The sequence below is a fragment of the Lampetra planeri genome, chromosome 30 (genome assembly GCF_965212315.1).
Source record: "Lampetra planeri chromosome 30, kcLamPlan1.2.h2, whole genome shotgun sequence".
Lineage (NCBI taxonomy): Eukaryota > Metazoa > Chordata > Hyperoartia > Petromyzontiformes > Petromyzontidae > Lampetra > Lampetra planeri.
The window spans coordinates 5735821-5807909 of NC_136136.1; the positions used below are offsets into that span (position 1 = coordinate 5735821).

At 44.8% G+C, this 72089-nt stretch overlaps 2 protein-coding genes across 2 annotated transcripts; one reads left to right on the forward strand and one right to left on the reverse strand.

Moving 5' to 3' along the window:
* Positions 1–19956: 19956 nt before the first annotated feature.
* Positions 19957–23077, forward strand: LOC144728851 (uncharacterized). Its single transcript, XM_078608539.1, has 2 exons — positions 19957–20987; positions 22935–23077. The coding sequence occupies exons 1-2, from the start codon at positions 20037–20039 to the stop codon at positions 23049–23051; spliced, it is 1068 nt and encodes a 355-aa protein (XP_078464665.1). The 5' UTR covers positions 19957–20036; the 3' UTR covers positions 23052–23077.
* A 3692-nt stretch (positions 23078–26769) lies between these two features.
* LOC144728850 (serine/threonine-protein phosphatase 2A 56 kDa regulatory subunit gamma isoform-like) lies at positions 26770–56714 on the reverse strand. The gene is given in 17 exon segments (XM_078608538.1): positions 26770–27032; positions 27477–27539; positions 27541–27579; positions 29530–29602; positions 30172–30273; positions 32082–32209; positions 32721–32891; positions 33839–33892; positions 34007–34115; positions 34232–34291; positions 35046–35176; positions 36025–36117; positions 37979–38089; positions 38986–39185; positions 47583–47787; positions 53285–53350; positions 56562–56714. Coding segments are annotated over 17 exon segments (1767 nt in total). The 5' UTR covers positions 56589–56714; the 3' UTR covers positions 26770–26897.
* Positions 56715–72089: the final 15375 nt, after the last annotated feature.

Here is a 72089-nt window from a genome sequence, read left to right on the forward strand (position 1 = left end):
AATCAGAGCGCTCACCTGCACCCCAGCCCCACTCGGACCGCTGACCTCAGCGATGTCCGCATCTGAGCCCGCCGCTAACTGCCCGACCAATTAGAGGAATGACCCCGTTTTCCCCGTCGTTCGTGGCTCCGCCCCCCTTCTCACTACCTACCTGCTCACCGATCCATGTGTGCGGGGTATGTTTGTATCTGCGGTGGCTGCGTAGCCTCGTCGTGATTGTGCGTTTCCACGTTAATTCCCAGCGCCGCAGGGTAATTCAGCCTGGGGAAAGCCTTAGTCAATTCTCTGGTCCCAGGGAAAACCATGGAGGATGTTCCCCCTACGAGGGGGCTCCTGGGTGAAAACCTGTGGACCAGGTGGCTTCCCCGCGAGGCTCTACATGGGGGTCGGTGTGTGTGTGTTTGTGCGAGGGGCTGGTGAGGGGGAAGCCGTGTCCCCGTCGCTTGGCGGTGGTGGAGTCGTAGGTGGGGCGCCCGCAGAACGGCTTCGTGGCTGCGGCATCACACATGTTAGTTTACGACAGAGATGCGTGTTCAATCACACACTGGAAATGGGAATATAAAATAACGCTTCAAGGTACGCGAAGGAAGATGGCATTCACTTTCCACATCTATATTCTGTAAGTTTCTCGATCTTCATGAATTCATCAAAAGCTTCCACCATATACAGGGATTTCTGTCGAGTCAAAAAAGCACAACAATGGCAAATTATTACTTTGAATAGTTCACAAACCATGACTTAAGTGGCTCTGCAGTCAACTTATGATATATATAATGAATAAGGGATAAAAATCGACATCAGGCTTTGGCCTTCCCATTTCTTACGTTGATGTTAAGAGAGATGTCCAGGCAAGTGTCCAATGTGTCTGAGATGCTGAAGCACTGCAGGTGCTCAATTGTGAAAACACAAGTGCACACACACTCAGAGATGGTATTACCGCAGTACATTAATGGCCGTGCTCCAATTGAAAGTGTTCATGACATGTTTCTCCAACAGACAAATCATGCGAAACTCAGTCTGTTGGCCAGTGCAGTGCAGTGCAGCAGGGGTGGCGCACAGGGTAAATACAAACCAATCGCACACAGCTGCGCAATGCCAGGGAATGGACACAAAACTGGATTATAGCTCGTCTTGAATGTAAAGTATTTGGGATAACTCAAAGGTCAATGAGTGATTGCTGTAAAGCAGAAAGTCTGCCAGCGGCGTCGTGTACACGAGGCCCTGCAGGCTGGCATTCATGAAACGGCTATTCTCGAGGTTCTTGAGCCCAGCACCCTCATGTAGATCCTCTTGTCACTTGAGAACTAAATTTTCTAACGCATGCGTCATGTATTCTGGAGACGGAATGCTGTCATAGTAGTAGGTTTTTACCCTTTTAAACTGGTACAAAACTGACACCTTTATACAAGGCATCATGTTTGCAATAACCACAACACAAGTCAAAAATGCAAACAAAAAGAAGCAACTCTGATAATGATAATAATATGCACTGTCCTTGAAGTTGATTGGTCCACACCCGAGACGGCTTTCTTTAGAGCCTAGTCCCCATTGGTGTTGGACCAGTTTAAAAGGGTAAAAACCTACTACTATATTTTGCCACTGGTAAAAGAGGTCTCATAATGAATGCTGTCATGTTGTGGGGTAAAGTGTGGGTGCTCTCACCTTTTCCAAGATGTTTGGATGGCGTGGAAGAGTAGAGTTGCCTCGAGTGCAGACCCTTCCACCAGCAGTGGCATCGCCAAATAATTGCAAGGCTGGACCTTTACGTTTTGACTGGTCTTCTTTGCAAGTGTTGCAACGTATGTGCAGACTCGGGATTGGTTTGGTGTCCAGCCCAAAATCACAACCCTTTCATTTGTTTGAGCTTTCCACTTCACATGTCTCACTACCTGTTAATCTGCAGTGAGCATCGTAACATGAGGTCATACTGTAATTGTTCCTTTGGTTATTGTCTGAACTTAATTGATTTTTTTACTCAAAATGTATCAATATTAATTGGGTGGGCCAATTGCCTGTTGCCCGGGCAACAACTGTGATCTCTTCTGCAGCTCCTTCTGCCCTTACCTTAGATAATCTGCCTTGTTTTCATCGGATAATGATATCTCCTCACTGTCCTTCCCCGCACCTCCGATTAGCATATTTGCATAGGTACGGTGAAAAAGAAGTGAAACATACATATTGACTTGGTGTTGCAGAATTCAAACATTTTCTCACTGGACCAAGAACAGCTACCCACCAGACTCAACGGAGGGCTGAATCTTAGCGAATCTGCCTTGTGTCCATTGGATGATGATGTCTCCTCACTTCCTGACTTAGAACTATTGTTGTAGCTTTTAACAACATTATCTTGCTTCATGTTGGCTTTAGTGTCACACTCTACGGGAAGACAATCACTTGGCTCAATGTAGTTTTTAAAGTAGTTTTACATCCCCCAAAAAATGTTATTGGACGTTTTTAGTTATTAGCACAGATTGTTACACGTGCCCAGCCACCTGCTGTGACCGATCTACCTCTCTACAGCTCCTACTGACCTTACCTTAGATAATCTGCCTTGTTTTCATTGGATGCTGATGTTTCCTCACTTCCTGGCTTCAAACTGGTGTTGCAGCTTTCAAAAAACATTTTCACTGGAACTGGAATGGCTGCCCAACAGACTCGAAAAGAGGGCTGCCCTGTTGAACCTCAGTCAGCGAATCTGCCATGTGTCCATCGGATGATGATGATCTCCCCTCACTTTGGGAAATTAAACTGTTGTTGCATTTTTAACAACGTTCTGACTGGAAATAAAATGGCTGTCCACTAGACTCAAAGGAGAGCTGCCCTCGTGAACCATAGCAGCACTGCCCAGCAATCTCCCAGCATGGCTATCCTTATCAGAACTGCTTTGGCAACAGCATCTTTTTTCGATAAACTTTCTGAAGAATTTCTTAACGGCTTTTTTTATGGTGGCCATGTCACCAATGTGCCAGAGCACCTAAAATGTTAAAAGAAAATTACTCATGAGAACGCCAGAGAACAAGTGAAGACCGTCTGCTTCCCAAGGTGTCCGATGAACCACTGTGAGAAACCACTACACGCATCACCATTAGGATGTGACGTCACATGCCAGACTGCAGTGACGTAACAGTGGGACCCCTTATTACGAGAGTCACGTGACTTCAGATTCCAGAATGCACTGGCGCCACACAACAAACTGTATTTGTTCGTAAAATAGCGTTCCGCAGTGTTAATGAACAGCGCTATTGCATGCCCGCATTAGTAGTGTAACATCTAACACCCCACTGTATTAATTCTAGATTTGAAGCTTTCGTGACTGCAAGGATTCATATTCCTAGGTTTTTTTCGGTAAAGTCACGTAGGTAAAAATTTTTAATAAAATAAAAATCACGACGTTTCGGAGGCAACACAAGCTTCCGTCATCAGGTGGAACCGTCACAGCACGCTTGCTGTATCAAGTAAATGATAAATTCCAAGAGATCCGACCTTGTATATATACTGGTTGAGGGGGGAGGAGCCAGGATAGGCCCCTGGATAGGAGTTTTTTTATGATACGGTTGGTGCGGCTGAAGCTACGGCTAATCTACATAACAAAGGACTGAGCCTTTGTGTGTATTTTGTAGAAACTGAGATGGTATAATCAGGAATGTTCATCGTGTATTCATGTGAGGCCTTGGCCTGCTTTGTCACGCTCTTAAAATGTTGCATTTTGAAAAGGGACCTTTTTATGTTTTTGTGCATTGCTCATCCTTTTTGCTATGTTTGGTTATTAAGTTATAAGCAAAGTTACAAGTGTATTCCCATAAATTAATAGTATGATGTGATGCAATGGATTAAATTGTATGAATTATATTTCAATAATGAACACGTATGTATTGTTTTCTTGAATTGTGACTTTATATGCCGTGTACGTTATTTGTAATATAAACATTTAAGATTTTGCTTTTAAATGTGTAGGGGTATAGCGCTGGCTGCTGGCGGAAATGGTAACTGTGGTGTATGGCAGTACTCGTGTCAGCATGTCAGATTATATACAGGAGGGGGACATCTAGGGGAAAGTTCATAGAAGGGGCCCATCATGAAGTCCCGGTAACACGCTCGTAGGTTTCAGACAAGGCGTGGTTGCATTTTCCCCAGATGCCCCTGGGTACATCCTCTAAATTACACTGGCCGTGACAAGGCCCTATTGAGGTGATCGAGGTCAAGAGGTGTGTGCGTATACAGGTCGGTCGCTGTCACTGGTTTGTGGACCCGTCATGGTTAAAACCCTATGTTCCACCTTATGTAGATATTTCATCTCCAGAGTGGCGGGTGTCTGATTTGTCCGACGAGCCGGGGCGACTGAGCCCGGAGGCTGCGCTTCAGAAGGATTGCATTGTGCCGCCCGTAGGATCCCAGCACCTGTAGTCTGGGGATCCTCCGGCAGCGCCTCCGTGTGAAGGACCGCGTGCGGAAGCCCGGCCGCCATCTTATTCTCCAAGGGAGGGGCTGCGCCCTTTAGGCCGTTAATGTGACATTCCGGTGGTCCCCAGCGCGCAGGTTCCTGCTCGTGAAATTTCGATTTAAAGCTTTCGTGACTGCAGGGATTCATCTTCTTGGTTCTTTCGGTAAGGTCACGTAGAAGGGAAATAATAAAATTATAAAAATAAAACATAATAAAATAATTCTCATGACGTTTCGGCCACGACAGACCTGTTCTTCACCTGAGGACGGCTGCTTGCGTTGTGGCCGAAACGTCGTGAGAATTATTTTATTATGTTTCATTTTATTATTTCCCTTCTACGTGACTTTACCGAAAGAACCAAGAAGATGAATTCCTGCTCGTGGTGGGGGACCAGCGTCGAGGACTCGCTTCAAGAGCGCTTCTTTCCGCTGAACAGCTCCCTTCCCGTCATGACAATTGTATTCCGATGTCGTCCGGCGGGTGGCCGCCGCCGCGTACCGGGCTGCGGCTTCTGGTAGATCTGGGGTGCTTCTCGATGCTCGTGGCTGCGGCGCGTCCACGAACGTCATGAATTGTTGCGCTTCCCTCGCGGTTCGGGTTAAATCATTACGGGTTCTTGTTGCGAATGTCCGCCTAAAACCTCCCTGTTATAGTAATTGAGTTAGCGCACGTTTTTGCAGGCCTTCCTCTTATTACACGATTGTTGTCAGCCAAGACGGCTTTTTTTCATGGGGGTTTGGGGGGATTTAGGGGTATAGCGATGATTGCTGGTGGAAAAGGGTAACTGCGGTGTACGGCAGTACTCGCGTCAGCAGGCCACAGTATATACAGGAGGGGGACACAATTACCTTTATTTTTCAAATGACAATGTAAGCAAATATAAGCCACTCAGGCAGACGTGAACAACTCTAAAAACACAATTCTGCCTTTCATTCAGTCAGATAATATTGAACAAACTGTATAGAATACCTTAAATTTCCATGAGTTAAATATCTTTGCCTCATGAACATTTTAAACAGGAGTTACACGTAATGCAAAGTGGTCTGTTATCATGAAACTTTAAAACAAGTGAATTTTGCCCTTGTCTTTTACAATATCTTTCAGAAAGCAATAGTTTGTGTGACATCTACAGGTACATAACATCAACGGTTATAACCAAAATCTTATTTAAGAGTCTAATAAAAACAAGTGTCATAACTCCAAGTGCATTAGTGTGCTTTAGGCTTTTCACTGTTAATAGTGACAGATGTTACCGTTCAAAACACTCAATTTCATATTGATCAAGGAACAGATAACTTGCTGACACTAATGAGAAGGGTGATACTGAGATCTAGATTTCAGTAAAGAGACCAGGTCTGGCTTGAGGGCAGTGGTTGAGATGCGTAAAATGCCACGCAAGTGGGAGTCGCTCATCCTTGACCTCAATCAGTTCTTGTTTAAGTTCATGACTGAGAATGTTTGCTCACACAAATATGTGGAGCCGAATAAGCTCAGCATTTTCTTAGGGAATGACCGCATTTGTTTTTTTGCAGTCGCCATGTCAGAAATGACTCGAGAAGGGTTTGCGGCACGGATGCAGAGCCAGATAGAATTAGAATGGTGCTGCCACCGTGTGGTGAAAGGAGGAATTACATCTGTAAAGTTTTATGATTTATAAGACCGAAGCTGCGGGCCGTGTGAAATCTGACCGCGGGCCGGACTTTGGACATGCCTGGTACTGTACACACACACACACACGTGTGACGTCACTATGCGGGGGAGTGTTACCACCACGCGGGTCTACACACACACACGACGTCATCCCGGCTGGAGGCGGGAATGACGTCATCCCGGCTGGAGGCGGGAATGACGTCAGGGCCGGTTCTGGACTCGGGAGGCCACGAGGGTGTTGTGAGGTCGTGACCTGATCCCAGTGGGGGTCGGCGGCCCAGGGGGCACCTCGGGGGGCACGTGGACAGCAGGGGGCAGAGGTCGCAAACGGGTTTTGATTCCTTACCCGTACCCATACCTGGCCGCACCAGGGTCGCAATCGGGTACCCGATACCCGTATCCTACCCGATACCCGGCTACCCATACCCGGCCGGGTACGGGTAGCCGGGTATCGGGTAGGGTATCGGGTACCCGATTGCGACCTCTGGCAGGGGGCCTTCGAGAGGGTTCTCGAAGGGAGGCATGGCCGGGGTGGGGCCTGGGCCCATATAAGCAGTCTCCTCACAAGGTTCGAGGCTGCCCGTATCAAGAATGAAGATGCATCGTGAAGACGCCAAGAAGAATCAAGCCTCCAGTCAGCGGACCTGCCAGTAGCCCACCTGGCTGTGTCACGCTAGAGTATGTGAGAATTAGAGAAGTGTGTGTTAGCTAGAGTAGGTCGGTGGTCACCACCCTATGTGTAATGTAAGAGTTATCTGTTGTGTTCAGTAATAAATAAGTGTTACCTCCCAAGAAGTTGTGTGCCTAAATTCGAACTCACTACAAATGTTGCTTGTAATATTTGGTTAGATACTCTTTGGTTCTGTCGGTAAAGTCACGTAGGTATCAAATAAAATAAATCACGACGTTTCGGGCGCACCACAAGCGTCCGACAGGTGGGAAAGCATGGTCTGCTGCTGAGGATGCTTGTGTTGCGCCTGAAACGTCGTGATTTATTTTATACCTACGTGACTTTACTGAAAGAACCAAAGAGTATGAATTCCTGCAGTCACGAAAGCTTCAAATAAAGATTTGGTTAGATGTTATATAAGAGATGGTCTGCCTGCATGTTTGGTGGACAATGGGTGCATGCGTAGATGGTGTGGACTTCGTCTTCATCGGCGGCAGCCCCTTAGGGTTCGAGGATGACATCTATCAGATCTGGTAGCGGCTCTTGAAGTGGCTGAGGAGTCCAATTCACGATCTGCAGATATCTATGAGCTTTGGGGGTCACGTGGTCCCAGATAGAAGTGGGATCCGCAGTGCTGGGTTAGCTTCCTTTGTTATTTGGCAGCGATCCACCTCGGCATCAAGACGTTGGGTCTCAGTGGGCCGTCACCTGGTGGATGCAGCAGCGCCACCCAAGGTGGTCGGCAGCCTGCTCCATCGAATCTCAAAGCCTGTTTCTGTACTTCAGGGAGGAATTGAGGATATCCTTGAACTGCTTCCTTTGTCCTCCCCTCGTCCGCTGCCCATTGGAGAGCTGGGAGAAAAGGATCTGGTGGGGAAGGCAGTTCTGAGGTATGCGGAAGCAGTGGCCAGTCCATCGGAGTTGTTTTTTTAAAAGTATTGCTTCAATGCTGGTGGTGTCAGCATGGAAGAGGACACTTGCATTGGTGCAGAGATCTTCCCACTTGATCCCCTGGATTTGATGGAGGCAGTGCTGTTGGAAGCGCTCAAGCGCAGTGACGTGGCACCAATACATAGACAACCTACTGGCAGAGACTTAAAAGCCTAGCATACCATCTTTAAAACTATCACTTCTACACAAACACTGAGTCTACACAACATGTAGCTTCAGATAATTTCGGTCCAACAAAAAACAGACGGTTACTTATATGACAGTCACATGATAGACAATGTTGGGACAAACAAAATCTTTCTGTTAACTCATCAGAATATGTATTTATACAGCAGGAATCCGATGAGTCGGGTCAGGTCAGAATGATACAACAACAAATAATAAAAACTTGACAGTGAAAAGTATAGCAAATATTTACAAATAAAACGAAACTATGTTTTATCTTAGGTAAAGCCACTGAGCTATGAGCTTCTCATTCAGGAGCAACTTGGCAACAAATGATAGCTTAATAAACTGGTTTATCTTATAGAAATTTTTACAGCAAAATAATCTAAATAATCTAAACAAATGTTTGTAAAAGTTATCCCATCATATCAGATGTTTATATATTTCCTTCCTTCTGAGAAACCTAGACCATTATGGTTCACTAGGTGGGTTAGGGATGAAAACTAAGTACAGGCAGTCCCCGGATTATAGGGATGAAAACTAAATACACTGTGAATGAACATTCGTAAGTGAATGCTTTCTGTTAACAATTAATGTTAAAATGTTTAATGGTATTAATAAACATTTGGATACAGTATATGTTCCATTAGTTTAATTATGGGTAGTGTTAGGGTAGATATTCGATTAAATAAAATAACACTGGTCAACAAAAAAAACATTTTTTTGTGGCCTGGACTTTTGTAGCTGTTTTAGACTAATTTCAGGGTGCTGATTCCAAATCTGATCTCAGATTTGCTCTATCACATGAGATGTGATAGAGCAAAGCATACCCCATTTTCATTGATTTTACCCAAAATTAACTCTGTCACTTATGATTGCAAGTTGTTGCGAGTCAGGGACTGCTTTAGTGTTAAAATATGGTGCTGTATTTTTAGGATAGTGTGTTTATAATATAGTTTTATGTAGATATCCACATTTATTTAATATTTTTCTTCTGCAGTTTTTATTGAAAATGCAATATTTTATATCTCAAAAACCTGATGTGATAGACAAGAACTTAAAACCGTTGGAATACCTTATGCCAGAAAAAGTGTGTTGACCAGTGTAATCGTAGGAAGTGCAGAGCATATATACAGACATATGCTACAGGCAGTGATACACAACGTATCACAACGCGATACAGTAATGAGAGAAAACAGTACGGGAGGCACAACTATTTCTGGCTATGGGATTTTATCTGGATTTTGGGTGGAAATTGTTGAGTTTCCAACATATGGAAAATTCTGGTTGCGGATCTTCCTTGGGAACCTAACGCTTCCATAATCCGGGGATTGCCTGTGTAATGCGGGCGTAAGCGACCTTCCGGATGTGACGTCACGGGGAGGTGGAGTCATGTGACGTGGGAGGAAGGTTCGGGTCCTTAAGCGGTAAAACCGGAAGGAGAGGGGAGTTGGTAGGAGACTGGAAAAGGGTCAGGCCACGCCGGGCGAACCAAGGAGGGGTGGCACCGTAGGCCAGCGGTGGCCAACCCCGGAGACAGTAGTGGGCTACTGGAGGGAGTGAAGCTGCAGCGAGTACAGCCAGGGAGGCTGTGTAAGGGAGGCAGCGGTGAGGCTGCCAGGAGCTACGGGAGCGACAGAGAGAAACAGCAACGAGGCTGTCAGAGTCTACGGGAGTGACCCAGAGAGGAGGCTGCAGCGAGTACAGCCGGAGGGGCTGCGTGAGAGTACAGCAGCGAGGCTGCTAAGGAGCTACGGGAGCGACGTGGCCAACAGCGGGGCTGTTGGCGGTGACGGGAGCGACAGCGGAGTCGGCACCGTGTGGAAGGAGCCAAATAAAGGACAGCCGTGTGGGAAACAGAAACCGAACCAAATAAAGGACACTGAGCCAGATATCGTGGTCAAGTCTTTTATTACACCTGTAAGGAGGGAGCATCTGATATCAGGCTAATTTTCTAAGTCTCCAACGTGACTTCTTAGGTGGGGGTGTGTCTGTGTGCAGTGTGTCTGCGGGTTGTGTCCTTTCTTCCTTGAGTGTCCTTCCTTGTGTAGTCTGAGCACTTGTGAGCTCTCCTTGTGTCCCTGATGCCACCCAGTTTGAAGACTGTGGGTCCTCGATGTCCACTGGGATGGCATTCTGCTCTGGTGACCTACACATAGCACACATCATCACCATCAAATTTATTCCACTGGCCAACAGGGCACCACAGAAAACTGCCTGTCATTGAAACTACCTAGAAAAATAAATTGCACCGAAAATAGCTGCTAACTCACGTGGTAAACACCTTCAAAATATAATTGTGGCCCGAGTAAGAGTGTACACAACACTGTCAGATAACACTGTTTGACTTAGGGTAAATAGATCGAGGTTTTATGGTTTCTGAAAAAACATCATGAGTACAACTTACTTCGTATAGAAGAGGATGTAGGCCTGGTCTTCAAGAACTGCTGCATTGGTGACTGGCATCACGTCAGTATCGTCCATTCTGAACCAGCTGCCATTGCTGACCTGAAGAAAAAATACATCCACACTTGTTAAATTACGATCAATACCCAATTGTACCAGATTAATTTAAAAGTCAGCTATAGTGACAGATCATGAAAGCGGAATGTTATATGGAAGTTAACACGTGTACTCATATGCTTTGTGTGTGTGTATGAATGATAATAGTGGGGAACAGTAGCGTAGCGGTTAGCACATTGCACTACGAACCCGGCAACCAGAGGTCGATTCCCGCTTAAGACTAACAGCAGTGACGATTATCTCAACCGGTCCTGAGCCTCGTTCCCTCGGTCCACTCAGCCTCAAATGAGTATATGGTGCAATATGTAAACATTACCACTTAGGGGACAAAGGCGGCTGGCCACCCACCCCCTTCCTGTGTTGTTCTGGCTTTGACAGGTGCTCATGAACAGCACTTGCACCAACAGTCGAGTAAGGCTCTTTGGGGGATATTTGTTTTTTTGTTTATCATGCACAACATCACCTTGTTGTAGGAGTAGTAGTGGCCGCTATTGGTGGTGGTCCCGTGGTGCACAATCACTGAGTAGAGCGAATACAGTTCTGGCTCGTGCACAACCTGATTGGACATGAACGGCCGTATGTCGAGTTCTTCAGGGAAGAGGAAGTCCTACAAGGGATGAGGGAAGAGACAGTGGTGGGCCAATCATTAAAAGAGAGGAAAATAGGGTGCTGGCTAAGCAGGGGCAGAAGAGGGGAGCAAATGAACGTATTGGCGGTACACTGGTGCACCGGATAAAAAAAGCACATTTTTCACAATAATTATATATTTTCCTGCGATTCGCAACCCATTTCAGAAAATATTGTGGGGTGCGTCAAAATAATTTCTCGTGATCTCAAAGCAGTCGGAAGATGAGTGTCAGTTCACATTTAGATTTTATACTGTTTAATGAGGACCGGTGTGTCATGCTTTACCGGTGTACTGCCAATACGTCCAAATGACAAAACGTTGAATACAAATATATTTGAATATCAGATGCATTCTGTGCAGAAAGTAAAATTCACCTTGTCGATTTTGTTGCCAAACTCATCGTATCGCTTAATGGTGATGATAAGCACATTGGGCACCACGTGCAGGCTCACTCTCTTTGTAGATTTCCCCACGCGCGAGCACCTGTTCGCCAGACAATAGCACGTTAGTTTACGACCGAGATGCGTGTTTGATCACACACTGTATAAATGGGGATATACACGAACGTTTCAAGGTGCACGATGGAAGATTGCATACTCACATTTCACATCTGTATTCTGCAAGAGTCTCGGTCTTTGTGAATTCATGAAAATCCTTCACCAGATCTAGGAATTTCTGTCAAAAGCCAAGAAAACACAAAAATGGCAAATTATTACTTTGAATAGAAATTAATAAACCATGAGCTAAGTTAATTTCAAGTTCATTTATTAGGTATAGCCCTGTGAGCAATTCGGCTCTTGAATCGGGTGCAACCGCAACAAACAAAAAAAACATGAACAAAAAAACATCTTAAAGTGAATATGTGACCGAGTGCAAACAGAAAATCCAAGAAAAGACAGCAAAATATAGCAGAAAAAAAAAAACACAGTACGCTGTGTGCAAAAATCCCAGTGGGATGCAAGTCAAACAACCAACAACAACCACAAGACAACTTAGATTAAGGCCATCAGTTTAACTCTGTACTACAACAAACAAACATGGCTAAACCAATACACTTTTCGAAATCACAAAAATAAAGCCATGAAACAGTGATCACAGGAACTAACGGAATTTTCACAATAAATGGCATAAGTGGCTCTGCAGTCAACCGGTTGTGGTACATAAATATAATGAATGACAAAAACAATCGACATCAGGCTGTAGCCTTCCCAATTCTTACGTTGATATTAAGAGAGATGTCCAGGCAGGAGTCCAACGTGTCTGAGATGCTGAAGCACTGCATGCACTCAACTGTGAAAACACAAGTGCACACCATACGAGATTAATATTACTGCTGCACATTGCATAATCCTCATCAAAAGTATTCACATGTTAACTGGCTAATATCATGAACGTCTTCAGATACCACCAACCCAGATGCATCTATAATTGTTAAATAAAAACATATTTTGGTGAAAACTGTAACGGTTTTAAACACAAAAAACGTTGATTATGAACGTATTGTTGATACTGTTGGCAGTGGTGCCCTAGCACAAATCACAGGTAATCAACACATTCGTCAATAGCACTGCCTTACAAGGAAACATATGCAATTGGTGACGTTTTCAGGATTGATCCTTATTCATAGCACAGAAACAGAGGCCAGTAACATAGGGTGGATACGAGTTGGAGACCGTACTGTACACCATGGGGCCTAATGAGTAATTACATTTAAAAAAAATTCCTGATGAACACTTTTTAAAGTGGCATACATAATAAACACGTGAAATCTATTTCCATATTCGGCATCTTACTAACTTGTGTAGTCAATGATGATCACACTCAGGATTGTCTGGTAATAATACAACTTTTCCATAACGATGAATTAACGGCAACTACAAAACACCGCTCACTGCCACCCGCACGATGGCTCCGCCCTCACTGTCCAAAATGGCGGAATGAAAATGGCTCCGCCTCTTTTACCCTGAGGACCACATCTATATTGTCTACACGTGTATGATGACATAAACTAATTTGTATTCAATGTTAATGCATATTTTGTGCATGTATGCTTATGTCCTTGTGTACGTGTTTTTACATCTACACATGTGCTCGTTGTTTAACAGAGAATATAAGGTTGCATGCGAGAGCTTGCATAGCCCAGTATGGATTGTGACATTGGTTGAAATCACTCCTTAAAGGGTGGATGTGTCGAAAGGAGCACAGTACCTACCTCTCGATTTCAGGTACCCCCTGAAGATCTGGTGGATCAATGTAGGGGTCTCCATGTTAATACCGAGCCTGAAAAGAACACGCAATGACACCACGTGGTAACTACAGAGGCAATGTCTTTACCAGATGAACACTCGGAAGAGTTACATATTTTTCGCTCCTAGTATTAACTCGCTGCAGTGACAATATCGTAACTACCTCGCCTGGTATACAGGTCATGGGTTTGATCCCAATCCTGACGCCTGTAAATTTGCAGTTTGCATTCACTCCCTGTGGTCGCGTAGATTTTTTGTATACGAGCCCACCGATTTTTCCCTCCACATTAAAAAAACATGCATTTAGAGTATTTGGTTTATAAAAATTCCACGTGATAAGTCACTTCGTTGAGCTATCATGTATGGCCATGTCGCTCCTGAAAAAGAGCTATCTAGCTCAGTGGGCCTCACCTGGTAAAATAAAAAGAATTTAACGGTAAAAGTGTAAGTCACAGTCTCCAAATAACATAAAGAATTCATCCAGTTGGCTGAGCGATAATGTGAGCATCTCACAAACGGAAAGTTACCAGTTCAAATCATGATGATTGGGAGTTTACTCATCATCCCTCTGAGGTAAATGTACTGGGTACCCCGTTGTAGGGCAGTCAACAATAGTTGTCCTAAATTTTGACTTAAAACTTTCGTGACTGCAGGAAATCATATTCTTTGGTTCTTTCGGTAAAGTAACGTAGATAGAAAACATTTTCATTAAAATAAAGTGAATACAAATATGAATAATAAAATATCAAATAAAAATAATAATAAAAATACAAAAACACACTAATGTAGACAGCAGCCTGGTTCTTAATCGGAGTGAGTGTACTGGCAGTCTATAATGTAGACTGTAGCCTGGTTCTTAACCTTGGTGAGTGTACTAGCAGTCTAACATGTAGACTGTAGCCTGGTTGTCCTACGGACAAATATTTTTTCTGAACAATCCAGGCATCCATGTGCTGGTATTGTGCAAATATTTATGAAGTTTACTGGGGCATGCATTACTTACTGCCTTTGGTTGAAGAGGCAGGATTGGTGCAGAGCATCTATCACGTAACCCAGAAACACATGTGCATCCTCCTGCCTGCCAAAACACAGGTCCTCGCCGATGTCTGTGTGAAAATGGACAGAGGTCACACATGATGTGGTCACACAGTTGCTGGCACAGTTAGTATATAGCTTATGAATTCCCCCAACAACTAAACCGGCTCCAGATTCTTGAGAAATATTGTGGAATCTGGTGCATAGGACTTTAACAGATATTTTCACGTAAACCTTTTCACGTAAAAACACGTCATCCTAAGCTGATGGCAATTCTACTCAAAGTCTGACTTGCAAGAAAAGGAAGAGCATGTTGACAGATTTGTGGGTTAATCACAGAACTGGGTGTGGCTGGCAGTGTTTAGAACGAGCATCAACAGAGGAATGCTAGACCGGAAGAACATCCGATGCATTGGAGTTGTAATCTCAGTGCTGACCAAAACTAGTAATTTTCTATTCGATATTGTATACAAAAACTGATTCAAACTGCCCTTTCAGGGGATCTTGAGATGACTGAAGTTTCAACGTCAAAGACACTTGGGAATTGTGCTGGAACTTACATTTGAAATTGCGAACTATCTCGATGGGATTGATGGCCGTGCCCCGATTCATGAAGGTGTTGAAGACGTGTTTCTCCAACAGACACATCATGCAAAACTCAGTTTGTTTGCCTGTGAAGTGGGGCAGGGGTGGCACACAGTGACAATGCAAACCAATCGCACACATAGCCCAGCTGCGCACAGTCAGGTAATCTACACAAAACTCGATTGTAGCTCGTCTCGAATGTAAAATATCTGGGAGAACTCACAGGTCCATGAGTGATCGCCGTAAAGCAAAAAGTTTGCCAGCGGCGCCGTGTATGTGAGGCCCTGCAGGCTGGCATTCACGAAACACGTATTTCCGAGGTTCTTAAGCCCAGCACCCTCACGTAGATCCTCCTGCCACTTGAGAACCGAGGTGTCTGTCGCAGATGTGATGAATTCTGAAGATGGAATGCTGTCCTCGTCTGCACACATTAAAATATGGAAACACATACTTGACACTCACAGCACATCTGAGGGGAATGGTTTGAAAATTGCGTGTCTTAGCCTGTACGCGTGCTGGCATATTTTTTTGTGGTGCTGTTAGGTAGAAACAATCCTCTTCACCAGCTGGCGAGATGTAGATGTGTTAATGTCTTTGAAGTGTTCAGCACTAGTAATCAGAATTGCCTGAAGAGCATCTTCAGCCTGTAAGTTTTACATTGACAGCAATGGCGAGACAGCCACAGCAGCGTGACGAGCTATCAAAGTGTACGTATGTGTGCACGTTGAACTTCTTTCACACCGTGCGTAGCCAACCATACTAATCAGAGGGACAGGGTCACGCTGGCACACACTTACCTCTCGCGTTAGGTTTGTTCAGCCCAGCCTTGCTGACGCAAAACACGGCGGATGGAACGGTGCTGTATTGGATCCTCAGCCCCTTGTCATTTGCTGCTGACACCACTGGGGTCGATGTGGATGCCTCATCCTTGACGACGATGCTGGAGATGGTGTCCCCTTCTGTCCATTGAACACTCGTGGCCTTCTTCTCCTCCTACGGTAACGGTAAAAGCAGCCTTAAGTCATGCATACGCATCGCCACTACACTGCAGCATTACTCAAACTGCTAAGTGCAGATTCGTATTTCGAACAATGTTGCTAAATATGAAACAACATGGCAAGCCAATCTAATAATGGAGACTCTGCTTTGTTTTTAGATTCCTAGGATCTATCCTTGTGTCCAAAGAAGTTGGACAAAAACATACTCCATGTCTAAATTCACATTGTGATATTCTGAAGATGTTACGTTAAAAAGATGCACGTGATATCACTCGAGCGCAAATACAGACCCATATGAACACAAATACCCCTTCCGGGAATACATCCCTTCATACACCCTCCCCATCCTTGCAGTGCGTGAAATTGGAAATAATGATTTTTGTTTAACTCAAATGGCTTAATGTACTATTCATGTAACGGTTAGCAATCTGGTGTTGTCATACGGAATTTGGTGCTTCAATTTCCTGGCATGTCAGTAGAAATACATCCTTCCCACCTTTATTCACCCAGCAGTAAAAATGGGGAGACCACAGTTAGTCGATGGACAAGCCATGTGTGTTGTGGGGTCAGGTGTGGGTGTTCCCACATTTTCCAAGGTGTTTGGTGGGCGTAGATAGGTGAGAGTTTCCTCTCGTGCAAACCCAACCGCGAACAATCGTATGAGCAGACAATTTCAAGGCTGCACCTTTACGTGTCGACTGGTCTTCTTTGCAAGTGTTGCAACGTAAACTTAAATACATTTTTACCTACATTTTATCAATACTGATCTATAATACAGGTTTTTTTTCTTGTTAGTTCGCGTAAATATATTAATGTGTCATTAAACCAGCCACCACCCAACACTGACAACGAGTAAGGTTTGTCATGAAAACAGAACGTGGCCAATTCGTTACTAGTGCAGCACACCAGTGTGTTGGAGAGCAAAGCCACAACATTTACAATCTGAGTACGACGTTTCGCCAGTAATTACAACGAGCTTCATAAGGCGACAGTCAGATCTGTGGAGAAGTCCACCTGTTTTGTTCGTTAAATAGAGGCGTAGATGTGGTGACAACACTTGTGTGCTCTTGTGTTGTCACCACAAACGTGATACTGTACTCAGATTGTAAATGTTGTGGCTTGGCTCTCCAACGCACCGGTGTGCTGTACTAGTGACTAATTGGCATGTTCTGTTTACGTAACAACCCTTACTAATTGGCTGTCGGGTGGTGGCGGGTTTAACGCACATTTATATATTTATGCCATTTAACTAAAAATAAAAAGAGGAAAAAATAAGGGAAAAAACGGTATCATGGATGATTATGGTCGCGAAAGCATACATAATTACATTTTGCCAAATCACCTGCTGTGATATATCCTCCCTCTTTGCTGCTCCTACAGCCTCCCTTACCTGAGTCATATCATCTGAATTGTTTTCATCAGATGATGAATCCTCACCAACCTTCCACGCACCTCCGAGCAGCACGTTTGCCTAGGCACGGTGCGAAAGAAGTTCAACATACATCATGACTTTAAACTGGTGTTGCAGCTTTCAAAAGATTCGAAAGAGGGCTGCCTTTTTAAAATCTTATTTAACAAATGTGCCTTCTGTCCATCAGATGATGATGTCTCCTCACTTTTCTGACTCAAACTGTTGTTGAAACTTTCAACAACGTGAGCCTGCTTTATGTCGGCTTTAGGGTCACACTCGTTTACTCAACGTAGTTTTGTGGGTAGTGAGTGCGAGTTAAATGAATGTCGTGCTTCAGGCTTACCCTGTCCATATATAGGTGAGACAAATCTACCTCCTAACTGGAATGTTTAGTTCTCCAAAAAAACGAAAATACTTGTTATTGGATGTTTCTAGTTATTAGCACAGACTCTGTTCGATGTGCCAAATCACCTGCTGTGATCTATCCTCCCTCTTTGCTGCTCCTACAGCCTTTACCTTAGTGAGATGATCTGCATTGCTTTCATCAGATGATATCTCCTCACCGTCCTTCCCCGCATCTCCGATCAGCACGTTGGCCTAGGTACGGTGCGAAAGAAGTTCAACATACATCATAACTTTAAACTGGTGTTGCAGCTTCCTGACTCAAACTGTTGTTGAAGCTTTCAACAACGTGAGCCTGAATTTTGATTTAAAGCTTTCGTGACTTCAGGGATTCATATTCTTGGTTCTTTCGGTAAAGTCACGTAGAAGAGAAATAATAAAATAATAAAAATATAAAACAATAAAAATTCTCACGTTTCGACTGCAACGCGAGCCTGCTTTATGTCGGCTTTAGTGTCATACTCTGTGGGAATATCACTTTCAACAACGTGAGCCTGCTTTATGTCGGCTTTCGGGTCACACTCTGTGGGAATATGATCACTTTCAACAACGTGAGCCTGCTTTATGTCGGCTTTCGGGTCACACTCTGTGGGAAGATGATCACTTTCAACAACGTGAGCCTGCTTTATGTCGGCTTTCGGGTCACACTCTGTGGGAAGATGATCACTTTCCACAACGTGAGCCTGTTTTAAATTAATGTAGTGCTTCAGGCTTATCCTGTCCATATATAGGTAAACCAAATCAACCTCTGAACTGATGTTTCGCTCTCCAAAAAAAAAAGTTATTAGCACAGACTCTGTTAGATGTGCCCAGTCACCCGCTGTGATTTATCTCCCTCTCTGCAGATCTTACTGTCCTTACCTTAGTCAGATCATTTTCCTTGTGTTCATAGATTGATGCCTCCTCACTCGTTGACGTTAAATTGGAATTGCAGCTCTGAAAAACGCTCTCACTGGAGCTGCGACGACTGCCCACCAGACTCGGAAGAGGACTGCCCAGTGAGGTCCCAGCAGAGTTGTCCTCATCATCAGAACTGCTTCGGCAACAGCAGCAGCATATTCTTTTGAAAAACTTTCTGAAAAATTTCTTTACACCTCTCTTCATGGTGGCCATGCCACCAATGTGCCAGAGCACCTAAACTTTTCCTAAAATGTTATCTTGCGAACGCCAGAGAGCAAGTGAAGACACGTCTGCTTTCCAAGGTATCCGAAGAGCAACTGTGAGAAATCACTCCACGCATCACCAGCAGGATGTGACGTCACAAGCCAAACTGCAGTGACGTTACAATGACACCTTACTACGAGTGTCACGTGACGTCACAGACTCCCGACTACGCCGACGACACACAACTAACTGCATTTGTTGCTCAAATAGCTTTCCTTGGTGTTAATTAACAGAGCTATTGCATGCTGCATTAGAAGTGTAACATCACACAGCCCACTGTATGCGTTAGGCTTCACTTTCCATTAAACACCAGAATCCACTCGAGCAAGAATTCCTTCCTGGCATGGAAGACACCTTACGTTCGATTACAGGTTTTCCAAAATTCCACTTTTATTAATTTACTCCCCGTTTAAAGACAATTTAAATTCTTCTGCACTTGTGACACGATCATCAATCAACGCTGTCTGATTGGCAACACACCTGCTCAAGCTTTGGGATAACAGGCACGTGGTGACATCAGTGCTTGTCCACTTTGCTCTAATTAGTGTATTTTCTAATCTTCAATAACGTATTTAATTACTCGTTGAAGTTTAATGAGCTCACCTGCCTTGATTTTTGTCCAGTTGTTGCAGATACGAGTCACAACACTTGCTTCATGTGCAGTGATATCAATGTGAATTCAAGTGCGATGGTACCAATTACGTCCCATTTTGACTGGAGAAGATCAATGGGCGGGGTTTGAGAATCTGAGACGGTAAAATCTTGAATGTTCATAAAATCTACAGAGGTTGAGGGCTTTGCCTGTTTCACGTCGGCTTCAGTGCCACACATTATCGGGAAGAGAATGTCGTGGCTCAATGTATTTTTTCAAGTATTTTGCGCGGTGTTTAAATTAATGCAGTGCTTCAGGCTGACTCAATTCAATCTCCGATCAAAAAATGTTTCGGGATTCAAAAACAAGATAAAGATTATTTATTTTTCTTACTTATTAGCACAGACTGTTATATGCCCCATACTTCAGTAGTTTAGCTTAATAACGACCGTTCATGCGTATCACATTACATTTGGATTCACAAGCATTGACTTAAGTCCGTGAAAAAGAGGCTTGTCGTTTAGTGATTTAATTCACGAACTTTTAAATTACTTTCCGCGAACAACAACGACGCAATGGCCAGGTGTTTGGAGAACTCTCGCTCCGACGCGTCTCCCAGGGCGGGCCGATTCTGGGTGGGCTCTCCAAAGCCTCTGTCGCCCGTGGTTGAGATCCTGGAGCACGGGGATTTGACGGCGGACCACAGCGTTGCAACTCGAGCGCACGGGCACACAACAGGCGCCGTGGTGAAGGGAGGTGTCCGTTTGGCTCGTGGAGGCTCGCTGCAGTCTCCTCCGCCTTTGGAACGAGCCAAGGAGGCCCCCTTGGAAGAAGACGGATTCGGGAGACGTGTCGTGCCGCCGTTCAAGTTCCAAGGAAAATGCGATGTTGTTGATGGTGACGGTGGTGATGATGATGGCAGAAGTGGCGGTGGTGATGAAGAAGACGGTGTCAATGTTCGTGGTAATGATGTTGACGGTGGTGATGGTGACGACATTGATTTTGCTGACAAAAACAGAAATGTTGCAGAGTTTGAAAGAAATCGCAATGGTGAAGGTGGTGACGATGGTGGTGGTGGAAATCATAGCGTTCATTCCGGCGAGTGCGACAACGGCAACGTCAACAATGACCCTGACATTTTTTTCAACGACGACTTCAGCGTCTCTTCCGTCGAAACGCGCAGCTCGCCACCCGCCGACGCGCCACCTCGAGCCTTCTCCAAAGCACCCGCGGCCGAGTTCACCTCCGGGCACGGCTCCACCATCGCCTCGCGCAGCAGCGCAACGCGACCATCGGGGATGGAGGAGGAGACGAAGGCGACGGCGGATCTCGGGCACGGGACGTGGGACTCCCGTGGAGATTTCAAAGGCCGTGCCCGCGGGCCCGTGACCCAAGAGCTCTCGCAGCCGAGGCGGTCGGGCCGGCAGGCAGCGAGGAACCGGGGGGGAGCAGAAGTTTATTGGAGCTCTCCTCCGCGGAGACCCCGAGGCGCCGCGAGGAGACGGCGCAAGAAATCGGTGGGAGCGGTGAGAAAATGAATCAAATATTTTGATCGACACGCCACACACGACTAACGTCAATCGGTCATCAATAAACTGTTGGATGAGCGCTTCTATGCGCCGCGCGGGGCGTGGGGGTTGTTTGACCATACTTCACCACACTGGTCGGTGCGGGGTAAAAGGCGGGCAGCATGTACGTGGATGCATTGAAGTACAGAACGACTTTTTACGCAGCCGCGCAGCAGCAAATAACACCTGTTTGTGCGTAGTAGTGGTCGTCCGTACAAGCCCTATCCTGATTGAAACCTGCTTAGCTACCTGATCTGATGAGATCGGACTCGTATTCTTCATCAGCTGCATTGACGATTGAACCTCGCCATCAATTGGTCATCCCTAACAGTTAATCATACTCATCCTCGAAATTATGTTTTGCCATAACGCTTGTTTACCCAATAATCAATTCTTTTTCAGGCGGGTCCTACCACGTTTTTGCAGTCTGTGGGGGTGATGATTGCCATATGATTTCAATCGCGGGTATCTTTTTAAAGTAACACATTTGGAGAATAACGTCGGCACGCACAATGGCTTCACGCTTGCGAATAACGCCACGGGGGATCTTGGATGCGGACTGTGAAGCAGACTGCGTATTGAAAAATGCATTTTAACCTATTGTAGTTGATACTCCAGAGGTATCATTATCGGGGCGTCCGCTGGAATCGAAACGTAAATCCTCTGCAACGTCGAGCGGACGCGGAATCGCCGCCGATTATCATCATGGCACACACACACACGCGTGATCATACGGTTTGATTTTTTATTGAGGGAAAAGGGGTTTGTGGATCACGCAGATTTGTCCAGTCCCAAATCGACTCGACTCCCGAGGATGCAAGGAGATGCCTGTGCAGATACAAACCCCACACGTTACCCTCGTGTTACGCGTTTTCTCCCAGTATTCCTTTCACGTGAAGCCAAACTTAATGCGATTTGCAAAACGTCCCAACGCACCAGAACCCTCCTGATAAGTAATCTCGAGACTGAATGTGACTTTCCTGCGTAATTAGCATGATTCGTCATCGTGGCCATTAAATGTGATGTATTTTTACGTTTTAAAAGTTATGCCACTTCAGGTGAGCTACCAGGAGAGGGCAGCGTTTATCAAATGGATTTGAATCGCGGAGCTTTTTGAGTCCCTTATTTATCCTCCCGCTTGGGTGGGGTTTCTCATGGTCCTTGTGACACAAATGCGGTCGAAAGCCACTGCCTAATGGAGGCGAACCTTACTGATAAAATTCAAACTTGCGTCTCGACCATACAAGTAAAAACACACGTGAGTCCATCAGCCTATTTGCCTTTTTGGACGAATGCTATTCACGCAGGAGCATTGGTATATGCGGGTAAGCTGTGTATGGGGTTTCGGGTCGCCTGTCTCATCAGCAGGCTGTGGCTTCATACACACTGCTGAACATCTTAATGAGGGGTGTTGCGGCTGCAAGGGTTGACTTCGCTCAGTGATGGCAGTACAACATTCGGATTAAGATCCCATCTGTGTCAAGGTTTTGAGTTGCCACCACCTGGTTTTGTGTGGTGAGCTTTCTCCCAGATATCTGGGTTTTCGTCCACATGAAGCCAAAACACGTTTGAATGGGATAGGTCAAGCAACTAGATGCAGCAACCTCCTGAATAAACTCGGTGATGCTTTCTTGGACAAATAATTGGCAAGACGAGTCTCCATCAGCAGCCATGATCTATTTACGACTGAATGAAGGGCCCCTCCCCAAGCCGTTACAGGACCGCGAGCGATGTTCAATGTCACAACGCATCTCGCCACGTGCGCACGAGCCGATGTAATCGCTCCATTTGCGCGATGCAAGTTCTCTTTTGGCATGTTCCTCTTCTTTGGCTGTAACTCCTTAATGAATATCGACCACCGGTAATTACTGTATAATATTACAAAGTGGAATGACCTTCCCGCAGGGAGCGCCCGTGGATGATCCGTGGACGCAGTGGGTGTGCATGCAGATCGAGGCCGCCGTGGAACACGAGTTGGTGGAGGAAGGTGGTCACGTCCCAGACCCAATCTTCATGCTCTAGGCCAGTGTTTTTCTCTAATTTCCAGAGGGGGGGGGGGCTACGTTCACTGATAACACATCATTAGTGTGATGGTCCCCACATATTTGAAACCATTGGGATTTGACAGCACGATGAAAAATTCTCATTTGTGTACTGTCGGGGGCTGCACGTTAGAGGCCACACTAAAGGCCATCAGGGGCCACCAGTGGCCCACGGGAATTGCAATGAAAAACACCGCTCTAGGAAATCATCGGCACCCTCAACAGTTGCATTCAATAATCGACTAGTACGAGGGCCTCTGCATACTGGTATGATTATCTGACCATACTTCACCATTCTGATCAGTGTGGTTTGAAGGCAGGGACCAAACGGGGGAATCAGTGCAGAAGTGTGGATCTTGCTGCATGTAGCCCCAAAGTCTTTAACAAGCTGGTATGACCACCTATTTATCACTATCCTGCTCAAGTCTGCTTGGCTTCCGAGATCGGGTACATTGTGGGTGATTGTCATAGGTGGCATTGATATACATGGTAGAAATTTAATTACATTACTGCAAGGTAGACCTTATAAATGCCACATGAGCAGACGGCCATAGTAGGTATACAATAATACGTGAGTTTTTTTTATGTAAGTTTATTCTGTAAATGTAATGACGATCTGTACAAAATCGGAAAGCGTCTTATGTCATGTACGTTCATGTGCTCAATTAAAAGCACACCTGGGTACAATATATGTACAGTACAACGTAGGACTGCAGATTTGGGGCCTACAATCGAATGAAGTTTCAAACTAGTATTTTTTATTTTATTTTCGTGAACGGCATCTGCAGCATCTGGTTTAAGTACGGCAGCGCTGACGACAATTTCACACACGAGTGGCCACTCTTATCCTTGGTTAGTTTATAACATGAACACACAAGCCCGAATGACTGCCACCAGAAATGTGACCTTGTAAAGTGAGCGGTATATTACAACACAACATCGCGATAGCATGTGCAAAAAAAAATATACTGTTTATACGTATATCACAGCGAATTGCTTTTTCTCAGGCCAAGCAAATGTGTGGAAGCAGACAAGCGAGCGAGCGAATAAAGTTGTGTATGCTCTGAATTATCCTCCACCCCCATTAGACACTTTACACACATTACTCAAGGTACAACGAAGCAGCAGAAAAAACAAACCAACCTACTTTTCGTTATTCTGTTAAAGGAATAAACACTTTGCATAACTATTTCAAGAGCGTTTATTTGCGTGGCACATCACGGATGATTCGCGGTAACTGCAGCAAGAGGACAAACTAGCGCGCTGCGGCAAACACGATGCTGCAAAGGGTTCTGCCGGTGCACTGTGAAGTTGCTAGGCTAGTGCGAGTGGAATCTTTGAGGACCTATAAACGCTTGCCTTTAATCCCCCCTAAACTATTGGTGGCGGTGGTGCTTTATGCTCTGAAAAGAAAGTTAAGCAAAGCCCGGCAGTTTGGAGCGTGCCCATATCAGGCAAACTGTTGTAAAATGGGACTCCAGACATCGATGACCAACTCTCACCATAGGATCAGTCTGCAAACTGTGCTGTGGCCATCAGATTCATTAACTCAATGGATGGCTGGCCTCTTAATACAAAACCCACGTCTTTTGCAGGCAATGACAGTCGACTCCAGTGCCATTCATGCAGGGCTTAATTTCAGCCGGATGTCCTCTGGTCAGCGACCCGTTAAATATTTGTCCAACCGGCACATCACATCCAGTAGATCTCTATGGCTGTGGCTGGAAAGTCGCATACCAATTTGGTGTACCAGCGATCTTAAATGAGCTAGAAATGAGGCCCTGCTTGTATTTCAATCCTTTGTCGTGCTACTTCCGCCTCAAGAGACCCCAGTTGGTGAAGATGGCTCTCGGTTCGTATCACTTGACCCACTTCATGGCAGTCGAGTAACGTGTCCATATTGTTGTGCGTCTGCCTATAAGCCATAACAAGGGTGAAAGTGGAAAGCAGTTGTCATGCTGCTATTCTGCCACGAATTATAACGGTGGCCAGATTTCCAACCTTTCAGGGCAAAAAACGGATCCCACTACTGCGGGGACTCCAGTTGATACGTAGAGCAGTTGTGGGTTTTCCCACAATGCTGCAGCAGAATTTTTTTTTACTTAGGTCAGATACTATTCGACAACCACCGACACCTGCTGACTGGCAAGCACGTGTCACGAAGTATGCTGGACATCGGAGGCATGCAAAGGTCCTTAAGCACTGAAGCCGTGACACAAATCTGAGCAATCAACACTGGTTATGGACACTGCTCTCCATAGCAGAGACCATATCCTTGGCACCGAATGATGATTGAGGGTGGGCGTGTTTGCCCACGATCCATTGTCGCCTCAAGATACGTCGGCCACATCACCTGGACAAAGCGTGGACTGTGGACAGGCGAGCGTGCCATGTAAAACAGAAACTGTGCACAGCAACGATGCACTTTTTTGTTTGAGCACCGCAAATTGTGTATTCAGGCATCGTGGACACTGTATTCCTGTCACCTAGCTTCGCGTATGAAAACGACTGACTGTACATACTTGAGTTTGTGCTGCCAAAGGACCCTGATTAGAAATACTCCACCCCCCGCCCCCCCCATGCATAAAATTATAGCTACAAAAAAGTTTACTGTTGGGTTAAGGTAAATAGTAGTAAGGAAAATAGGATATTAACAAGTGATTTCACCCTACAGCCGCAGTAAACAATAGAATGCAAGTTAACTAAGTGTAAAACAAGAAATTAAAAACATAACATTTACACAAGGATTCTGCAACTGAAATTAGGGCACGAATGAGTCGTCACGCTCAAACTCTTGCAAATGTACGTCACCGCTCGCCTGAACTAACTCGCTTGCCTCGCAATAACCGTTTAGGTTGGCAAGGAACCTTTGATATTACTGTTAAGATAAAATAACAGTTTCCTTTGCACGCATGTACTGCTTTTCAATAATCAATACTAAAAATGGAGCCAGTCTTCAACGGGTTATTTTTTTAATTAAAAAGGGGTTTTGATTAAAGAATGCATGGCCGAGACGCGGTCTAAAAGAGCTGTGGCCAAAGGCGCGCACAGCCAGTGGTAGCGACAAAACGCCAGGGTTCAAGTTTGCGAGTTGTGAATTATTCAAGCTTGCAAGAGCTCGGCTTTCAAGGTGGGTGGTGGGGGGAGGGATGGTGGGGTTGAAATGGGGGGGGGGGGGGGGAGCAAAGGAATTATCACCTACAAACTGTACATATGGGGAAAACTCCACCAGCAAAGTGAGGGGAGTTCACAGTAAAAGCAATTCATACAGCTGTGGAGCAGCATGACCGCATTACAATGCCTTCGTGTTAAATTTGGGCTTGCCGGATAACGTTATCCGCTTTCGGCAAAAGTGTGTCACTGCCACTTACAAGGATCGTGGGTGGGGGGGCTTTTAAAAGTCTTTCTTGTAGGCCCTTCTTTGTCGTTCCCTCTAGCACCGCCCGGGTCCCCTCAGCACACGTCCAAAAGAGCTTCAGTTTTCAAAATTCGAGTGCAATCTGTTTCGGTATAAACAGGATGACGCCTTCCAGTGTGGAGAAAGATGTCACCGCAAAAGTCCCCCATTTGGAACACCGAAGTGCTGTTACCTCCCTTAGGACCCGCAGGGTGACCACCTTTCTCCAGGGCAGCCGGCCGTGGGCAGGCGAGTGTGGGTGGGGCGGTAGGTGGTGGGGGGGGAAATAAAATGACACTTTCGGCGAGTTCTTCATTGAGCGTGGAGACGAAACCCCAACGATCGCTGGTCAGAATTTGGCCCCTCAGGGCTGCGAGGAAGAGGAGTGCTGGCAGCCAGAGGCGCTGGGAGTGGGAGAAAGGGAGCAGATCACATGGCCTCGGGTGAGGTGGACAGATATTCCTCGGCACGCCTGTGCACCTCCAATGCCCGCATGGTTGACATGTCCTGGGGAAGTTCAGACTTCCTCCGCAGAAGCACCTTCTTCCCATCGCCTTTCGAGTTCTGCACATCGCCAGCACACACAACGTGAGTACAGGGAGATACGGTCATTAAAGGGGAATCCTTTTAACTTTTAATCAGGATGTCATATCCTAACGCGTGAAATGGATTAGAGAAGGACAACTGGGCATAAATGTAACTTCGCAAGATAAAATATTTTATTAGGCATACAACTTTGGTTCACATTTTAAACACACATACAAGCATTTGTTAAATTAAACATTTATAAACATGGGAGGTAGGGGGGAGGGGGGCTGGCTTTCATTTATCTGCATGAGTCAATGGCACAGATGTACGAAATTGACGCATTAACCACTGCACTGCTTGCGGAAGCACCTAACGCGATTACAAAGGGTGCGGGAGGGGGCTGGTAGTGCATGGCCCTTTAGGACCGACTGTGCCAGACAGTGCGCCCATAAGGGGGCTTTTTGCCAGAACGCTGCACACCTGCACCTGCACCGCCTCGGTCTCCATGCTTTTCTTGAGCAGCATGATGTCTTCCGAGGACGGGGGTGCCAGTCTCCATGGACACAACCGCACCGTTCAGGTCCTGCGCCAGATCACAAGGGGCCAAGGTTGACATCTGTATACGGCAGCCCCCCCCCCCCCACTGCACCTGTCCTCGTGCTTGCCCCAAGTGCATAATGAATTATTAACTCACTCGCCCACGCCGTAGAAACACCAGTCGGCACTTACGGACATGGGAGTTGGGCAACGTAAAGGCGTATTTTTTTGGAATTTGTTCATGGGCTCAACAGCAAATACACTCACAGCTCGATTTTAATGGGCTCGGGTTGGCTATAATCAGTGCAAGAGGATGATTATGCCTTTACTGTTGCCACACATATACAATATGAAAGTCTAGTTTACGCCACCTACACGTCACCTTGTGCATTTTTATGAGACGTTCATGCAGGTTAACACCCTCCTAAATTAATGTGTACTGCCGAAAAAACACCCAACAACAACACATTTAAATTGAGGGGAGCGAGGTGGCTGAGAAGTGAGAGCATGGAACCAGAACTGCCGAAATCCTGGATTTGAATCCAAGCAACCACCCAGAGTTAAACTGGGTTTTGGAGTGGAATGAGTTGGTGGTCTCAGCTCAGTCACCTATTGAATGCACCCAAATAACATTTAATGTAACACTTGGCTAAATTCCAGCTTTGAGAATAAAAAAAGCAGTTTCAGTCATCCTACACGAAACAATCTAGCAGAGAAATTCATGGATTTTGCACTTTTCCATGTTCTTTGTGATACAAGTGTTATGCCAGGCAATATGCACAGATTATAATTTTGTATAGACACTCATCTCTAGTTCATTATTTTGATCCCTTTTCACCTTCAATAATTGCCCTGGATACACACTTAGATTTCCCAGACGTATCCCTCTTAATATTTCTCCAGTTTAAACGGCGACTTTGATTCAATGATTATTTCCTCCTGTTCGGTGAACTTTTTTCATGGCTTTTGTTTTGCTCATTTATCTTTAGCCCCACTTTGCAGCCTTCTTTGGTATTTCTTCAATCATTTCCTGTATTGCTTTACTTTTGGTTGTTATAATGACGATGTCATTAGGGAATCTGAGATAGCTAATATGTTTCTACAATTTATCCAATCGAAAATTTCAGAAAATATATGCGAGTGGATTTGTGAATAGCCTTGTTTGACTCACCTTCCAGTATGAATTTTGTTACTTCCTTCATGAAAATATCAGTGTAGGTTGTTAATTTTTTGTAAATTGTTTTGATTTCCAAACATTTCATATATTTAATGTAGGCCTTGATTCGAGATAACTTAAATGACTATACATTTTCATTGCATCAAGTACTTCTTTCAGTCTACAAAGGCCAAGCACAATGGTAAATTATATTCATTAGTTTTTTATTTAAAATCTAACATATAAATAGGTTTAATAATTTTGTTCCAATATCTGGTCCCGCTTCTTTGATGGTGTCTACAGTTATACCATGGTTTGCTGCTTTGCAAGACCATGAGAGATAGCCATGGCTTGGAAAGGCCTTAATTCAGCAGTGGATAGATCGTGGCTGTGGATGAGTGAAAAAGATAGCAACAATGCTTCGCTGACGATCATAAAACCAGGAAATCTTAACACATGACCCAGCGGGTAGCACATTCGCCACTCGTTACAGAGTTTCACGGTTCGAATCCGTCGGCCGCCCTCATTATTACGGTGTGCATTAACCATAAAAATAAGTGCCATCGACTTCAGAGTGGACGTTAAAAAAATCCTTGACATTATTCGCAAGAATGAGTGCCGGCATTCAAAGGGGTCAAATTATAAAATTTCTCAACAGATTTCTCACTGGGATAAATACGTAGCAATCATCATTTCCTAGCGGGGAAAAGTTGGCTGGACCCTCCTGAAAACAAGTCAAGAGACTCCATGAGGTTTCCTTCGGTAATCAGGCCTAAAAAAAAAAAGCCAAATTTAACTCAATGTATAAATAAACATTTTAACTCTTGCAACAAATTATACCTGAGGATTCGATTTGGCGAGAATTTCTATCTTGTACCAGGCTTCTTCCCTCTCTTTAAACTTCATTTTCTCTCTGCAAAGCCACAAATGTGTTAAATGTTAACAGTAACAGGAAAATGCACAGTCCTTGCTACTAAGCCTTGACATTTTTCATGTTTTACAAGAGACACATGGTCCTGCTTGGCCTGTCGAGTTTATAGTTTCAGACAATGGTTATTACGAATATATAAGGTAGTATTGCATTTAAAGTCACGTGTCAATCCACTGCTGGATGAGGGTCTCTCCACACTGCGGGCCGTGAGGTTATTGACCATACTTCACCACGCTACTTAAGGTGGCGTTGCATAGATGAGTGCAGAGAAAAGTACAATTGATATTGCTTCACTGCCCTCTGCTGCCCACAATGCAGCCTGGAAAGAGCCAATACTAACAATCAAACATAATACCGTAATGATATTTTTAAATCACCCCATCACAGAGATGCAAAAAAACACGACTACATATCACCGTGACCTGTTGTTATATTTACTGGATGCATTATCAGTTGTTCTCAAAAGCCAATAGTGGTGTGTGCCAACCGAGGCGGGTAGTGTCATATAGCAGTGTAAATAAACTCCGAGTAATCACTCACGGCACACTTACTTTTGCCTTTCCGCTTTGTACTGCTGAGTGCAGTCATCAAACAGCTTTTGGTTCATCTCCATGAAAAGCTTCAGCGCATTATAAATCAACCCGTGGATGGTCCTGAAGATCACAGTGTATTGCACACAGCACTTCGTCAAAACAAACAAAACTAGTACACCACTGACGAAACCTGACATTTCAGTGTTGTTTGTTCAACTGCTAGAAGGTAAAACATAATGTGCATCTTGTATAATAGAAACAGCATGACTAGGAATGAATGAAAACAAGTCTACAATGCCCTAATAAAAATATTGAGTTGTCTGCTTTGCCGAACTGCAAGAAAGAGATCCAAGCCTAAAATGCAAGGGTTTAATTTATGAATAAGGACGTATAATGTGCCTAAAATGCCACATTCCCTCAAAGCACCCTACTAAAAAATATAACATAAAAATAAAATTTTTACAGGGGAAGAAAAGACAACCAAAATAAAGGCGCTTCCCTAAACAGGCATCAGTGGTAACCTATCATACCAACCAGATGAACTGGTTATGAGACAATGTCCACTCGACAAACAATCGGCAGCGATTGAATTAACGGCCCTGGCCACACCCAGTGGGGATTTTACTGAAATACCTTCACTACCTCATCGCTGTGCACCCTGCACTAAACACTGACCCCCATGGACATTGACCATATTCTAAACTTACCCTATTTTGGGGTTTCATGGCACCCAAAGGCATAGCCAGTGGCACATTTGCTTAAATTCATTTTTCCGAACTTTGCAACCAAAAGGCTGTAAAAAAGTTAATCGGAGAGTGCACGGCTCTTTACTGCTTTAGCCTCACGAGCTCACCTTGTGCACTTATTACGTGAATATACAAATGTAAGCTATTGGCTACGAAACAGGTTGTTAAAAAAAAGCTTCAAAAAATTTAGAACTATTTGAACGGTTGGTTGTATGCACAACAGCGAACCCTTTTAAGGCATATAAAGTGTTTCAAGAGCCGCTTCCAAGCACAAGAAGTGTGTATGATTTCCCAAACTATAAAATAGAGAGCGCAATTTATGAATTCTGGGGGTTTGCCGGTCTCTTAAAATTAGTTAGTCATACAAATGATGGCCAATTTATTGACTCCAGTATATGACATTTCTTTGAAAAAACTATTTATTTGTATGAAGACCAAATTTACATAATTTAGAGCTTATAATGTTCTGTATGTTGCCTTTTTATATTATGTAAAAAAGAATAGAAAAACACCAGTTAAACCAGGAAAAATCGCAAGCCCATTTCAAAACACAACCCAATGGCTACAGTAGTTACTGGACTGTAGGGTACGAAACTGGAAATGCCTGGCACGTGACATTCCTGTGCAGCATGGAGACGAAGCCTAACAACAAGTCAGCATTGCTTTGCACGAGGTTACATTTTTGACTTTTGAGAGTGCGATTTAAAATTAATTTTATGGGTCGCACAAGAACACCCCATTGTAGTACATGGGACCACCTTCTTTCAGGGCTACACACCGTTCTGATGTGACCTTTTTTTAGTTTGCGGTCAGAAATTATACCGAGACCCGAGACAATCTTCATCGGTCATAAATGTGACACTGGTTAAAGTAATAGGGCAAAGGTGCAGCCCTGCAATGTATTGCTCATTGCACTGCTGGCAGAAGGGCCTCTGCTGGAGATAGCACCCCAGACTTTATGCCCCACCACACATGATGTGCTCATCGATTGTGAAGTACCAATTTATAAAGAGGCGGGGGAGTGGGGGTATTTTAAGAAAGTTGGTCCATTATTTCAAATGCCACGCGAGGAGATCGAAACGTCCACCTCTGGGTCGAAAGTCCAAATGACACTGGTGCAACGATAACGCGAGCAGTCGGTCGCTGGCTGCGAAGACACCGAGCCGTGAAGGCAGACCTTACTTGTTCCAATGGGACTTTGAGTTGCGGTAGAGGGCGGGGAACATGATGGGCAGGATTTTGGCGGCGTTGTCGCTCACGAGGCTCATGATGTACTCGTTGTTCCAGTAGTAGAGGGCACGTTCCGCCACCTCAACATCAAACGCACAAGTGGTGCGGAAGAGTTGGCGCGTCTCTTTCGAGGGAACAGGCATGACACTTCCACAAATCGCTTATTTTTTGTTGAAACCCGTTCGCCGCTCCGTTATTAACGCAAGACATCAGCTGTCTAACAAACGCGAAAGGTATCGGTCCATTAAAAGAGAACATTTCTTTTAGCCTGACACCAGTTTTTGAAAATGCATATCTGCGCTTTAATTTCAATGTGCGTGCAAACAATGCTTCATTTGAGCATCGCATCATGTTTGTTGAATGCACTCAGGAGCGTGTTGAACCCCTTACGTTTTTTTTATTGCAAAAGCTCGGCTCAACAAATGACGCTCACGAGACTCAACAACGACACAAATTAAACAACGCAAAGTAAACGTGGTGCAAATATATAAATGGCTAAATTGCATTCAATGTTTCGTTTCGCAAGAGAGAGAAATGTTAACCTTTGAACGTGCTCCTCATGCCCATTGCATCCAATATCCACTGGCTCACCTGGAAGTGTGGGCTGGACACGCACTTGGCCAGCTGGCGGAACAGAGGCTCCATGACCTTTACAAACTCTGACGGCTCAATGACATCCAAAATCTCTTCCAGCTCATTGAGAAACATCACCTCCTTGGGACTGTGGGTCTTGGGCCAGTACTTCAGCAGGCCCATTACGACCTACCAGGAGAACAGGGTTGAGAGCAGCGTTGGCCAATTGGCATCTCTCCCGAGCCGCACGCAGCTCTTAAATCCACCACATGCGACTATCAAAGGTGCATGACATAGAACATACTATCACAGTAGCAAAGAATAATGAATGAAAGTTGTGTACAGTCTGTTCTCCTATAACGCCACGTGTTTCATAAAGCAAATTGGATATAATGCGATGAAAGTATTGGGGAACACATTTTTTATAACGTGGATGCGAACTGGATATAACGTGTTTGAGTGAACATAACTACGTAGCGCGAGTAAGGCTGCCTCGGCGTAGCATCACACAAGGCGGGACGCTGCTGGATGCTTGCAGATGCTACCCAGCCTGCATACGTATTTCACGTGCTATCGCGGACTGTGCTTTACCCTAAATTATTGATTATAACGCGATTTTTCCACAACGTGGTGTTCTTCAGGAACGCAACTACCGTGTAATAGGAGAACAGACTGTATGATATATGATACATACACTTGGGTCTTTGCAGAACTTACGGGTACTTTTTGGCTCTTGGTCTGTTACAAGTTGGCCACCCCTGGTTTAGAGCAACGGTGTCTTTTCATATCGCAGTTAATCTATGGAGGCTCCAATGTATACACAGTTGCCCGTCCAGCACTGACGAGTCAGCGAGTCCAGCGTATGTTGGGTGTAGTGGGTACATTTTGAGGGATTATTTGCCGTAAAATTCCCCACTCTAGAGGTGTAAACTTGGCCTCTGTATAAACAACCCTCCAATGAGATTCAACTGAGTCACCGTTCGTGCATGGGTATGCATAAAATAAAAGCGGTAACGGCCAGTATGTAAGTTTTTATCTACCCTTTTAAATGTTACAAAAACAAGACCGCTCCTTGTGTTTGGGTTCTTATTTTTCAGACCACCAGTATTGTTGTTGACTTTGCTGAGCACCCTTACCGGTTCTGTGAGCGTGCTGTCCTTCTCTAAAAACTGGACGACACAGTAAGCAAGCTGCGAACAACAACAACACATTTCAAACGTCAGGTAAAATTGTTCAACTTTTCGTATTTTCTGCAAAAGACGCAGTGTCAAGTCGTGGTGCAAGACAATTATCGCTGTCCATACCTGTGGGTGGTAGACACTCAGGGACTTGACTTTATGCAGAGGCAGCAGCACTTTCAGCAGAAACACCTTGTGCTCCTCTTTAAGCGGCAGTGCAAAGCCATTGATTATACTGCAAAGACACAATGATAGCCCTCCGTTAGGGATTTTACAGGAAGGCTGAAGTATCTTTCAAGCTTTCACAAAGAAAACGCTTCAAACGGCCTAGAGTGAATCGAGGGACCTTACCTTCCTAATATTTCGAGGAGTTCTGCAATGCCGTTGTGGTGCTCGGTTTCATAAATAAACCTGTAAGGGCAAAAAGCAGACAATACCAATACAGCACAAACGTCAAACCACTCATCTGTGTAAAAAATAAATACATATAACATAAATTAACAATTATTTATAAATGGTTTATAAAACACAGCAACTATTTTCGCAATTTTTAGAAAACAATGTAGGCATGCAGAACATTATATTCCTTAATATTGAATAGTTTCAATATAAATGATTTGCTATTTACCATTCTTAATTTGTGTTGTAATTATTTTCATATTGTGTTTTTCTATGTCGTTATGGTGAACTTATTTAAACCAGAGTACTGGTTTCTATGGGATATTTTATGTACATGTACAGACTTTTTGTCTAATAATTTCTGAATGAGGGCCTCCCTCCATGCCATGTGGGTCATCACGAGGGTTGTTTGACCATGCTTCACCATGCTGGTGAGCGCAGGTTGGTGAAAGCAGCGAGCACACACATTGGAGCAAAGTAAAACAAGAGGTTTTGTGTGCGCCTTCCTCTGCTGACATTATAATGTAGCCCCGAAAGCATCCTACGACACCTGTTTAATGCACGACGATCATGCATCCAAGCACTCTCCAGCCTCAAACCTGCTTAGCTTCCAAGATCTGACATGACTTGGGTGCATTGCCGGGTGATTTGGTGATAGGCTTCCAATGGGCTCTGACCGGGTTAACATAAATTTCATCTGCATCCAAAACAAAGCGTGAAAGTAAACCTTAAAATGAATCCCATATAAATCGTTCTCACTGCCGACCTGTAGAATATGTTGTTGATCTGCTTTCGGATGTACGCTCGGAGTCCCAGGAACTTCCCGTAGATGCGGTGCAGTGTGGTCTTCAGAAAATCTCTCTCACGTGGGTCTTCACTGTCAAACAACTCCAGCAGCTGCACGCAAGGAAATGCGGAAGTCGGGTGTGAAGCACAAAGGGCCCTGCTGTGAACCTACGCCATTGTGAGTGGCCGGCAAATGTTGTACAGGCTTAGGCGATCAAAAGTGCCCGCAGACCATGTAACGCAAATGGAAAAATCACGCACGGTGTTTGTGAAATTTAAGGAGCCATTCCCTAGCCCCGACTCTTACAATGCTCAATGGAAAACCATCATGTTATTTTTTACTATTAGTCACTTCAAATTATTTTGCCAACAGCAGATGAGATATTGTACATTTACAGCCCCTTTGTCAATCCACTGCCAGATGAGAGCCTCTCCCTGCTGTCCAGGTAATGGAGCTTATTTAACCATACTTCACCACGGCAGTCATTAAACTGCGGGTTTGTGATGGCGAGCAGCACGAAATGTTGCGATTCTAGTTTCAGTACGATACATTTTTCTGAACTGCCCTCTGCTGACAGCACAGCTCTGCAGCAGCCTCCCACACCTGTCAATTCCCCATCCAAGCACTATCCAAGCTCAACCCAGGCTAGCTTCTGAGATTTCACAAGATTGGGTGCATTCCAGAAGATTTGGCTGCCACGACTTTACATGCAATAAAGAAAGCCGATTGCCCAAAATATCGCCCATTTTATATATGTTCCATTGTAAAGCAAAATCATTGACGAATTACTTGATATTTTCTAAAAGTAGATGAGATATAAGCACTGCGTATATATACGTACAAAATGTATGTACACGATTCTATCATATTCGCAAGTTATTATTATTGTGGCTTCGATTCACCTGGCCTACAGGAAACCGTAATGTCTAACAAAGCAGAGAAAGCCTCGCGATCTCACCTGCAACACAAACTTCTGATCGATGTACTTTTTTGCGACGTTTGGCTGGAAGTCGGGGGACTCCAGAAACCGTAAGAAGAATTCATACACCAGCTGTAAACAAGAAAGGAGCCCAATCAGAGTTGGTATATATTAACTGCAATATCTGCTTGCTGGTCACGCTTTCCACGCAAAGAGTTAAAATAGGCACAAGCGTTGTATGCCATATTTCATAAGTATGGGTTGTATTATCTGTACCGCCCTTGTAGAGCAAGGATCGTTGTGCAATGGGTGGGGGGCAGCACACATTTAACTGTGACCCTGCGGATATCAACAGCATCCTGTAACTCAAGCTGAAATTAATAATAAAACGACCGAAACCAGTAATGGAAACTGAAAAATGTGAAACAGTGAAAACAGAAAACAACGAAGTACCAACAACAGGAAAACTCATACAAGGGAACATCACTTTAAAAAATGGCACTAATTGTAAGTGAATGAAGATGATGTTTTATGGGACCTTTTGGCAGTATCAAAGTATGAAAAATAAGAATAGGTTTTCCACTTTTTTCTGGCAACCTATTCTCATATTTTGGTACTGGCAAAGGAAGTCCCATGATATAGCTGCTCTGCCCGAGCTCTCATTACTCTGATAATGCTTGTCTTTGTGCTGTACGCCTTTTGGCGTCCTCTGGTCTAACACCGTTTTGAGACTAGGCTCAAATGAAAGCTGTCTCTGGTGTGGACCAATCAGTTTCAAAGACAATGCATATATTATCAGAGCATCTTTTTTGTTTGCATTCTGACCACAAGTGTTGTGGTTAATGCAGACATGATTCCTCATAAAAGGTTTCTGTTCGGTGTTCAAACATCTGTTTTGTTGCCAGAAAAAAGGGGAAAACCTATTCTCATATTTTGGTACCGGCAAAGGAGGTACCATGAAGAATAGGTTTTACCTTTTCTGAAAATAAAACAGTTGTTAAGATGTTCAAACACCAAATAGGTACCTTTTGCAAGGTATCAAGTCTTCATTAACCACACGTACTTGTGGTGAAAATGCAAACAAACATGCTCTGATAATATATGTATTTTCTTTCAAACTGATTGGCCTACACCAGAGACAGCCTTCTTGATGGCCTAGTCTCACCAGTGTCAGACCAGAGAACGTCCAAAGGCGAACAGTACAAAGACAATGCACTATCAGAGCATTTACAGAAGATATGTTGTAACTCATTTGATCCAGGAAAACATCAGTGAATCTAAAGACTGTTGCAAGAGGGGGACCAACAATTAAAACGGTGTTCCATTTAAACAGCCATGACAGCGATTGTTGTATTTATCAGTAACAATACACAGGGTACAAAGCCGGTCCATAACTAAGGAACAAGTAGATTACATAATTTACATAGAAAGCTATAAGTTTACAGTATGCCAAAGGAGAATTTTGCATGTAAAAAAACTGGATGAAAATTAGAAACTGGGATAACAGATGTGTTATCCCAGTTTCTGATGACGGAGACTTGTGTTGCCTCCGAAACGTCGTGATTTTTGTTTTTATTTTATTTTACTTTCTACGTGACTTTACCGAAAAAACCTAAGAAGATGATTCCTTGCAGTCACGAAAGCTTCAAATCTAGAATTAACAGATGTGTAATTTACAAAGTGAACAAAACTGAAATGGTGTTGGGCAGGACATCAGGTGACAGACGGGCACATTTAAAAATGGAATGAATGCCAATGGAGAGAATGAGAAAGAGAGGTATGCAGAAAACATAATGGTGGGTTGAGAACAAAATATTTGGAGAACAAAGGACAAATGCTGCAAGAGATCGTGAAGAGTGTACGAGTTTGTAGGGAGGCCTTTGTCCTGCAGGGAGATGTTAATGGCAGGGATGTTACCGACAGTGGGATGTGAATGAAAGTGGGGTGTTAATGGCAGTGCGATGTTAAAAATTAAAGACGGTGAGTTGTGTACCTGCAAATGTGGCCAGGCTGCCTCCAGAGTGGGTTCATCCTCCTCGGGGTCAAACTCCGCTCCCGTCGGATTTGAAGACGGAGGCAATGTCCGAAACATGTTGACCGCAAACTGAAAACAGATGACAAATTAAACAAGTCTTTTCCTTAAACTATCGCACAATAATTTGAGACAATGAACAAATGTACCATGTCTTCCTGTGCGTCCAATTTGAGTCTTTTTGTTTACGTATAGATGACTTCACACGATGTGCAAATAAATATATACCTTTGTGTACAGCAAAGTTTACTGCTGGATGAAGGCCTGCCTATGCATTTCAATCGTGGGAATTCTTTGGACAATACTTCACCACAAACTGGTCAGTGCAGATTGGTGAGGGGATGCGCCTAGGACTGGTTCAGATATTACTTGCCAATGGTGTGAGCCATGGCCGGGTTTTTTAAATTCAGGTCACCGAGTTTATAGCGCACCACCTACACTCTAATACATGAGGAGAAATGTTCTGAAAACCCATTAATTCAAAAACACAAAAGCACGAGATATTTCCAGTTGAGGACATGACAAATTAGTTACATAACAAAGGAGACATTTAATTGATAACAAAGCTGGCAAAAGCAGATTATACATTTTTCACAACTATAATAAAAAAAATGTTCAGATGTTATGACAACCAGTTTGTGCATGGTGGTCACCTATTGAAACACAATCCAGGCTCAAAGAATGGACGAAATCAAGCACATTGTGGGTGATTTGTCAATGACAATGGGCTCTCACTCGGTTGTAAATCAAGTTTACGTTTCTATGCATGTTAGTTAGACTGAGTGACCACCTGACTATTCAAATCACCACAAACGGCGCAAGACAATCCCAGGTGAGTGCTTCACAATGACGCAAAGCGTTTGCAAATAATAGCACCTGCCGATTAATTTGCAAACGCCGTCATTCCGTCGCCGACCGATAACCGGTGGCGTCGCGAACCGGCACCGCCAATGCCACGGCACACGTACCACGTGCACCACCTCCGGGTAGATGGGCTCGGTGATGACGCCACGACTGTGCGTGATGTACTCCACCATCTCGTTCAGCGCCGCCCTCTTCACCTCCTTCCACTTGAGGTCACTGAGCGGGTCCGACACAAAGTCGAACAGCACGCAGCACTGCCGCAGCTTCTGCACAAACAGCTCCTCTCGTTCGCCGGGTGGCGCATCTGAAACACGAGACGGTGGGAGGAGGTGGGGGGGCAGCGCGTGATCGGTTACGCCGCACGGCCCTCCACCACGAGCCGCCGTCGCGTCTTTCTCGAGTTGGTCAACACGCACACACATGAGCACCCTTTTAACTTTGGCTCCATGTTGTAGCGATGCCTACGCCAAGCGGCGCTGATAAGGCAGAACGCAGGTTATGTTTTAGAACTACGGTATCTTTAATGTGCCTCTGCTGTTTACTTTATATGAGCAACACGCAATTGTCATGACGGAGTACATTTTTATGCTTAATCGTGAAGTATACGTCCATTTGTCAATTCACTGTTGACTGAAGGCCTTCCAACGTCTTGTCTGTCAAGTGAGTTGTTTGACCACACTTCACTATACCGACCATTAAGGGGAGATAACTGTAGTAGCCCTCAACTGGTTCAGATAACACTCATCACCGAGGATGGCTGTAGCTGGGAATCAAACTCCGGAGGTTGCCAGGTTCATGGAAAAATGTACTTACTCTTGTACTGGCACTCAACAATGTCAATACATTAAACACGTAAATATATTGTTTTGTCACTTGAGAACACTACACGTGTGCATGTGTAAGAGTAGAGTGGACTGTAAATGCATGACTTTCATCAGCACTTGTCCATCCATTGCTGGCTGTATACACGCACACACATACCTATAAATGTATACACATAACCCGGGTTACAATAATCCACGTGAAGTCTATTGTTGCAGGTATTCAAACACTGTATTTTCCATTCACTGCCCTGTGTAACATACGTCACAGTTTTTTTTCAACACCGAATTCCATTGAAGAAAAAAGGGGCACATTTTACTGTCGGTTAACATCCGCCGCACAGTATTCGATTACGCAGAACACATCTCCCGCAATTTCCCGTGCACAAACAAAAAGCTGCTTTTATATAAAACACTTGTGAAAAAAACCAAAACATAGGCACACAGCACAAACTACAGCGGCAGCACGTAACGCGTCCATGCTCTCCCGCCACCACTCGACGAGTCCACGCAGAAACAAACCAAGTGCCGTTACCATCCTACCTCTGATTTGCAGGCAAACGTAATGTTGATACGGATCGCCGCCACTGTTGCTCAATTCGAACACCATCCTGAAATGCCGGTCGCCGTCAGCGGCCGTTTACGAATAATCACAAAAAAAAAAGAGGAGGCCTCGCGCTCCTGCAGCGAAATAACACCACGGACGGTTCCACGGGGCAGAGGCCGTTAGAGCAGCGCCAGCGTGCACTGTACACAGGCTATCACGCCGCGGGATCGAAGCAGAAACATCATGACGTCACCCGAGAACATCGACCTTTCTGACGCGGGTGGTAGTGGGGGGGAGGAAGCGGAGGCGGACCCAGCGCAAGAGCGCGCCGCCCCTCGCCCCAGCGGCCGCTGAGGAAACGAGCAGTTTGCGGCGAACGTGACGGAATAACGCTGCTGCTGCCACGACTAATAAAATAAATAAAAAAAGGCATAACAATAACGAATTCGGAGGTAGGCCGCGGTTTCCGTAAGAAATGCCTTTTGTTTGCAATCAATAGACAAGCCACCTCCACAGCTTAAATCCCAAGTCACAGTCGCTTAGCCGGATATTTTCCGCTTCTTTCCTGCTTCCTCGCGTTTTTTTCCCCAGCCGCCCCCTTCCCCTTCCGCGAGAGATGGTAATCATCGGGCCGGTCACCGTGGCAACAGTGATGTGCCGTTGAACTGCTCTGGTTGCTACGCAGCAGCGGCTGCTGACGTCACGCTCCAAATTTAGCCTCCTTGCAAAATCAATTCGGCTGCAGAAATATGGGATGGATGAAGAAAAAAACAAATGCTCTGCTATAGTTGTGTTGCACTGTCTGTCCTTTTTCATCTCTCCACCCCCCCTTCTCTGTGGAAACAGGGCCCTGGGCAAACAAAGGCGTGCAGTTTAACACACAGGCCGAGGGGCGAATTTACAAAGGGCTCGTTCGTGTCCTTCAGTCGCTCATTCAGAAGCCGCCGCATGATCCCCAACGCAGTGTCAATGGGATATTTCATGACGGCAGTGCGGTTCCCACATGCCAAGCGAGCGAGCCTATTCGCTCTCGGTGGGAAAATAGACCAACCCAGAAGAATTTGCCCGCTTCGCAGGGAGGCGCGACTGGTAAGAAATGGAGCACGATGCATAATACATTTTTTTTTTAATTAGCAGACTTCTTGCATCAATTAACTCAAATTTTTGTTCTGTCCTACAAATCACAAAAGGTATAAAGTGTATTACATGTGGCCCATAAGCCAACGGGTATGTATATTAATTACAAGTCTCTAGTAGGACTACCATGCTAGGACTACCACTGTCAGGGGCAATGTGTTCTTTACAGGTCTAAACAAGTAATGCGACCAATGGGTTCCTATTAATTTGTGTATTTTAAAAACTGAAAAGACACTTACCTATAAATGGTCATGATTAATTAACAAGGTGTTTCCAGCCTCTGGCTACGTTGTGCAACTCTTTCATGGGAAATCTGTCGGTTTATCAAACTTCTTCTCGATCCCACGTTACTGCTGAACTCCAACAGCAAGTTTCGCTGGACTTGCACATGTCCCAACAACTGAGAACCTGGGCCACACATGAGTGTTCAAGGCATCAACATACAAATTCCTTTTTACAAAGGTATTCAGAAAAAACCCCCTTCACAAGAAGTGTAACATTATTTTGAAGTCAGGAAGCCAGCCAATGTTATGAACTCAGTCTATTGTAATCCCAGTACCCCTCAAGGAACTTCAAGAGTGTAGAAACTACCTCACCATCTGTATGTGAAACCTAGGTTTTAAGAGAAGCATCAGGATGAAAAATTAAAGCATTTGAATTTAGCGAACAAGACTCTCTCGCACTGCTTAAATTGGATTCCACGAGCCTCTTTAAGCAGTGGAAACGAGACGGAAGTCAACATGGTTCGTCGGTGTGGCTAGAACAGCAGGTCTAACCAACACAATACTGCAAGGGCAATTGAAAAAACAAGAGCCGACACCTACCGAGAGGTGACCTGGCTCAAAAAGACTATCATCTGACGAGGAACTGACATGCAGACTTTGCCAAAATACTAAAGACCATCTGAACTGGAAGATGACAGTGCCTTATATATTCAGTCCCCTCTCATCAAATCTTTCCAGGGATAAGTTACGCATACATACCAGATGCGGGAATGAACTTAAAGACGTACACTAGACTTTAAGATAGAAGTGAAGTAGTGTCGTGACGTATTATAATGCACGACAGCTTGAATAGTACTTTCATAATTATAAACATGTGCGAGGTGGATTTCATCCGATGATCCCAATGCGCCGTGTATGGAAAGCAGGAAATAAAAACAACCAGGGTAAATGGCAAGAACTAGAGGGGTAAAGGCCAGTTTAAAGAGGCGAGTTTTCAGAATAAACTTAAATAACTCGAGATTTGAAGCTTTCGTGACTGCAAGGATTCACACTCTTAGTTTTTTCGGTAAAGTCACGTAGGTAAAAAAGTGAAATTAAAATTAATAAAAATAATAAAATAAAAAATCACGACGTTTCGGAGGCAACACAAGTTTCCGTCATCAGGTGGGACCGTCACAGCCAGATTAGTTGCATCATTGAAACGCCGTAATTTTTTATTATTTTATTTTATATTTATTTTTATTTCATTTTTTGCCTACGTGACTTTACCGAAAAAACTAAGAGTATGTTTACATAACTCGAACGACTCTGATTGCCTTATTACCAATGGCGAAGTGTTCCGTCGTCTGGGAGCTGCACTGGCAAAAGCCCCGTCCCGTCACCCAAGGAACAGAGCCTTGATCACAGAGTACTTATACGGTGATCCGAAAATCTCAGGGACATAAAAATGGATGAGTTCCTGCAAATATTGTGGAGCTAAGCCATTGAGAGCCTTGTAGGTCAGCAGCAGGATCTTATTATCCACTCAATACTTGACTGAAAGCCAATGCAAGAGACATGAGAACAGGTGTGATGTGCTCGCGAAAATGTGCGCACGTAGCAGCTGCATTCTGACCAAGCTGGAGTCTACCTAGCACCTTGCTCAGAATCCAGAAGCGTAATGCGTTGCAGTAATAAAGTCGGGAGAACTCAAAAGCATGGGCCAGTCTCTCCAAGTCATTAGGTGACAAGAATCAACGCAATGGGCAATATTTATAAGGTGGAAGAATGGAGTTCCTTCTGGCCACGTTCTAACCACCAGAGATACATGTGCCTCAGTAACATGTTTCATCATTAACATATTTCATCGTTAACGGAGATTCAAACTTGTGTTGGACAGCCCGGGATGCACAATCTCGGTGTTGTAGCTACTGGAGAAGAGATATTTGTTTTTGTTGGGTTCTTTATTTCTTTAATTTTTATGTCTATTGTCCAAAGACAGCAGAAGGCAATGCAGTAACATCTATAGTTGTAATATATTGCTATGCCCTTACATCTATGCTTCCCACCTTCATGAATCCAAACTGACCAGCGCATTGATTATATGGTCAAACAACCTCTGCAATCGTGCGTCAAGGAGGAGGCACTCATCCAGCTGCGGATTAACAAAAGGGCTATACATGTATATCCTACCAGACATGCTGTGCCGGTCAAATCCAGGACAAGTAGCGAGCAAAGCTTCAAGAAACCATGCTAAACAAAAAAGATTAAACCCATTAAAGCGACTTTTATCATGACAGCACAACTTGAAAGAAACATACTGTTCCAGGCATACATGCACGGCATATGGATTGAAAAGTGACAAGAAAGCACTTTGTTTAACACCACAGGATGGACTCGGCAATACTTTACGCTTGCAGAAACGTCAGTGAAAAAAATAATTATGATTACAAGCGTCACAAAATCTAAGCCGCACCGGATCACGTTGCTGAAACTTGGCTACAAGATGACCCCGCACATTGATTAAGAATATTCTAAATGCTACAGTAACCAATACAGCACTTTCCTTTAAGACATTTGTATCTAATGCAGCTGCTTGAACCCAGAGGCCTGGGCGAAACAACGGGCATTAACTTAAATTAACTTTCCCATCGCTGTGAAACACCTACGTAACCAATGCTCCATTTGACCCTACTGTGTACGTGTACGAGGGCAGGCATTCATTACAAAAGGCAACATGTTTTTTTTAAGTGCACTCATCATTAAGCACACAATAACAACCCACTCACATTAAACCTGACACCGGGAGGCACTCAGCAGCCTGGCTGTGGTGCGCGCCAGATGGCCTGTGGTGCTGCAACATCCAGGGAACATTCGCAGCATTATGGAAAGCACGTCATGCGTTCACTTCTAAGGTCTCGCGTCAGTGTACCAGCACTGTATATCTTTAAACATGACCAGCATCTACCAAGAAATCACCATTGTCAAGCACATACACACTTGCTGCAAGCCAATTACTATAGGAACGATTCACGAGGCTAAATTAACTTCAGGGGTTCGCAATAATTACATACGCTGTCAATTATAGGTAGAACAAATCCATGGAATTAAGTTTGCATAAATTTGTTTGACAACAATCGCTGAAACTGAAAAAAAACACTGAACAGGGCTTGCAAACTCAAATATTTACAAGCTTACTCGATCAGGAATAAAACCAGTAAATTTTCTCTCGTATGTTACGCTACATAAAAAAAACAATGTGCAGAAGAAAATTACATTCAGACCATCAGCCATTATATATCCACTGTAAGATGAAGGTTTGCACATGCCATTGCCATTTCTCATAGTTTTGTGATGCCCTCGGTCCATTTTCCTCCTGACCAAAGTGAGGGAGGGCCTTCATCCAGGAGTGGATAGACAATCAATGATGATGACATTCAGCAAGGTGCTTGGACATAAAGACCATCATTATTAACAATGGAGGAAAACAGACCAACCAGGTCAAGTACAGCCAGCAATAAAAAAAATATGGTCATTACATGATCACTAAATGCGTAAAGCATACTACAAATGTAAGGTGTAAAGTTTTTTTTAAATGGATAGTCAATAGGTTGGTATATATATCTCTATAAAAGGGAAATTTATGAATGTGTGTCTGTTGAAAATGTTTAGCATACTTCCCGACATGCAACAAACTTGAAATTTGCCATGTGGGTACTTTCCAGACTGTACCCCATGCAAAAATGATAAAAATAGACTTTTGTATTTTGGGGGGTGGCGCAATAATGTATATATTTTGCACGGCAAGTGAGCTGTGACGTCACATCTGTCATGTGACCCGTGTGTGGAGCGTAACGGAGTGTGCCTGCTGATCGCGGGTAAAGTGAAATACAAATGTGTTGCAGGTCTAAGGCGTTCTTCGTGCAGCATTGATTTATTATTTGAGTCGTTTACTGCCGTACGCACCCTGGAAGTTGTGTGTGCCTGCAGCAAGCGCGTGTATGTGTACCTATGGACGCGCGCGCGTCTGTGTGTGGGGGGAGCCGTAGTGTCGTGGTTAGCGCGCTGCGCTACGAACCCAGGGACCCGGGTTCGATTCCCGCTCACGGCCAACACCGGTGACGATTATTTGAACCGGTCCTGGGCCTCCCCTAGGTCGACTCAGCCTCAAACGAGTAACTGGGGTAGTGTGTGAACATCGCTACTGGGGAGACAAAGGCGGCCGGGCGTGGTGAATCCAAGTCCCGGGCGAAGCCGGGTAGTAAAGCTAGTACTTTATAAAAGCAGTTGAAACTGTTTTATTTACCAAGTAAGCCTGCTGAACTATTCTTTTTCAGAGACGACCTGGCCACACATGATAGATCAAAGTAGCTTATCATATGTGGGAATATAAGCAGCCAAATAAGCTCAAAACATTTTTCTAAATTTGGAGGGCAAACCCGGAGTACCTGGAGAAGAATCCACGCCACCACGGCCAGAGTTCATGCCAACTCCAAATATAACAGGTGTCACTATTTGGATCAAACCCACGACCTCTTGCATACCAGGCGAAGGAGATAACATCTCGCAAGCATGGCGCACTGAGTTAGGAGGCACTGAGGGGGTTGCTGGTGGTATCATATTGCTTGTGGCTTCACAAGGCAATGCACCGCCAGTTCTAAATATGCGAGTTGCAAAGTGGAATGGCCGTTTCTCCGTCTCATGAATTTGGCTGGAATTGCTCACTGGCGACAAACGCATGAGGAAGTGGTGCTTGTGCACAAAAAACAGCGATCGGGGGGGGGGGGTGTGCGGGGAGGGGTGGGGAGGCCGAGCGAGCAGGGTGTCTACAAAAAAACCTCAAGCTCGTGACGAGACTGGGTTGGTGGGCGGCAGCATGACTGCCGGGAGTATGACAGGTAAAGTAAGATAAATTAAGCCCGAAGCGTTAAGATGAGTCAAATCTTAAATGTCAAAACTGGGCGAATAAACAAAAGTGATAATAATTTTCTGATTAACGAGCATGTTTGCTGCCACCTTGAAATTTTTTTTTTTTAACCGCTTTCACACCCATGCACAGATCAGCATGAAGAGCCGGTGATGTGTGTACGACAGGAGCCGTGCCACGTACTATGCTCATTCACCATCAAAAAATGTTGCATCCCGGGGCGGGGTTGTTTTTCCTTCCCAAAATGTTTCATAAGGAAATGCAGAGTCCGATTGCAGTGATAAGCAGCGTGAACCGGAGTATGGTTGTTAGGGGGCTGGGGTGGTTAAGGAAATGTGCCTGATCTTGATTTACTAAAATACACTCTTGGTTCATATTTTTTTATTTAAACAAATTGTAAAAAAAAACCTTCAGTGTGTGGAAGTATTATTGTCTTCAAAATTGCAACAGCTGCTCACCTCACATAAGCCATATTCGGTGCGAAAGAAAATATATTAATTATAACAATATAGATTCAACTTCCATTACTTTATAAAACATCATAAAGGCAAATTCAACCCCAATAAAGTTGTTGATACGTACATAGGTCACGTGACCCGTACTGCCCATCATAGCTTTGAAAGTTAAAGTGAAAAAAATAATAATTGAAAGTTAGGATTTCTCATGACATCACTGATATTATAATTAGAAAGTACGGGAGCGACACCAGTGACGTTCCTAGAGTGCTCTGGAAAATTCTCATGAAAGAAGCTTCAAGCTCATATGAACAGCTCTGAATTGAAGAGCCTTGGTAATGTGACAATTTACATGCAATATGGTGATATCACGTGACATGCAATCCAATTATCACAATTGCACATTTTGCTGTATGTAGATAACACCTGTTGTATGTATTCTCTCTCATCAACCATAGCTATTTGCTATTCGGATTGCAACTTCAACAGTTGCAAGCGAGAACACAGACAATGTGCCTCAAGACCTAGCATCCCACACCTCTGATTAGCATGGTTGGCTATGTACGGAGCGAAATAAGTTCAACGTACATACATAGATCAAAACTGAGTACCTTTCAGCGCGGGTAGTTTCTGGAGCTCGCGGTTCTTGGTAACGTTGAAGCGTGACGAGCTCTGCCTCTTCTCCTTCTTCACGATGTTGGCAGGAGATCCATATTTCACCTTGTTGAGCTGTGTCTGTGGCGGTGGTGGAGGCGGTGGCGTCACGGCGCTGTTTTGCTTCTTGGCTCCGGTGGCCGCCGTCATGGTGGCGGCAGCCTGCGGTCACACAGAGGAGAATCACGACATCTGTGAGCGACGCCTTTAGCTTCTGAACGTCATTTACGACAAGCAGCCTCCATGGACTTTCCCTGCCTACCTCTTACCTCTCACCTCACTCTACTCCCCTCCATGCACTCTCCACTCCCAACAACCAAAGCTCCCATTCAACCTTCCCTCAGTGTGAGGTCGTTCATTCTCCTCTGCTGTCCCTGTAGTCAGGAACTGCTCTATGCCGAGCCATGAGTGTTGTCGACTCTGCCCCTGTTCCAAGTTCAAATGTAATACCTTTCTTTATTACCTCTGCTGATTACTACTGACCGCCTCTCTATAGAAAATAAATATGCCCACTGTTTCCGTACAGTGTGTTGAGATGCGGTCACATTTAGACACGATATAAATCCCAATTGTATTTAATTGTATTAAACTTTTTAAAAATATCTAACTAAATTCAAACTAAAGTCATTTTCTCAGTTTGAGCATTATTTTTTCCAATGATGTCAAACGGGTTCTAGTTAACAGTGCATTTGCCAGCAAGCCAGCATTAATTTCTAACAGCTGTTAAGGACTGCAGGGTGACGTGTATTTTGTTGATGTGTCTATAAATAGGTTCGACCTCTTTCCACATTGAGTTCCAGTCAAATGGCATGCACCTTGAGGGTCTAAAGGCAGGGGTCGGCAACCAAAATAAGAGCAATTTTTTTCGAATTCGGGAAAAAAACTCAACATTTCAAGAGCCATAATTGCATGTGAATACTAGACAGCCCTTCATAAATAACGTCATAAAGCAGTCCTTAAAGAGCCGCATGCGGCTCCTGAACCAGAGGCTGCTGACCCCTGGCCTAAGGCAATGTATTATCACGAGCCTGATGATGCTAGTTGAAATTCCTGGTGAAACGTGGTGGATTTGCTCTCCAAAACACGGTGTGCTGTGTTCTGTTTATGTGACAAACCTTACTAATTAGCGGTGTCGGGTAGTGGCGGGTTTAACGACATATTTCATTTACGCGATCTAACCCAAAAAAACTCTCATGGATATTGGTCGCGAAAGCATACGTGTTAAATTGCATGTAAACATTGTTCGGATGCGTCTGCAATTCTAGGATAAACTAAACTATACACTGGAACAGACAAATCAGTCGTTCAAAGAAAAGCCTTCCAAAGCTAATTTTCTAAGGTGAGAGAAATATTTAATTGAATTGGTTTAGAATAAATATACACAATTACCTCAAGGGGTAGGGGGCTTGGTATTCACCCCCAGATTCCTAGGTGCAAATACCAAACTGCGAAATTCACTGTGGTTGCACTGGGATGTCGTTAGGTCAGAGCGAACACAAAGGTGTATTACAGGTGTAACCATCACCTGATTTCACTTATTTATGAAAAGATATCACCTACAACATCTCATTTGCAAGGTGTCAACTTTGCACGTATACAACCATTTTGAATATACAACTTTACTGGCAAAATTAAGCAGCTTAAAGCAATAAGGGAACCACGGACAAATCTCTTATTTTAAAGGAATGTGCCTACATAGTGATTCACATGTGACCAAAAAAAATAACTTTTACAATTCATAATTTACCACAAAATATAAAGAGTAAGTTACCTCCTGTCTCCTGTGCAGTCCAGCGACAAATTTGAAGCTGTGTTATAGAGAAAATATATTTTAAAGTTTGTTTTAGTGATTTTCTTTGTGTTTTTTATAAGTACGTCATAGCAATGCAATTACTAAAGCATGTTCTTTAATGGGAATTTAACTACCTAAGGCCACAGTCACAAGACCTTCCTTTATTCTGCTGCCTATGACTGACTGCCTATTCTCTATATAATAAAATGTACCCACAGTTCTGTACAACGTCTGGAGATGCAGTTGCATTTAGACACTACATGAATTTAAATTGTATTGTGTCTCAGTAACCATCATTCCGACTCATGTCAAACAACCTAGAACACATAACCTACGTAACGTACAATGAGGGAAAAAAGTATTTGATCCCCTGCTGATTTTGTAGGTTTGCCCACTGACAAAGAAATGATCAGTCTATAATTTTAATGGTAGGTTTATTTGAACAGTGAGAGACAGAATAACAACAACAAAATCCTGAAAAACGAATGTCAAAAATGTTATAAATTGATTTGCATTTTATTGAGGGAAATAAGTATTTGACCCCTCTGCAAAACATGACTTAGTACTTGGTGGCAAAACCCTTGTTGGCAATCACAGAGGTCAGACGTTTCTTGTAGTTGGCCACCAGGTTTGCACACATCTCAGGAGGGATTTTTTCCCACTCCTCTTTGCAGATCTTCTCCAAGTCATTAAGGTTTCGAGGCTGACGTTTGGCAACTCGAACCTTCAGCTCCCTCCACAGATTTTCTATGGGATTAAGGTCTGGAGACTGGCTAAGCCACTCCAGGACCTTAATGTGCTTCTTCTTGAGCCACTCCTTTGTTGCCTTGGCCGTGTGTTTTGGGTCATTGTCATGCTGAAATACCCATCCACGACCCATTTTCAATGCCCTGGCTGAGGGAAGGAGGTTCTCACCCAAGATTTGACGGTACATGGCCCCGTCCATCGTCCCTTTGATGCGGTGAAGTTGTCCTGTCCCCTTAGCAGAAAAACACCCCCAAAGCATAATGTTTCCACCTCCATGTTTGACGGTGGGGATGGTGTTCTTGGAGTCATAGGCAGCATTCCTCCTCCTCCAAACACGGCGAGTTGAGTTGATGCCAAAGAGCTCCATTTTGGTCTCATCTGACCACAACACTTTCACCCAGTTGTCCTCTGAATCATTCAGATGTTCATTGGCAAAGCTTCAGACGGGCATGTATATGTGCTTTCTTGAGCAGGGGGACCTTGCGGGTGCTGCAGGATTTCAGTCCTTCACGGCGTAGTGTGTTACCAACTGTTTTCTTGGTGACTATGGTCCCAGCTGCCTTGAGATCATTGACAAGATCCTCCCGTGTAGTTCTGGGCTGATTCCTCACCGTACTCATATCATTGCAACTCCACGAGGTGAGATCTTGCATGGAGCCCCAGGCCAAGGGAGATTGACAGTTTTTGTTGTGTTTCTTCCATTTGCGAATAATCGCACCAACTGTTGTCACCTTCTCACCAAGCTGCTTGGCGATGGTCTTGTAGCTCATTCCATCCTTGTGTAGGTCTACAATCTTGTCCCTGACATCCTTGGAGAGCTCTTTGGTCTTGGCCATGGTGGAGAGTTTGGAATCCGATTGATTGATTGCTTCTGTGAACAGGTGTCTTTTATACAGGTAACAAGCTGAGATTAGGAGCACTCCCTTTAAGAGTGTGCTCCTAATCTCAGCTCGTTACCTGTATAAAAGACACCTGGGAGCCAGAAATCTGTCTGATTGAGAGGGGGTCAAATACCTATTTCCCTCATTAAAATGCAAATCAATTTAGAACATTTTTGACATGCGTTTTTCTGGATTTTGTTGTTGTTATTCTGTCTCACTGTTCAAATAAACCTACCAGTAAAATTATAGACTGATCATTTATTTGTCTGTGGGCAAACGTACAAAATCAGCACGGGATCAAATACTTTTTTCCCTCATTGTATCTACAAAACAGGCATTTGTCTTTTGGGTTTACGTCTTGAACTCTCTTCTCATCGAATAAAAAGCCGATTGGAGCCTCACGTGACGACATCTGTTACAATTTGTTGCGCACAGACCAACTCTTCAGGAGCGCGGTTTATGCAATTCCCTGAGAGCAATGCGTGACAAACACGCTGGCACGCTTGTGCTAGAATGTAACACAAGTTGTCCACAGCGGCTAGAGGTTCACACATCCCCCAGCAGATAGACACACTACTCTGCTGTGCCAGCGTTTACATTGGGCATTGGCCGTGTGCTTGACAGCAACGAAGCAAGCAGCTCCAGCTGGTTTCTTACGACCATGGCTGTCGATTAAGGGGGAGATTGAATTTGTATCTCTATGTATACAAGGGTCCAAAGGAAACCCTAGACACTTCCACCAGCAATGACACAATTCGCAGGCCACCCCTACTCCAGTTCAGCCTTCATTTGGCACCCATCTGAAGCAAGTAGAATTTTAAAACCGCTATGACCTATTTTCCCGGAAACATATCATGAAAAACTCAAGTGACACTAAATACAGATATTTATCACCAGCACCAGAATGTGCATATTCACATATTAACTTTGTTTTTCGACTAAACAAGTCTAAAATAATGTAATGGTGCAAGCAATGGCATATGGAATTCAAGGTTATGACGTTGTGTATTGCGTAACAGCCTCTGCCAAATTATGTAAAGTATACAGCTGAAATGATCAAGCTGAAGGTCTTTGCAATCGAAGTATTGTAAGTTTGAATCCCAGCAAGGATTCACTCAAACCCTTTTCAACATCCTTTTGGAAACAATAACACTGATAAAGAAAATGAAATAACTGAAAAAGGAACAAAAAAGCATGAAAAGGCACATGGGAGGAATTACGCATTGATTAGAGAGCACAAGTGAGAGATGTCATATTTACTGTTAAGAAAAGTGAACTTGGGCAGAACCAATCACTTGAAAGAGATGATGGGTTATAGATGAGGTTGGTGTAGGAATGGCAGCCAAAATATGTTATATGTTTGAAAGGATACCACTCGAGAGATGACACGATGAGATTAGTTCATGTGCAGCAGCTAGATGGATTAAGGCATCGTGAGACCATGAGGGATGGCAAAAATGGGGGCAGGCCATTCATACAGCAGTAGATTGATGGACAACGGCTATTGATGAGGATCCTGCGCCTCTAATTTTGCTACATAACTATGCGATTTTAAAATATACACGAGCATCTTCTTATACAGTAATTAGTCTCCCAAAACAATCAGTTGTGATTAATTATAGACACAACCAAAAGATACATAACCTGGCCTATGTCCCAGGCTGTCCTACACAGATTATAGTGGTGGCTGTAGTTCAGGGACACAGCAAGCACCACCTTGGGTATTTGTAATTTCATTTGAATTAGGCAGCTAATTCATAAAAAAAAAAATGGAAAATGACGCTAATGCTTAATGCTCCAGTTGATGCTGCCGGGCTGTGCCAGACCTGTTCTGCCCGGGAGGTTGCAATTATTTCTCAGCCAGAAAACCCAAGGTGAAAGTTACTGCCAACCTGTCAACATGTCCTTGTTCTGACATGAGTTTTACCCTTTGTAAATAAGACTTTTTTTTAAATGACTTTCAAATTGTGGTTATGTGATCCATTACAGCACTCTTCTGACATAATCACTTTGATACCAGCAACGTTAATTTTAATATGCCAATGCAGTGGCATCACCAGAGCAATACAATGAACTTCTGTGCCATGATTTTAAGTCCTTTTTCTCGTGAATGACGCTTCAAACTTCTGTCAAGCCAGCCTGGGATGTAACGACTATGTGTGTACCTACATGATTAGAGTGGTTTGATGGGTTGAGTTCTACTTTGAGTGACTGACTTGTTTCCACCCCTTGCACTCACACTTTCGTCCGTGTCGGCGGCATCCTTAGGTGAGTTTTTTGCGCTCTTCGCGGCTTTGGCAGGTTCCTGCAACAGGCATTTCAACATGGAAATACAAAAAGCAATGTTTTTCAAAAACTGGGTTACCGTATTATAATGCAATTCATTTGAGGTTAAGTGGTGGCGCAATGGTTGCTGCACCACACTATGAACCCAGCAACTTGAATTTGATTCCCAAACATGGCCTGCATCAGTGCCGAGTGATATCTCAAGGGATCTCTCGCGACCTCCTTCACCAACCTGCATTGCCCCAAGTTGTACAATATAGTGAAATAACCCGCATGAAAACATGGCATAGGAAGGGCGTAATCAAAAACATACATTGTTAATCATGTAATTTATCTATCAAGCCTCACCGAGTCTCTTGATTTTTCAGGTGGGTTAAAATATTGTGATTTTTGACCAAAATCCTTTTAATGAGCATTTTACATGTAGCATGCAACCAGAGTGTCTGAAGAAAGTCCACGTGGTATGAGAGGGCAACACTCATAAGTCACACAAAGATGTTCACAAATAAACTTGCCTTTTTGCCATCCCCTGTACACCTCAAAGCCAAACAGGTTTGGGAGTTGCACAAAACTACATGATCCAAAATCCTTGACTCCCAAGTGCTAGATTACAGGCAAGTGCCATCGTGCCAGGCTATTCACAGCTGTTTTTTCTCCCTTAAGATTCCCATTTCAAAGGGCGTTTCGAGTGTTTGCAATCCAAAATGCATATCGTCTGTAAAATGTCCAAAATTACAACAGTAAAGCTTTAAAAGTAAATAACTGGATGACATCATTATAAATCTTGAAAATATTACAATGTACAGTCCTTTATCAAATCGCATATTGCTTGTCGGTCATGAATATTTTTTGACCATTCATATTCACACTTGTCAGTGCAGATGGTGCAGGAAGGGGGTGTCCAGGACCATTCCGATTATCTTTCACCATTAAAGTTAGCCATATCTGGGAATCAAATGCAGATCCCCAAGTTCAATGTGCAAACCGCTACACCATCTCTCCTCCCTTACACTAATATATGAATGTGATATTGCTTCACACTTCCTGTTTGCACCAATCAAATGCATAATGTCATGGCCATTTTGGCCTTCTGAGTAAAAGCAATCAGTGGCCAGTTTCATAGAACACGTTAAATGAGGTGTCTTAAGTTTCAGTGAAAGCAGTGCAAATTAAAGGAAACAAAATAACTTGAGTATTTTATGAAACTGGCAACGAGACAAACCCAGTGGCCAAGTGCATGAATCCAATGATAAATGTCACTTCGAATGCAATGTAAAGTACATGCGTAAATACATCACTGATTTACTTTCTTTCCAGTAGACGACTGAACATTGTGAAAGCGATGGCTGCGTATCTTACACAGACACAAAGCAAGGTTGGAGCACGAATTGAAACTGACGGATCTGTGTTCACACAATGTCAATTCCGGGAGAAATGCAGGCATGCAAAGGAAATTGGTTTACAAATCGTATTATAAATTCTGTTATACAGGTACAATTAAAATGTAAATAACGGAGTAAACGCTGAAATAATTAGGGAGAATGTGTTGCATCGCACAGGATGACATGCTTAACCTCCCTAAATAACTATCTGTAATTGTATAATTCCTCATTATTTTACTTTTGGGAAAAACTAAATGGATCACCCTTCACCAATCCGCACTGACCAGAGTGGTAACGTATGCGCAAACAACCTCCATGACCAGCACAGTATGGGGGAGCCTTTCAGTCAGCAGTGGATTGACAAGGAGCTGTAGAATACACAGCAGCGACATAGCACCACGGCTCGACTCCAGCGGCTAATTGCGTGCAAATACTTTAAAATAAAGTTATATACTGCCATATAAAATGGTTACTGGCTATTAAGAATAACCACCAAAGATGTAATTGATGCAACTACACAAAGGATCTCGGCAGGAATTGGTCAGTCTCCGACATGGCCATACTGAACCTACCTAAACAACCAGCTTCAGTGGTCGGTTACATTGAGTGACGTTTTCGCTTAAGTTTTGCAATGAAATCAGAGTGAATCAAGAGCACTTTTTAAGTAATTTTACGTAACCGGCCACAGGACTCTCACCCTATCGCCAATTAAATGCACAACTTCCAATCTAACAGAGTTTTGTAATCTAGTCCAGTGCCAACCAAGAGAGATGGCAGATTAAAGCATGCAACAGGAACAACATAACACTGCAACTTGTTTACCACGGCCATTATAACCACCCGGATATACAACACAAAGGTTCAACTCCAGACCTGGAAACCGGTGGCGAATCACAACACATACCCGTAAATTACTTTAACCACTTTGTAATCTATAGCGGCTTTAGGGTCTACGGAGACTAATAATTTACCTTGCACTGGACACGGCTCAAAGAGTCCCCAACAAAGCCATTGGGAACCCCGCCTCACGCCCAGTGCCAAAGGTTCGAAAACCAGAGGCCACACACAGCAGTAAGGGCAGACTCGTCAATTTAATTGCAAAGCGTACGTACAACAGAAGAGCTTAAGAAGTTGTACTCAACATGATAGAAGTCTGTGCCCTGGACACGACTCAATATGAATGTAAAAATTGATATCGGTGTAACTCTTATAGCCCACTTAACATGTTTGCATTTACAGCCCTTTGTTAACCCGCTTCTGGAAGCCATCCAGCAGGGGGTTGTTTGACCATACTTCACCACTCTGGTCAGTTCGTATTGATGATGGGGAGGCCCAGACACCAGTTTAGATATTAACTCGCCACTGACATCGTTGGTCGTGGTTGAGAATCGAACTCCGGTCACCGGATTAATAGCGCAGCGCGTTAACCACTGCGCCACCGCTCCCGCTACCCACACACACACCAGCTGAAGTGACGTAACCAATTAAAACAACGGGTCAATCGAACGCAGTGACAAATATGCGGCAAAACGAAAGTTGCGTGCAACACGAGACAACTTAAGCACCTCCGACACGTCCATTATGAACCTCTCCTTGTAACAACAACCGCAGCAACGCTGCCTGGGATGGAGGCTCGAACCCGAAACGTCGGCCCTCAGGTGACCAGCGAGCCACCTTGACGCACACACGACCGCCTCAATTACGGTGTGGGGGGGGGGCAATTACCGCTTAATTAGCGACGGGGTTGAGGCCTCCCAGGCGAGGCCTCGGCGCGTTTTAGGCGCCAAAAGAAAGGGGCGAGGAGTCGGCCATGACGGTGCCAGGCGCCAGCAGGCTACGACGGCTCACCTTGTCTTTCTTGTTCTTGTTTGGCATCTCCGCCGCTTTGATTCCAACGTGCGACGACGATGAGAAAGACGATGGCAAATGACGGCGGAGTGTGACTGGGGAGGGGGCGGGGGGGGTGGCCCGCTGCTGCCGACGATGACGATGCCGCGGGAGACGAAAGTCGCGCGGGCGAAACTGAGACTGAGTCCGCTTCTTTCCTCCCCCCACATCCCCCACCCCTCACCCACTCTCCACACCCACCCCTCTCTACCCCCCCACCCACTCTACACCCCCACCTACTCTCCACACCCACCCCTCTCTACCTCCCCACTCTACACCCCCACCCACTCTACACCCCCACCTACTCTCCACACCACCCTCTCCACCCCCACCCCTCTCTACCCCCCCCACTCACTCTACACCCCCACCTACTCTCCACACCCCCTCTCCACACCCCCGCCCACTCTCCACCCCCCGCCCACTCTCCACCCCTCTCCACACCCCCCACCCCTCTCCACACCCCCCTCCTCTCCACCCACCCCTCTCCACCCCCTTCCACTCTCCACCCCCACCCACTCTCCACACCCCCCTCTCCACATCCCCCACCCCTCTCCACACCGCCACACCCCTCTCCACACCCCCACCCCTCTCCACACCCCCCCACCCCTCTCCACACCCCCCCCACCCCTCTCCACACCCCCCACACCCCTCTCCACCCCCCCCCACCCCTCTCCACACCCCCCCACCCCTCTCCACACCCCCCCATCCCTCTCCACACCCCCCCCCCCACCCCTCTCCACACCCCCACCCCTCTCCACACCCCCCCCCACCCCTCTCCACACCCCCCACCCCTCTCCACACCCCCCACCCCTCTCCACACCCCCCCACCCCTCTCCACATCCCCCTCTCCACACCCCCCCACCCCTCTCCACACCCCCCACCCCTCTCCACACCCCCACCCCTCACCATCCAACCCTCTCCGCCCCCACCCCTCTCCACACCCCCCCCCACTCCTCTCCCCCACCCCTCTCCACAACTCCCCACCCCTCTCCACCCCCACCCACTCTCCACCCCTCTCCACACCCCCCACCCCTCACCATCCAACCCTCTCCACCCCCACCCCTCGTCCACACCCCTCTTCAGGCGTTGCCCCGCCTCCTGCAATACAGACCACGCCCACCTTGGACTTTAAAACTCAAGTGCTAAGTGAAATTACTATTTATGTCGTCTGATGACGACCGCTTGTGTTGCGATCGAAACGTCGTGATTTGTTTTATGTTATTTCTAACTACGTGACTTTACCGAAAGAACCAAGGAGTACTATTTATGTACTATATAAAAATATTTTTTACCAGGTATGGCCCACCGAGCTATGTAGCTGGTTTTTTTTTTCCAGAATCGACTTAGATATCACAAATGATAACTCAACGAATTTGGATGATCGTCATGTGGAAATTTATAGTAGCAAAATACTCCAAACGCGTGATATTGACTCTAAATGTGGAAGGCAACAACAGGAGGACGCGGAGGAAAAAATCCACGCGACCACGGCGAGAGAGCCACCGTAAAATCCAAATATACGGGCGTCAGGGTCGGGATCGAATCCAAGACTTCCTGTATACCAGGCGAGGTAGCTAACATCTCGCCATGTCGCCTGCTGTATTTTTGTAGCCTTTTGAGGCCACACAGTGTTATTAACGATGTTTTTTGTTATTTGTGCTTTTGCACCACTGCCAACTCAGCATCACCAAGTAATATGTCCACCTTCAGAATTTCAAAATGTTGTGGGAGATGCTGCCTTGGCAGTGGTGCATAAGCACAAATAAACTGAACACATTAGTCGAATACATTGTGGCTTTAAAAGGGAATAAATATAACAGGCGAAGCGTGGGCGATGATTCTTCTTCTTATCACATAATCCAGGTCACGATCCAGGACCAAATAGATGAGCAGACAATGTCCCCTTCATATATCTGTCTCTCCACACAAAAACAAAGGCATTGCCCACACAGCCCATCGCCCCAACGGCCTTCACGGAGTGCGTCATTTCAGCAGCATCGATTAAGGACAAGCAAATCCTGGGTTGTGTGCAAATTTTTTTTTTATTTGTGTGGAGAAACAGATCTATGAAGGGAACATGTCTCCTTAGTAATGCTGTTATTTACGTCTGTAACGACCAGACCCACCCCTGGAGTGGTGTAACTAATTAGCAGTGACATCACCATGGTGGGTGTGCCAGGCTTGGTGCACCTTAAGCCCATAACATGAAGTGTGGAAGGCTAGCTGGCAGGTTCATGGGACAGACCAAGGTGTTATGTGTTGACTCAGATGACTGCGAAATGCACCACCTGTGCCACCTCGCTGTAGTTTTGCTGCCCGGTGCTCTGCTCATTGTTGTGAGCATCACTCCTCCACGCTGCTTTGCATCTGCAGCAGTCAGCTGGCGTTAGGCGAATAACATCTCAATCTGCTGGTCTTGGGGGTTATTTGACCATACTTCACGCTGGTCAGTGCAGGTTGTTAAAGTAACCCATTATACATGTATTAGTAAGACTATGCTGCACTGAAGATCTCTGGAGACCGTGAAATCATTCAAAATTAAGAACAGTTGTGCAAACGAAAGGCATGGCTTGCATTGGTGCATACCACGTGTCTAAATAAACAAATACAACTGTTCTAAATCCAAAGCCTCTAAGCGCTTACTAATTCTTATGCAATGTTTTTTTATAGTCTGTAATTCCCATCCATGCTGTCGTGGTTGTCGAAGGTCTGGGACTGTTGGTATGCACTCTTACACCTGAAAATAATAATAATAATTTTCGATCTTTTCATTCAGACGCTGTCTCCTCGACAGACCTGGTCTTCACCTGAGGACGGCTGCTTGCGTTGTGGCCGAAACGTCATGAGAATTATTTTATTATGTTTTATTTTTATTATTTTATTACTTCCCTTCTACGTGACTTTACCGAAAGAACCAAGAAGAATAAGAATAATGTACAGATCTTTGTTAATGTAGTTCTAGGGGTTGTTTGACCATACTTCACCACACTGGTCTTAGGGTGTGTTGGTGACGGGGGTTCAGATATCACTTGCCGCTGACGTTATCCGTGGTTGAGAACAGAAGTCCGGTCATAGCGGTCACGGTCATGTACGTGTATTGAAATTATTTCGCAACGTACGTAGCCAACCGTAATAATCGGAGGTGATGAAGTGTGCTAACCACTGCACCTCCGCTCCATTCGGCTTACGCCTTATTGAGGGCGTACTTAAAACTAACCCCCTGAAGTTATAAGTGATGCACGGAGGATGACCAACACAATCGCTGGAGTCGTTAAATACAGATTACGTAACTGTAGTTAGGGTTTGAGAAATGGGGTTCTGGCTCGTGCACTGTGCTATGAACTTGGCCACCTGAGTTTAATTCTAAGGCTGGCACGGTGTACCCATTTATACTGACGTTTCAGCTCCCTCGCCTGCATATAAAATCAGCGACCTCTGGATTGCACTATTTACAATTACCCTGTCTGTTCTGTAATATACAGGGTGGTCCAGATGGCATGTGACCCGAAATTAATTGACCCCTAACCTTTGTTCCTTTGCATATTCATTTGTTTTTAAATAAACCTTACTTTAAAAATGGAAAGTTTTAGAGAATAAAATTGAGGTCACACAACTTTATTTAGTTATTTAAATTTTGCCAGGTAGGGGCCACTGAGCTAAAAAAAAAATCAAAAGCGACCTGGTCACAAATGACAGCTCAATAAAGTGGCTCATCACGTGGAAATTTATAGCAGCCAAATACTCTTAAACGCATGTTTCTAAATGTGTAAGGAAAAACCGGAGGACCCGGACAAAAAGCCACGCATCCACGGGGAGAACATGCAAACTCTAGCGATACAGGCGTCAAGGTCGGGATCGAACTCACGACCTCCTGCGTACCAGGCGAGGAAGTTAACATCTCGCCACCCTTGTACATCGATGCAAAGACATGCACATAATGCAACATAATTACGAGTGTCGTTGTGGCGATTAACTGGGCAGTCTACTTCTTCAGTGGTGGATATGCACAGAGCCTGTAATCCAGCACTGTGGAGACAGCTAGGGTTGGTGGATTGGATGAACGTTACAGAACTACCTTCCCGTAGGCGTCGAGGAGGTGCCGTATCCTAACCCACCAGAAGACGCAACAGCAAATATGCACTCCGTCTGTTCAGTCTGTATGGGATAGAGTGTTTCCCCCTCGCACGCGGGGATTTTCTCCGGGTGCTCCGGTTTCCTCCCACATTTATTCACTCATTAATTGGCCTTAACATTTATTCACTCATTAATTGGCCTTAATACTGGTAGGAACCTCCTGGTTACACCAGCCCACGGGGGATTATTGTGTCCGTCGTGCAGGGAGTGGCAGGGTGGGGAAGGAGGGGCTAGGTGGGGAGGGGAGGGTGGGGAGGGGCTAGGTGGGGAGGGGCTGGGTGGGTAGGGTGGGGCTGGGTGGGGGGTGGGAGGGGTGGGGCTGGGTGGGGAGGGGCTGGTCACCCCGTGGTGCCCTTATAAAACTCAACGTTTAACCTACTCACGCCGGCTTGTGCCCGCCCTCACAGTCGGGTGTATTGACCGAGCAACCCAACGTTCCTACCAGCTCCCTCCGCAGGAATGTGTTATATAGAGGACCACAGAGCATGGAGCAATCATCGCGTGGCTGTGGTTCCTGGCGCCTCTGAGTGTTTCTCGCCGCACACTGTGCGGCGGTGCGTTACAAGTTTGAAATGACGATTCAAAGAATAGTAACGCTATAAATAAGCAGACAATACGCATAATTCGCATATTTATTTCCAAATAAAAACAAGTATTTGCGTTAAACTAATGCTGCTTAGGAATTTGACTCCAAAGAAGGCCGTGTGGCCGATGGGATGTGAAACAAAATTTTTATTTTTTATTTTTTACGTGGAGACCAATATTGGGAAGGAGACGAGATTGTCTTTTTCAGAAATCCATATTGTTACCACGAGAGGGCGACCAAAAGCCGCAGTAACCAAACAGAAGCAGGCTCGACCGTGCAACTGGCGGGTCTTTTAATTCCACGGGTTACATCAGCGGCGAGTGATATTCGAACCGGTCCAGGCGATAACCACGTCACTAAAACCAGTATGGTCAAACCAAGCTCAACGACCAACGGGGGCTACCAAACACGTGGGAAGGTCTACACACAAACACACGGCATTGCAGCATGCGTCTACCAGAGGGCAGCAGCGAGCTAATTTCTATCAAAAAGCTGGGAGTGCGTGGTATAATCCGGCAGGTGTGTGTGTCTGACCAGATTCGCATAATTGGATTGACACCGGGCACACGTTTTGGGTGCGTCTTACTTTCCGGAGCGTCTTCTTAGTCGAAGCAATACGGTAATATTGTAATAAAGGAGACTGATTGTGCCTGTACAGTCTATTTTTTAGCGCTTTGGAAAGACAGGCCACGGTACATTGCCGTATTAGCAAATACTGCAATGTGAACTCAGTTTAACACGTAGGCTTTCGCAACCAATATCCATAATATAGGTTTTTTTTTGGGTTAGATCGCGTAAATATATAAATGTGTCGTTAAAACACGTAAAAATTAGGGTCTATACAGATCACTGGAATATAATCGACATAATTACACAGCAATCAGCTGATAATGTATTTAACAAAACTAACACTACCCAAATTAACAAATTTGCTAGACTAACAACTATCAACTAAAAATGAACATTTTAGAAACAAAACGGTAATCAACATGACTAATGTTGAATTATCCGGCGATATGGTTTCAGTCCTGTCTAAAGGTCTTAACTTTGCTGTTGCCCCACGTACAATCCCTGTCGATGAGATCATTGCTGAAGTGGAATCAGCAGTTAGACATCTCTCCCATAATCAAGCTGAGATGACTCGGCACGAGGTTGCCAAAATTATTGAGAACAGCAAATTTCCAAAAACAAATATTAACTTCAGTGAAGCAAAAGCCTTAAGATAATTGAGAGCAAATAAAGATATCCAAATTCTTGCTGCTGATAAGGGCAAATAAACTGTTGTAATGCCCCGTTAGGACTATGATAATAAAATCAAAGATTTACTCGATGAAGGTACCTACCTTAAAATTAAACGAGACCCAACCAGCAACTTTGAACGTAAAACAACGGTAATCATTGCCAAGTCATCAATTCCCAAGGGAGAGCAATACCTGATCAAAGCAAGGGCATCAAAACAAACCAAGACTTTATGTGCTAACAAAAATTCAAAAACCTGATGTCCCATTAAGATCCATAGTTAGTACAATAGGCTCTGCCACGTACAAATGAGCACAATACGTAACGAACCAAATACAGCCCTACATCGGTAGGACCTCCGTTCATCAAAAACTCTGAACATCTCGTAAATATAATTAAAGATATTAAGCTTAACCCGAATTATATTCTAGTAAGTTTTGATGTGACTTCTCTGTTCACGAGGGTTCCGACCAACGAGTCAATTAAATTACTCGACACTCTGGTAACGAACAAAGGTTTAGCCAAAGATATCCCAAGAAGAGCCGAACACTGTCTAAAGAACACTTACTTATTGTGGCAAGGTGACTTCGATAAACAAATTGAAAGAGCAGCAATGGGCTCTCCTTTGTCTCCTGTGATAGCGAACTTGTACATGGAAGATTTTAAAACAAATGCAATAGCTTCAAGCACACTAAAACCCTCTGCTTGGTTTAGATATGTGGCCACATGGCAAAGATACCCTGAACCACGTTCTAAATAATCTCAACTCGCAAAACGTATCCATCCAGTTCACCATGGAAGTGGAAGCTGACAGAACTCTACCATTTATGGATATTCTGCTCGGACGGGGTCGAAATGGTAATATAACACAGTGTTTACCGAAAGAAAACGCATATTGACGCCTATCTGAATGCAGTCACATCATCACCCCGCACAGAAATCTGATCTTATCAAGACGCTCATTCATCGAGCTTAGAAAGGTGACAGTCTGAGAAGTGAAATTCAACATGTTAAAGAAGCACTGAAAATGAACGGTTACAATGGATGCACAAATCAACAGGGCATTGAATGCCAAAACCAAATCAAATAACACGAGCATTGAAACTGCCCAAGTAATTAAAACGATCAAAATACAGTACATTGCGGGAGTAACTGATGAACTAGCCAGATGTTTGGAAAAACAAAACATCCGAGTCAGATGTGGCACAGTACATAAAATACGGAAATTAATATCTGGAACAAAAGATCAGTTTAACATGTAGGCTTTCGCGACCAATATTATTCATAATAAAGGTTTTTGGGTTAGATCACGTTATTTATAAATGTGTCGTAACCCTCCACCACCCGACATGGCCAAACAGTAAAAAATGTGTCACGTTGACAAAAGAAAAATAGTTCACTACTTTAGCCCACCGGTGTGTTGAAGAGTGAATCCTCAGCATTTACAATTTTTGAGTACGACGTTTGGCTGGTAATTACATCCAGCATCATCGGGCAATTCGCCAGAACATTTACGCCTCTATATAAGGAACGAAACAGTAAGACTTCTCCACAAATCTGGCTGTCGCCTGATGAAGCTAGTTGTAATTATAGGCGAAACGTCGTACTCAGATTGTAAATGTTGTGGCTTGGCTCTCCAACACACCGGTGTGCTGTACTCGTGACGTATTGGCCACATTCTGTTTACGTGACAACCCTTACCAGTTGGCTGTGTCGGGTGGTGGCCAGTTTTAACGACACATTTATATATTTACGCGATCTAACCCAAAAAAAACCCTCTATTATGAATGTGAGCTCAGTTTATAGCATGTAAAACTGATATTGTTTTAGCTGACTGTAATTCAAATTGATTATATGAAGTACATTTTTAAACAAATGCCAAATATATGTTGAAGAAAAGATAGTGTATCCTTTGTTTATACCAGGCAAGTTGGGGACGTATTATCGACTGTTAAGAAAAGTGGGCTTTTGCAAGACCCGTCAACCCCTTATCAGTGGCTGTCTAATTACAGACCAATTCAGACCTTACTGGTCACCCTGTGCCCTCAACGCTCATCCTACAAAGTCCCATCACAAGGGAGAAACACACGTAAATAATTATAGATTTGAAGCTTTCGTGACGGCAAGGATTCATATTCTTAGGTTTTTTCGGTAAAGTCACGTAGGTAAAAAATTAAAATTAATAAAAGTCAAATAAAATTAAAATCACGACGTTTCGGAGGCAACACAAGCTTCCGTCTTCAGGTGGAACCGTCACAGCACGATAGCTGTATCAAGTGAGAGAAATTCCAAGAAAACAGTCCTTGTATATATACTGGTTGAGGGTGGGAGGAGCCAAGGTAGGCCCTGAATATTATTTTTGTGAGGTTCGGTGCGGCTGAAGCACGCTGTTAGGAATGAGCCTTTGGTGTGTACACTAGGTGCGGATGATGTACAGGTGCGTGTAAATGGGACTGAGCCTTTAGTTATGTAGAGGTGATGCGGCTGAAATCGCTGCCAGGAAATGAGTCTTTGTTGCGTAGAATGGTTGACTGAGCCTATTGTTATGTAGAGGTGATGCGGCTGAAATCGCTGCCAGGAAATGAGTCTTTGTTGCGTAGAATGGTTGACTGAGCCTATTGTTATGTAGAGGTGGTGCGGCTGAAATCGCTGCCAGGAAATGAGTCTTTGTTGTGCAGAATGGTTGACTGAGCCTATTGTTATGTTGAGGTGGTGCGGCTGAAATCGCTCGTAGTGAAACGGCTGAATGCCGTATGGACCTGAACACTCAATTTCCATGTACAAGAATACAGGTAAACCGTATGGATTGACAGGTATGCATGCTAGATGGCCAAGGCCTGGGGTCGGAAACTTGCGGATCCAAAGCTGCATGCGGCGTTGCTTCGTGGCGCTATTTATTAATGACCACTGTCTCGCATTCACAACGTACATTGCGGCTCTTGAAATATTGCGAGTTTTTTTAAACCAAATTCTAAAAAAATGGCTCACCTTGTTATTTTGGTTGCTGACCCCTGAGTCGAGGCTGACGACAGAGTGGAAAGCAAATGAGACAAACAGGACCAAGAGAGCATGGCCACCGAGACGATAGAGTGATGAAATCACCTCTTGTGCAGTTCCTAGGATGGGCAGAGAGGGGATGGGACAGGGTATAAACATATGATAGAAGCAAGATAAGGTGGGGCAAGACCATATCACTCGCCACTGATGTTCGCCGTGGCTTGTGGAATCAAACTCCCGTACCCCAACTTCAAATCACGGTGCGTCGACCACTCACTTCTCTACCAATCCCCCATGCCATCTTTAGCAGATAATCCAGTTATTTTTTAAATTGTAATTTGCATCAGGTTGCAATGTACAATCACTTCCCATACCATGAATGTAAAATGCAGCAACATGTCAGCAAAAACAAAACCAATGCAGCATAGAAGCACTATTCTGGCATCAAATGCGGAAGTCGTGAATCAAAATGTTCTGGGCATGGGGGGTGGGGGAGTGGTTATTGATACAACCTCAGCAGCCTGATGAGTGCACCCAGCGTTGCAAGTCTCATATCCATGGCAATGTGTGTGCGCTTTTGAACTTCCACGAAAATATATATATTTTTTTGAAAACTTGTATTTTTCCTGATATCAATGTGCCACGCTGGTGTTATGTAATCAAGAATAATAATGGACAGCCTGTGCACGTGTGTATAAAGTCACGGGGCAGGCGTGCTAGGATGGATAGGCCGGGAGAAAGTCATCCACCACATCTCTTGACAATGATGAACACGTACGTTGCCACCTTAGAACAGAGTGTTTCCCCCTCGCACACATGGATTTCATCTTGGTGCTCCGGTTTCCTCCCTACGTGTAAGTGCTGGTGAATTGGCCGATAACTCCTTAAAATATAGACCGCAGAGCTTGGGCAATTGTTGGCACGGGCTCACCGTCTGGCTGTTGCCTTCCCGCTTGCCATCATCGGGTCCTCCTCGCGACCTGTTAGTCCTTCTCTTTCTTCCAGAGTGAGGGAGTACTGTGTGGCGGTGGTGCGTTACGAGTGTAACTATTGTTATTGTTATTGCCACGCAAACACACGCAGTGGGTGCGCTGTTGCATTTGTGAAGTCCCATAATGCCGAAGAGCACCGTGCCCTCAAATGTGCTTCAAGTTAAACCCAAACAACACAGCTCACACGGAGCATACTCGGTACGTGATTGGACACTGATTAGTACACGTATGTTGAACTTCTTTCGCACCGTATGTAGCCAACCATGGTAATCGGAGGTGCGGGGGAAGGACAACCCACTGCTGGATGGGAGCCTCACCATGCTGGTGCGTCATGGGGGGCATCTGATTAATACGCAATGAAGTTGACCAATTTGATACAAATAAATATTTTCTTGTGACACACTAATATAATTTTGTGCAGATTGTATTGAACATATTCATTATCAATCATACGTATAATTATATCCTCTATACTGCTGTACTGCAGCAATGTATTGATTATGTACACTGTACAATGATATACTTTCGCAAAGAATTGTGTGATTTATAAACTATTCAAAAAATAATAATCTACAGCCCTTTGTCAATTCACTGCTAGATGACGGCCTCCCGATTACTTCCAGTCAGAGACGAATACAATAAATAAAGAGGCTGGATAGGCAATGCAGCACAAGTAATCGTTAATAACATTATTTATTAACGTTGCCTAATACAAAAACACAATTAATGCATTGTTGGCGAATATTTCTCGCAATGGCCCTTATCATAAACATCAGGCGTGATGAAGATCAAATTAATCGACTAGCGGATGAAGGCCTCCCCACTCCATCAGCATTTCTCAGAGTCCTGCAATCTAACGATCCACCTGGTACCTGTGCATGAGAGAATTTCATCGCTTCATTTTCGAAGTGGGCACCCCTCTCGGACGCGATTCTCTCCCTTGGATGCCAATCCGTTACTATTGTGGCCCACTGACCATCACCCCCTTCGAGTGATGCGTCCTACCCAAGCCTACGTACTTTTCTCACCTGTCAAAATAATGCTTCTGACCTGCTTATATTCTCTGTTCTCTACATTCTAATGTTCGATATTGTGTGACATTAGGAAACCACTGGAGCTATGCAATGTTGTTTGAAAACTCATTGCTTTAGAACTGCTTTTTGTGTTTAGTTTGTTGTCCTTCCCCCGGACCTTCGATTAGCATGGTTGGCTCTGTACGGTGCGAAAGAAGTTCAACATACATAAATATGGGAGTTCTACATTGCTTCAAGCGCTAGCCAACTCTGAAGATGTATTTGGTAATACTTTTGATTATTCAAGAATGTCTGGTACTCGATAGCAACTATTAGGTAAATGATTTGAAGCTTTCGTGACTGCAGGAATCCACACTTTTTGGTTCTTTCGGTAAAGTCACGTAGGTATAAAAATAAAATAATAATATATCACGACGTTTCGATCGCAACACAAGCAGTCGTCCTCAGGCAAAAAAAAAATCCAGCAGTAGAACTGCTGAACCAGGAAGAACACAGCGAGAGAGCTGTTACTACAAGAGTTTTTTTTGTACAAATACCTACACATGTACATATACATATATAACCTCTCGCTGTGTTCTTCCTGGTTCAGCAGTTCCACTGCTGGATTAGTTTTCCGCCTGAGGACGACCGCTTGTGTTGCGATCGAAACGTCGTGATATATATATATTTTCTAACTACGTGCCTTTACCGAAAGAACCAAAAAGTATTAGGTAAGTATTCATATTCCCATTTAAAAACTGTTCATCTGAAAACAATACCATAATTTAATTGCCATCCTTTCTCATGGTGTTAAGTGCAGTCACCATCCGTTATGAACTCTCATCTCTCCAGTCACTATGTTTATGTGATATTAAGAAGAGTCGTAGCCCAAAATGTTGCCAATTACCCTACACATTTAGTTTAAGCCTACATGGGTGTCGAAGAGTGTGTCGAGTGTTTAGTTAATTCTGAACAAGGGTCATCGGATGGAACTTTAGCGAACTCTGTAGAAAGGTGACTTTCAATTATTGGTGAAATCTGACTCAACATTGTCTGAAATGGTATGCAACTCCAAAAATAGGCCATTGCCTGAAATGTTTGCCCATTACATATGTCTTTGTTCTGCCACAGTGTTTACGATGAATGTTGGTGAGTCGTTTTGTTTCTGGACAACACGACAATAAACACTATATGCTACGTGCTTAATTTAGACCGCCAAGTTTTTATCTGTAGGGATGGTTATAAAAAAAATGTTTTGCCATAAATTTCAGTTTTTTCCAACATAAATATCCTATTCTCCATAACATTTTGACCACAGCTTATAAATATATATATACACACATTGTGTTTGTGTATATAGCCATACATTTCGCTGCTTCAGCATCTCCCATAAATTAAATATTAGTAAATAAATTGCCCCTAAGCTATCCCATGCCTCCTCCACAAGACTTGGAATCATCCCATAGCCACACGGGTCCCGTGTGGCTGATGTAGGATTTGCTGATGTAAAGAGAACAGCCCGAGCATCAGTGGTTCCAGCTGGGGGCCTCCTCAATACCCCCCCTCAGAGGCTGCCTCACCCGAGGGAAATCCACAGCGTACGTGGGCCACCGTCTGATCCACACTCCTCTGGAAGTTTGAGGGGGCTTCCCTTCTTTCCCTCTCTTTCCATCGGTCAGCCTATGAATCCGTCAGTCCGTCCGTCCATCCATCATTTCGTCTGTCCATCTAGACATCCATTCGTTCGTCCGTCCGTTTCGTCCGATTGTCCATCCGCCAATACATCTGTCTGTCGGTTCATTTGTCTGTCCGTCCAACAGTCTTGTTGTTTACCGGGTTGTCCTCGCGGGAATTACCCTCCAGCAATCGCGGTCGGCCCGTCCGTGGGTTGGATTGGGGACAGGTCCACTGGGTCAGCTTAGCCCAGCTGATGAGCCCTTTCTCTGGAAAAAAACACAACACACGCCTCGGGCTTTTTCCTAGAAAACCGCACGTTTAAGTTTCACAGTTGGCGACCTTCCAGACGTGGCTCCCCCAATAACTAACAGAGCCGCAGCTTCAGGAATTCTGCCCATTGTCGTTGCGAGCATGCGCGTGTGTCCACGCGTATGTTTACACGTGTGCGCACATTACTCTTCGCTCCGGCTGCTGCTTTCGCGGAGTAATATCCCGCCCGATCAGGAGATAGGGCAACAACCAGAGCCCTCTCCTGGGTGAATAAAAAAATAATTAACACACACAGTGTATGCGGTGTATTCAAAATGCACGAGTTGTTCCGTATGGATTTTATGTACCTTACTCCGAGGCCCAGTATTTTTTTGTCTTGCGGTTTATTCTGGGGTGGCATGAATGTTTATACGATTTGATGAGTAACTGGGACTGAAAAAAGGTACAATTATAAATAAATAGCCACATTCACTCGAGCCGAGGACACCACGAGCCTGCTGCTGGTACACATTTACAAAACGAAAGCACTGGGGAATTGCAGTTGAATTATGTGTGTGTGTGGCCATGTGTCCTTGCATGTGCCCCGTTTGTGCTTCCAGAGAGGGAGAGGCAGTGTAGTGGTTAGAACACTGCAATAAGAATCAGGCTACCCGAGTTAAATCCCCAGCCGTGGCCAACACCAGCGGTTCGTTCGTGCGTTTCTCAAACTGCTTGTCATGGTGAGGGTCGCGGCAGCAGCATGTCGAGTAAGGTAGTCCAGACATCCCTTTCCCTGACGACAGACTCTAGCTCTTCCTGGGGAATTCCCAGGCGTTCCCGGGCCAGCTGAGCGACATCGTCCCACCAGCGTGTCCTGGGCTGACCCCGGGGTGTGTGCCCAGTGGGATGTGCCCGGTAGAGTTCCAGGGGCAGTCTACTGGGGGGCATCCTTATCAGGTGCCCGAACCAACTTAACTGGCTCCTCTCGATCTGGAAGATCAGCGGATCGACTCTGAGGCTTACTCTCCCGATCACGGAGAGTGAGCTTGGCAACCCTGCGGAGAAACCTCATTTCGGCCCGTTGTGCCCACGATCTCATACTTTCGGTCATTACCCAAAGCTCAAGACCAGAGGTGAGGGTGGGAACGTAGATCGACCTGTAAACCGAGAGCTTTGTTCGAGAACTCAGCTCCCGATTCACTACCATGGAACGGTACAGCGTCTGCAATACTGTGGACACAGCACCGATCCGCCGTCAAATCTCCCGCTCCCACTTACCATCACTTGCGAAAGAGACCCCGAGGTACTTTAATTCCTCCACTAAGGGCAGCTGTTCCCCCCTCACCTGGAGAGCACAATCCACCGTCTTGTGGGAGTGAACCATGACCTCAGATTTGGAGGTGCTGATCTTCATCCCAGATGCTTCACACCGTTCAAGTGCATGCTGGAGATCACCGACTGACGAGGCGAAGGGGACAAAGTCATCTCCAATAAAGCAGCGACGCCACCTCCATGCCCCATATTGGATACTCTCCACACCTCGGCTGCGCCTTGATATCATGTCCATGAAAATCACAAACAGGAGCGGAGACAATAAGCACCCTTGTTGGAGTCCAACACCCACAGTGAACGACTTTAATTTAACACCAAGAATACTGACACAGCTCCCACTCCGGAGGTAGCCGTGGGCTCATCAGCTCGAACCACTGGAGGGACAAAAGCATGGTGCTTGTGACACCTCCCCCTCGATAGCATTGCTGTGAGCTCACTGCACTACGAACCCGGTTCCCCAAGTTCCATTCCCGCTCACGGCCAACACCAGTGACGCTTATCTGAACCGGTCCTGGGCCTCCCCTAGGTCGACTCAGCCCCAAATGAGTACTTTGGGTGGTGTGTAAACATCGCCAGTGGGGAGACAAGGGCAGTCGGGCATGGTGCTGGCCACCCACCCCCTCGTGTGCCATGCCGGCCTTCATAGGTGCTTTGCCTTTGTGCGTGTGGTGGTGGGGAATGATAGTACAGCAGTTGATGGGCTGTGCTACGACCCAGTGACGATTATCTGAACTGGTCCTGGGCCTCCCCTTCGGTCAACTCAGCCTCAACCGAGTACCTGTTGTGGGGTGCCTCGCCGACCTTCAGAGGTGATTACTCACAGCACTTGTCCCAAAAGAATATTAAGGCTATAGGGGGGGGGGGGGTCCTTGTCCTTGCCTTGTGTGTGTTAGGGAGGGGATAATTGTGCTGGCCTCATGCCTTGTGGTGTTTTGCGCCCAGCTCAACACTGTGTGGATTTAGACAATCGTTCCAATATTTTGGCTGCTTGCCCATTCATAAAGAGCTGCTACCCACGCTACGCAGCTAGCCAGGGTCAATTTGGGCTACAGCGCTCGACAGCTCTGCTCATAGACAGGCCCATATTATTAATCGTTTCAGCCCATCCCCTCATTTTGCTATATTTATCAAGTGCGCAATCCCCAGTGTGTCTGGTGTGCCATATCCACTGTTATGAATTTGTGTTGGCCTTAAAGTAAACACCGCACGATTTAAGTCTGTGCAGGAGGCACATGGTTGGATGTTGGATCTTGTCCGTGTGTCTCTCTCT

Bases quoted from the DNA above. Each gene is read 5' to 3' on its own strand.
- LOC144728851 (XM_078608539.1), top strand. From the start codon at position 20,037: ATGGCCAGGTGTTTGGAGAACTCTCGCTCCGACGCGTCTCCCAGGGCG. The intron at 20,988-22,934 runs GTGAGAAAATGA...ACCTTCCCGCAG, and splicing joins GCAAGAAATCGGTGGGAGCG to GGAGCGCCCGTGGATGATCC.